Source organism: Labrus bergylta, chromosome 12, assembly GCF_963930695.1.
Source record: "Labrus bergylta chromosome 12, fLabBer1.1, whole genome shotgun sequence".
NCBI classification, from domain to species: domain Eukaryota; kingdom Metazoa; phylum Chordata; class Actinopteri; order Labriformes; family Labridae; genus Labrus; species Labrus bergylta.
In genome coordinates, this window is record NC_089206.1 from 26850841 (window position 1) to 26911788 (window position 60948).

The 60948-nt window shown below is 39.5% G+C and overlaps 3 protein-coding genes across 3 annotated transcripts; 1 reads left to right on the forward strand and 2 right to left on the reverse strand.

The window, feature by feature from the left end:
- Window positions 1-21556: 21556 nt before the first annotated feature.
- On the reverse strand, window positions 21557-31983 carry dalrd3 (DALR anticodon binding domain containing 3). The gene is made up of 13 exons (XM_020646538.3): window positions 31512-31983; window positions 30038-30345; window positions 29541-29848; window positions 28002-28060; window positions 27775-27876; window positions 27621-27685; window positions 27190-27248; window positions 26965-27047; window positions 26680-26806; window positions 25628-25686; window positions 25343-25459; window positions 25188-25256; window positions 21557-24445 (listed from the first exon to the last, which is right to left on the reverse strand). Exons 1-13 carry the CDS (start codon window positions 31746-31748, stop codon window positions 24326-24328), a joined length of 1713 nt encoding a protein of 570 aa, XP_020502194.1. The 5' UTR covers window positions 31749-31983; the 3' UTR covers window positions 21557-24325.
- A 2520-nt stretch (window positions 31984-34503) lies between these two features.
- LOC109993558 (uncharacterized) lies at window positions 34504-40045 on the forward strand. Its single transcript, XM_020646546.3, has 2 exons — window positions 34504-35330; window positions 36723-40045. Exons 1-2 carry the CDS (start codon window positions 34793-34795, stop codon window positions 37010-37012), a joined length of 828 nt encoding a protein of 275 aa, XP_020502202.1. The 5' UTR covers window positions 34504-34792; the 3' UTR covers window positions 37013-40045.
- A 6058-nt stretch (window positions 40046-46103) lies between these two features.
- Window positions 46104-60427, reverse strand: impdh2 (IMP (inosine 5'-monophosphate) dehydrogenase 2). Its single transcript, XM_020646527.3, has 14 exons — window positions 59964-60427; window positions 57263-57311; window positions 55509-55610; window positions 55349-55423; window positions 54702-54908; window positions 53757-53844; window positions 53402-53601; window positions 52705-52795; window positions 52441-52536; window positions 48548-48691; window positions 48075-48219; window positions 47251-47394; window positions 46717-46800; window positions 46104-46458 (listed from the first exon to the last, which is right to left on the reverse strand). The coding sequence occupies exons 1-14, from the start codon at window positions 60059-60061 to the stop codon at window positions 46437-46439; spliced, it is 1545 nt and encodes a 514-aa protein (XP_020502183.1). The 5' UTR covers window positions 60062-60427; the 3' UTR covers window positions 46104-46436.
- Between the last annotated feature and the right edge of the window lie 521 nt (window positions 60428-60948).

Sequence of the window (60948 nt, forward strand, 5' to 3'; positions counted from 1 at the left end):
TGGTTGAGGAGAAAAAAAATAAATGAAGGGAGAAAAGTTGGGGGTGAACGCAAAGAGAGAAAGAAATGGAGAGTGAGAGTGATGATATTTATGAATCTGTAATTGTGCAACAGATATAAAAAGCTTGTTATTCTTTCTTTGCCTGTTTTACATTTCCAGAGGAAGAATAAAAAAAAACACTTTGCAACAACCATGTTGGCTCATCACACAAATGCACAACCGCTCCCTGCAGCCACAGCATGCATACTCGGGGCCTGTGTACCAAACATAGCAACACACCAAAACATGCATAATGCAAGAACAAATATCCAACGCATGCCAAGCTGTTAAATCGACACATAGAGAAGGATAATTAGCTGCATTAGGATAGTAAAGTACCCTTGACACAAAACGGCGCATTAACAATTTATCACTGTGTTGCAGATTTAAGTGGAAATTCATCTTTTTTAAATAATTAAACATCAGAGCACGAGGGTCATTATGACATTTGTAAAAGCACACAACATATACAGTACATATCAGAAAGTGACAGAATATGTAATGCTTGTAAATATATTTACAGTCAAATAATGACATTTGCGATTCAGAGTAGGGGAGCACGCTAAGAAGGATTGGAAACAAGGGCAGCATGCATTAGCATCACTTTCAGGCTTCACATCTGCCCGCTGCCCCGCCGGCTTACAACAACAACAACAACAACAGCACTGCTGGGGTTTCAGCAAGAGTGCCACGTCAATAGTTCAGGCTCAGAGATTCTACTCTGATGTGGTGAAAATGTAAGGATTTGATGAATGATTCTGTTAGAGAACACAACACACCAACTCTTTGTGCTTAAAGAGTCGCTGTGATTAGTTTGCTGTTTTCTGCTTTAAAATTTGTTAAAATCTGTTTTCTCTGTGAAAATTCTGTTGGCATGATTTTTGACACAGTTACAGGTCTTATGAAAATGTCTCAGTTTAAGTTGGATAAAAGTAAGCAGCTGTTTCAACCTACATGCAGAGCTGTTGGTAAACCTGCAGCCTATTGATACGAGGATTGATTATCAAAAACCGTTTACAACATGGAACAACAGCGAGCGATCGAAAGTGTATCTAAGCTACACTTGTAAATATAATGACACAACCAAGTGCAACTTGTGCAGCAAAGACATTTCATGCAAGTGAGGAAGCACATCCTATATGATGACGCATTATGGTTCTTTGTCAGGGCGTGAATATACACCGTCTACGTTATGCTCTCGTTCCAATTTACAATAACAACCTGGTGACTGGAGGGGTAGCGGCTGTAGTATCACCTCGTCACAGCCGGTACAAAACACAGTTAACCTCATATGCACATTAATATTGAGCTAAACGAATCATGTCTACAAATATTTCTAATATAAATGTTTTTTTTCAAGTTCAGAGAGCGCCCCTCATCTTCTAGGTCCTACAAAGAGACCACCATTGGACAGAATCTCTGTTCACTTTAGCGATTAAGGTCAAGATGGTTACAAGATTTGTGGTGAAGGGGTTAAACCCCTTTGCAACAGTTGAGCCACCAGTAGCCAGTAGCCTATACAAATTGCATTATTGATATCTGGTTATTCATAAATATCCAAAGATTTTAGCCTTGTTTATTATTGGTGTCATCGAGGCCTGCATGATATCAAAAAGATATGTGAGGTTGATCCTACATGTGCCAACAATAAAGATGAAAGAAAATTGGAATCAAGATTGAATTAGAATCAAATTTGATTGAAGTGGAATTGGAATCGATCAAGTTGAAATGGTACCCAACCCTAATCGATACCTGTGTAGAGTTATTTTTCTTCTTTTAGGTTTATATCTGTTTAACTTTTGAAAGAGGTATTAGAAACTATGATCACTGATGTGCAAGGGGCATTGTGGCCTAGTACTTTTAATGCAGATTCAGGGGCAAATACCAGCGTCATTATTTATACCCACTCCTGCTGGGCTTTGCCGTATTTCCAGTTGAGCAGTCAGGAACAGTTTTAATATTTGGGCGCATGGTGTTGATAATACTGAAAGCAGCAGACCGGGAAAGCAGTTCAAATCTGTTTCCCCCTCCCCCGACAATTTCTGCTGTCTAGGTAGAAAAACATGTTGCAAAGCTTGTGAAGTGTGTAACATTTACAATCTCTTATTATAACATCGACATGGTTTGCATTTCCAATAAATCCTGCTGCAGCTGAAGAGTCCGTTTTGCATTTGTGTAATTATGGAGATGTGTTAATTTATAGCTGTTTACGTCCTTTGTTTTCACAAGACTTTCAGAAACTGAAAGTGCTAATTTGATTTAAACAAGATATTTGAAACCTGTCCAGGACAGGTCAGATGATTTAAACTCACTTAATAGGACAGATTGCATTGACTGCTTACTAACAGGTGCCAAATTGAGGCCATGTCCAGTTTGTGTAATGCTTTGATTGGAATGAATCCAAAACACACCGTGCTCAAAGAAGGATTTTTAACCACTCCATCAAATCTAGTTTTAATCAGGCTTTTATTTATTGGCATTTTAAACATGATTATGTAAATCATTAAAGCTTTGGTTCCTAAAAAGAGAGCCTCCTCACAATCAATAAAAGCAATAAAAGTATACAGCTTTCAGAAATTGGACGTCTCTCTTTCATTAAAATAGAAGCCCAAATTGCTCACTCAGCCATGGTGAAAACATTGATTTGGATGACTGACAGATCATTTTAAAACGTAAAATAAAATAATTAGCTGATTTCAATATAAATATTAACATATCTTCTGCTGTGTGTACCGTATTTTCCGCACTATAAGGCGCACTTAAAAGCCTTTAATTTTCTTATATATGGATCAATTGGTTAATTGGTTAAACATGGTTTCTGTACAAAGTCAGAGAATAGTTGACCCTTGAGTTTGAGCGGGCCTTGGTTGAATGAAAGAAAATAGAGCAATGTCAATATAAACTGTCTGCAGCAGAGGGTTTTTGTTGTCAGACTAAAGACCAAGTTGAGTGGTTTTCGATTGAGACAACATTAACCGTTAGCAAGGGAACATTAAACCCTTTGATAACAGTGTCATTGCAAGTTTGAAGTTTTTACAATGAAGTAAGTATTGATCAGAAATGTGTCTTTTTAACATATAATTTGAAGATGGAACCAAGTTCTGAAGTCCATTTGATCTCTATTTTATTATTTCTATAGTTTTAAAGCAGCAATGGATTATGAAATTCATATGGGGCCAAAGGTTGGACAGTCAAGTATGTTTTTTTATTATAACTTTAATCCTCCCAAAGTCTTACCCTTAGCTTAAGCACAGTCGTCTTAGTTGCACTGTCTATTGTCAGTGCTGGTTTGCTAAGAGGGTAGGTAAACTCAACACGAGAACTCCAATAATACCACGAGAAAAAGGGGGAGAGTGTTTGGATGGCACTCAACATTTTCCATGAAACTGGTTCCAATATACAGCAGTGTGAGTATGTGGCAGGCATCATGTCCCACTGAGCCAGCAGGACATTCAGGAACCCAGATTGGTTGTAAATTAGTTACACTTGGTTACAGGGACAAGCCTCTATGTTGGACAGAATAACAACACTTAGCAAGGAAATCTTTACTGCAATTATGTGTGTGACAGTGATGCAGTCAGATACTCTATAGAGCTCTGCAAATATAAAGAGCATCTTCAAAGGAGCATTGGCCTTCATAACAGCAAATCTGCATAACAATGCATTGGCAAATATATCCCTTATAGAAGACTGTCGTATATGTGGATAAAAAAAGAACAAACGGTTGGGAATCCACCAACTGGGACTTTCTTTGATCAAATGGCTAGTTAGGAGCATAGTTAGGGAAAAAAAGGGATAACAGAACCAAAAATGCAGTTTGATTTCTACTATCTGTGCCTTTAAAAGACGTAGAACTGTGTTGTGAATGAAAGCTCCTCTATAGATAAACCAGCTTCAGTTACCCTGATTACTATTGGGTTTTCCCATGTGTCAAAATCATGTTTGAGCAGATTTTAGGTGTTTTCTCTCCAGTTTTAATTATTTTAATTACAAATCTGCAGCACAGTTCAGCAAGCATCTGTTCAGAATATGAAAACAGTTTGTCTGCAGTAACAGTTCACAACATTTCCCACCCTCTCTTTCCTTTGTGGATCACTTTTGGATCAGTTCACCGTTTCCCTCCTGCTCACTCAGACTGGATTTCATACAACATAGCATCACACACAGTGAAAACAAAGAGAGACGCTAAGCTGATCCGACAACCAAACTGGTAATCAACCTCTAAACCAAAACTGTAATCTGTCTCTAAGTACCACTCTTCACTGGAACCAGTTCAACTTTGATCTGTTTCAATCTGGACTTGAGTCAAACTGCATCATATTCAGATGAGCTTAGCTTTGTCCAGCTCTGGCTGTGGTCCCTCCGTCGCCCCGTCTGTTTGGCACCAGGGAAGCCGCTCTGCCGCCAGAACTCAGATGGAAATCACACCAAATTGGATCAATACTGAATCCAGGAGGGAGCGCTGTCTTATTACAGCACAGTATAGGGAAGTTAGGCCTCTGATTACCTGCAATAGGATTACAGTAATGCAGAGACAAAAGAGGTAACCACACTTGAACAATCTTATTTTATTCGCACGGTTAGACCAAAGCAGTAGGAGGTAATCATACTGTATTGGATCAGTATTTAATCCAGCTTTATGACTCTGTCTTTTAACTGTACTGCATTAGGAAGTTACTCATTCTGTGTAAAGGATTACAGGATTACTGCCAAAAATCTGGTTACACAAAAATAGTGTAAAGAACAGCCCACCAATTTATCAAATACGCTTTGAACTTTTTGGATACCAACTTATCAGAAATATATCATGTTTTGCAACATTAGATATCGGTTGAGTTCCAAAATGAAAAATGTATTAATGTAATATATTTTTCTAATTGCTATATATCTGAAAATACAAATCTGTAAACCTGAGCCTTTGAAATTAAAAATTTAAAGCGTAAAGACAAAGCAAACCATGAGTTAACCACAATGCTAACAGCAGAAGCAGCAAAGATTTGGAATGTGTTGAAAAGCCAGTAAGGATGTTTAACTTTAGGTTAACTAATGGCTACCCCAACAGATTAGCAAGCATGATTAAAAAACAATTATCTTCCTGTAAAGATCCAACTTTAGTCCTCCAAACTAGTCACTTTTGTTTTCTTTAGAATTATTAAATTGACTTTAGCCAGGTTCCATAGCTGTTAAATAGTTTTCCCTGTCTGTTCAAACTCTGTTGGGAACAATGTGATGTTGTGGCAATTAACAATTAAGGTTCCATATTCACTAAGTGCAGCAAACAGATTAACTTGGGTTGCTACTTACACTTCTTAAGGCTCATCAATTCCAAGTTGGATGAGCAGTTCACTTGATCAGCCTCAGCTGAATTTGTTTGACACGGACCGCAAGTGTTTGTTTAATACTGAGCCCCCCATGGCTCAGGTAAGAAAGAAAGAAAAAGCCACTTGCTAATCTGTCCTTGGCTGTATCTGGTTTAGTAAAGTGATATCAAATAATAAAAAGATTGGATGTGATTGCATTAAGGAGGTCCGAATTACACCAAAAAAACCTTACCTATAGGCAGTTTGGAAGAATTCAGGCTATGTTTGATGGCAATGAGACGTACAATGAAGTTTGGATTCCTCAGAAGTCTATTGCAAAACAGTGACATGCTAATTTCTTAACTTGTGTCAATATGCGAAAGACTTAGTATGTGATGGGGTTACTTTTGGTCTACACCCACCTTAAAACTCTTCCATAAAACAAATGGTTTTAGTAGAAGAATGGAATTAGCCCAAGAAACCACAAAATCCAATACAGTGATCTCAAGTCTACGGCCTTTCTAGCAGCCCATAGAATCAGCTACACCCATCAGACAGTAGAAAACAACTGTTTTGAGGAGGAAAGGAAACACGACATCTTTCCTGTTTTTTTCCCTTTACTGTTGGTGTCGCAATCACTATGAAGTTATGATCGGTACCCGAGGAAAGCATACAGCTACTACAGTAGACATCTACTAAGAGTGCTTCAGATACAAATCCATCTGTACTGGGTATTGCGTCATTTCAAATATAGTGTAATTCAAGACAATAGAAGTGTCATTGCACCTATTACTTCAATCCCTCGTGTTCAGAGATCGAGGACAGGCTCTGCAGCTATTCTGACAAAAATGTAAAATTTTAAAGATCTGATGTCAATTCTTGTGTCAGAGATCAGATAGGGCTGACAGTCGATGAGAGACCAGAGGAGCTCAGGGGGAAGTTCCTTTATTCAGCAGCCAATGACAGGCTACCCTCAGCCAGCACTAATAACCTTTCAACCTTTTCCACTAAGGTTTCAAACCAGATTTTTTACAATAGGAAACCTCTCATACTTATTAAAGCCACTGTATATTTCAATCATTTAGCTGACAGTGTAATTGAAGCCATTACCAGGGTTCTTTGTGTGGTGGAATACCATCCCTATAGGGGTCTGGAAGAAATAGACTTATCTTTTTTTACATAATCTCTGAATCAGTGAACATGACAAGGCCTTGGGATGTGCATTAGAGCAGAAAAGAAGAGAGAGCTCAGCAGAACAGAGGGAACATCTCATCTTGTATTCTTCGTAGGTGTCTGTAGACTCCAAGGCATTCCAGCACATTTACATTTCCACATTAAAGACCCATTACACCATGCAGCCACTTAGAATAAGTGCATTCAGCAGGAGTTTGATGAGTATCCAAAGATTATTGTGTAGTCATAACACCCTTTTAGGCAGACGGTTGGGACTCAGACGCAGCAATTAGCTCCACCAAAAAAATGGGCAAAAATTGGCCTTATATATCCCTCATTCACCTTTAACCAATGTGTGAAAAATGCAAGCATCATCAGTATGTGAGGGTGGTTTTGTCTTGGACAGCTACTCCTTTGTCATTATTTGGTCAGGCAATTAAACTCAATACTAGTTAGTTCAGATTTTTCTGTAAAATAAAATATGAACCACTTTGATTGGTTATGTCCAATATGCAAAGATGAAACTCTTTCACCTCAGCTGCACACAGATCCATCTGTACTTATTTGACAATTATTGGGTCATTGTCGAACACCCATGATGAACATACTGCTGTATTTTTTTAGGTGTTGAGTACTGGTCACTTGGTTTAGCCTGTTGAATCAGCTGTGACAGCAGTCAGTCAGAGAGATCTGTATGACTGGCTGGTCATTTTACAAATCATCATAATTGTTCGGTCATAGAGAATGCCTGGCTTTGCTTCTTTCAACTGAATGAAATAGTAACGGCATGTTTCTATTAGTGTGTTATTTTATGCAGCTGTCAACGTTCTGAAAAATGATTGACATGCACTTTTAGCACTACTATAGTGACACCGTCTCGTGTGATTTGTAAAATACAGTACATGTCGCAGTGTGACATTGCTTTCTAAACAATGACTATCATCGGTCATATGGTGGTGGATATCCTTCTCAACGTGGAAGATGTGGAACTCAAAACTCTCCCAAATTTGTTCAAATTATCAATTGCTGTAACTTAAATGTTAACAACATCCATTCTACTCTGATAAATATCCAAACTGCTTGTTGGCTGCACACATAACATGTTCTAAAAATGTCATTACACAGTTTTGTCCTTCTTACTATTGATGTGCACAGAAGCTACATCAGCTCTGTGTCTATCTTCGTTGGTGGCTAACTATTATTAGTATACATCTCCGCCCTTAACAGAGTGGGTAAAACATCTGTTTTTTCCTTCCTGTTTAATGTTGCCCTTACAACATGCTGTAAGGCAGCCCATCCATACCTCCTCAAACTAATCAACACTAAATGCATCAATGCGTCTGATCGAGATCTGCTTTTACTTGTCAAAAAATGCAGCAACAGCACGCTACTAAAAGGGTCTTGGCCTTAAATTGGGATGGGCTTTTATTTCATGTTTTACGGTATTCACATTTTTCACTCCCAGCGTTTAAAATGATTCTTTAATATACTCCACGATGGTGTTGAAGTGTCGGACTTGTCTTTTTGTTTTTCTCTTTCATCATGTTTGGATTGGAATCACACTATTAATTTTTTAACTCTCGCACAGGAACAGAACCCGCCTGCTGCTTGGGCATCACTTATTGGCTCTTTGCAGGGATGTGCGAAGCATTTTATCATCTGGCCTTTGTTGCTGCTGGTTCTTTGAGGTTGGTTTTCGATTGTCCGGACTATAACAGAGAAGAATAGTGAGTACGGAAATCAATAAGCTGCAGCTTTCTGTGACTGAAAAACTGAACAAAGCTGACTCAGGGAACTGCAGGGTGCATTTTGGGGAAAATACCAGCTGGTTTACACCAATGCTAAACCACCATATACTTATAATGAATTCAATTACCATTGATTATTATTGTAACGCCTCATATTAGTTAAATCACACAGACTTAATTGATATCTGAGGTTACCTGATCTTGAAACTGATCCTTCTATATGGGCCACACATGTTTGTCGCATTCAGCTGGATATCTATAAATAACAGCAGAAACTAGGTGGATGTGCACAATCTGTGTTGTCTCTTTTACTGTAAAGAGGTGTGTGAGTCACTGCTCGTAATGAGTAGCTGAGCAGATAAATATGTGCTCACAGTAGGATTCACATTGAAGTCCTGCTGTGTCCTCTGGTTTAAATGGATATGTATGAACTGTGGCAGATATAATCACTTCTCTGCGCCGCAGTCCTTAAGAGGAAATCCTCCTGCTTAAACATTCAACATAATCAGCCTGGTTGAGTATTTCTGTGTGTGTCTGGCCTAAAAACAATAAGAGAGAGGATCTGTGAATATTATCTAATTGATTTCAGTGTCTATTCTGCCTAAATCGATGCGTTTTTCCGATTGCCCGAAAAGCATTTAACATTTTGAAATGAGGATTTGTTGTCTCTTTCTGTTCTTCATCATTTCTACCTTTGGATAAAATACACTTTTAAGACACCATGGGATGTTGGAATTTAAAACCAGTCTATTAAATAAAGCCAGATTGTTCTTTGCATCACTGCGGGGGTGGTCGGAAGGATTTGGGAAGAATTAAGAAGACAGTGTATGCGTGGAAGAGCAGACGTCTCCGAACTAACAGGACTTTTTGAAGTCCGGTTCAAGAGGAACTTGAAAGTCAAGCTGTCATCCGATATTTGGCAGGGCCTTGTCTGCGTCCTGCTGGGAGGAGGAAGGCCCCAGCTGATCCTGAGTGAGGCGACTGAGATTTGTGGAAATCCCTTCCTAATTAGACATTCTAAACTTTTTAAGATGGTGTCACTCTAGCCAAAAATAATTCAGCAATGTATGCCATCATCATGTTTGCTGCTCACTGACTGCTGCAGACTTGTATTAGCATTAGCATAGCATTTTTTTTACATTATATCAGTAAATGAAACACGCAAACACACAGACAAGGCTATATGAAAACAAAATCAATGAAACACTGAATTATTGCCACAATTTAATTTGTATAAAAATTAAATATGATGTGACGAAATGCTACAATTGATGTACTTATGTTGTGTTTTATGCAGATGTGGTGTAATATGGGTAATGTGTGACATAAGTTTGTTTGTGGTTTATTGCTTTCCTGTGTACATGTGGATTGTTGTTTGTTTCTGTTGTTTTTATTTGTTGTTTCTACTGTAGAAGAAGCTAAATGTATCCAAAACAAGTTTCCCCAAGGGGACAAAAAAGTGTATCGAATCGTATCCTATCGTAGTGTATCATGTCATATGATGTCATATTTATATTGCCTAATTTACAAAGAGAACATATAAAGACTAAAATATATAAATACATGGATAGATGGATAGATGGATGGGAAAGAAATGCAGCTTACTTTAGAGCAAAACTAAACACTTTTAAATAGATAAAACTCAATTTTAGGCCAGATATATTAAATATCTGCCAGACAAAATGAATGATGATAGTCATTGATGAAATAATCATTCAGTTCATGTTCAGTTTATTGTTTCTCATTTTCAAAAACAACACATCCCTCTCTCACTTCACAAACCTGAACTGAAAGATGTAACATGTATAAACAAGTTTTTTAAACTCATACAGGACGACTTATAACCTGTTGCCTCATGCCATTCTCTTTTTTTCAAGTTCACCTGTTGATCAGGTGCCTAAGTGTTACTTTGAAAATATTGGACATGGCTTTAGTTGGACTGAGTAAAGTGGGTGTGATTGTCTGTGTGTGTAATCTTGGTGAGAACTGTGCTGTATCCCACAGCTCAGGCCAGTATCAGAAGCCTCCTCACTTCACACACACTCACACATACACACAAACTCAGAGTGTGGAGTGCCTTCAGCTCAATGGGGGTTCATTACAGACTCACACACATCCCTCGACCCCCTGCTGTTCCTTCCCAATCGCTAATGCTGGAGATGCACTTTGATAGGAGTGTGTGTGTATGTGTGTGCGCGTGTATGTGATGACAAGATGGAGAAAACTAGTGCATTAGCATATGTGCGTGCCAGCTTGCATGTTTAAAACGATTGTGTGTATCAGTGTGCGTTTGTGTGCGTGCTGGCAGGGGGCTGACATGTTCATTTTTAGAGCTACAGCACAAAAAAAGGACTTCAATAGACAATTCATAAAGGAGGGACACTGAGAGATTTTGCAGCGTCCCAGTGAACCCGAGCTAAATTAGGCTAAATGCAATTTCAAAGCTTAATGACATGCACTTGCTGGCTTAATGCTAGTTCAAAGGCAATACAGGCATTTATTTCAATGCAAAAATAATGAGATAGAATGAAATGTTATCGTCTTCTGTTGTTCAGTGATGAAAAATCTTTGTTGGTTTCACAAACTTTCCCTCTAAGAGGCGGGTTTACTTATCAGACCAGAACTTCTTGTCAGCTCAGTAAATCTTCCTCAGACAATAAAAAAGTAGAAACATTAAAAATTGGCTGCAAAACAATGTTTGATGTAGTTTCTCTCAGTTCATGACTCTGCTTCAGCTCTGACAAACGTGAATGATAGAGAGATTTTTCAGTTTTCCATTCTGAGGTGCATTGGGGGAAGAGAACAAAGTTCCTTATCCTGGGAACTTCTCATTAAATCATAATTTACATGTAGGTACTATGGTTGAGTGAGTTAATCGGACAACAATGAAAGGAACTCAATGGGCTCATTCTCTTTTAAGAGATTTCTGAGAAAACATTGAAGGTCACATATTACACAAAATACACAACCATGGTTTTCTAACACTCATATTTGTCACTAGCCTTTTACAAACCGCCCACAATTATGACAAAAGTCCAACCTCTCCATCTTTTTTCCTGCTTTACAATTCAAAATCTTTGCTCAAACAGGCCGTTTGGAGATTTTCCCTTCATGACATCACAAGGGGAGGTAACTGCTCCCAGAGGTCGAGGACCCTCCGTACCAGAGCCTCTGAGTCTGCCTTCTCATCGTAAACAATAAGGCTTGAAGTGAGAAAGCCTGTGCCACTTCCCCTTCCAGGGAGGGGCGTGGTCAGACACAGCTCATTTACATATTTAAAGGTACAGACACAGAAACAGCCTGTTCTGAGCAGGGCTGAAATAGAGGGGTTTATAGGCATGATCAAATACAGGATCAGAGTGGATTTAGAACAAGACACTTCACACACATGTTTTTGGGAAGCTGTTTTGAGACTTCCTTAAACTAACTGAAAAGAGTTATAATATGTGACCATTAACAATTATAGATGGTTTGGTTGTCTCACATAATAAGTGTTGGTATGTCACTGCTGATTACTGATAAACATTCTTGATTATAAAAGTACTTCTTTGAAGAGGAGCAAACGTTAGTAGGTCATTCAGCACCCAGCAAAACACATTGTTAAAGTCAAACTGCGTCATTTGGTGTCAATTTAAAAATGATATATTCCAAAGTATAATTTGTAAACCCTCTGGTTTCTATAGGCTTCCACCGAGAAACTCTTCAAGCTGGCAGCCCTTTAAATGTACAGATTGTGATTAGTATGGAAATGCCGACCTGTTGCCCCTTTCCCGCATGTCATTCCTCTCTCTCTCTCTCTCTCTCTCTCTATTACACACACAAATACAGCAATCTTGCTGGGTTTTTGTGTGTCCTCATGATGCTGAGATTTCTGACTGTCTGGCTGTTAACAACATAACAAAACCTCCTCACCCATCTTATGACAGTAATAGATGACTTAATGCCAGTTTAATCCCACAGCAGAGATAAAGCAAGCTTACTGGGTGAGTGGGGTGGCAGGTCGACCCAGTAACACTAATGAAAAGGTCAAAGGTTCGATCTGCGTAACACTGAATGCTGTGTTTATCAGCTCCCAAAGTGTTCTTCATCAAAACACTGCACACCTCTGCTGCCCACTCACAGTCATTCAGTCAATCTCAGAGTGTCGGCTAAAAACAATCGAACAGCACATGCACACAAGTAGTCACTGTGTTTGTTTTTCTCTGTTTAAAAGAGAGAGCTCTATCGAACCCGATCCTAAGCTGCTGAATTAGGGACTGAGATGGATAATGGAGTGTGTGTGTGTGTGTGTGCGTGCGTGCGTGCGTGCGTGCGTGCGTGCGTGCGTGCGTGCGTGCGTGCGTGCGTGCGTGTGTGTGTGTGTAGCTTCACAATTAAGGGTATGCTTATGCGTCTCTTCCTAAGCACAGTCACATTGACATAGTGAAAGAGGCACAGATAGAGAAAATAGATGTAGAGATAGAGAGGGGCATTAGTCAGAGAGAGTTGGAGAGAGAGAGGGAAAACAGAGGGACAGAGGGTATGGGAGATTGGGTCATAGACAGGCAGGGTCTGGGTGACAGCTGTTGCACAGAGAGTTTATCAGATTAAATCTGACCATCTCCGCTGTGGGAGGGATGGACTCAGTTAACTGATGCCCTAACACACAGACACACACACACACACACACACACACACACACACACACACACACACACACAGTCACACACAGTCACACACAGTCACACACACTCATCAATGATAGACATTACAATGAGAGTGTCCAAAGAGAGTAAAAATAAGAAACATACAAGCAGAAAAAGAGAAAAAAATCCCAAAGTATGGTTGCAAAAGAGAACACTCTCCATTTGTATTAAAATAAACTCTGCATATTAACCGAATTTCACCTGAAAGGAAGACTCTGGTGTGTTCTGCCAGCAGAGTTAGAGACTCGTATTGGTACACCAGAAGTTAAAAAATGGAAGGATATAAGAGTGAAGAGTGAAACACTTAAGTATCATCTTAAGAGCAACAAGTCAGTCAGCCGTCCAAAGAAAGACATCTCCACATGTACAGAGTCAAAGAGAGAGAGTCTAATACTCATTTTTTGGATTTACCATTACACTAAGTGAAACAGCATCTGATCATTTCAATAACTCAAACAGCCAAAAAACTGTCAAAGTCATGCTCCATCATACTTGACATATTAAAGTCTATATTTACTTCTGTTATTGACCAGCTTAAAACATTAATGGTTACACTAATACTGTACTGGTCTGTATATAAGACGTGGTTTTACCCTTTACTGACTGAGGCCAGCTGTCAATGGAGGGTCCAGGACTTAGTGACTTAAAAGCAGGTAACCGACAACTGGGGCAGGGGTCTGATGCTAGTTTAAAGATAATGGTAATCAATGCAGGATTGTATCCATTTAAGATCTAACAAACTTCACATGCTCTCTACTCTGCAGACACATGCTCAGCAGGTGTAGGTAAAGCGATAGAGATAGAGAGAGAGAGAGGCGACTGTTCAGATTCTGCTTAAATGCATTGAACATGGTGCATCTAAATTGCAAGTGAAACTTGTTGAAACAGGAGTCTTGTTTTTAAGGAAACGTTATTAAACATACTGCTGATGACAACTGTCAAAGGAGCAGGCACATATAAACCAATGAGAGCGGGCGGGATGCACTGATGCGTTGTGATTTAAGACAGTTCGTTTCCAAACGTTATATCTTATTGATGGGTGATTTGGATGAAGTCAGTCAGGTTAAAATTGGTGCCCTTTAAACATCATCTGCAGTATTATAGTTTTTTTTACAATTACTTCCACACTCAAATTATAAATGATACACAGCTATTGAAACTAGAGGCACACAGGAGCAAAATGTCGCACAAGATGTCCAAACACTGCCACTGAACCACCACACTCAGGGAGCAATCACCTAAACTGAGAGTGCACATGCACAGACACATTATTACCAAGCACACAGTAACATGCTGAAAACAGAGTTCTGTTTTTTCACATCCAGTTTCTGTTGACCTTTTGAACATCTGCTGCAAGTAAAGCATCTGCACATCAATATAAGGGAAAAAAAGAACCTCATATTTGATTTTAATGTGTTTCAAGCATATACTGTGCACTAGAGAGAGAGATAGCGATAATGAGACTGTGTTTACAAATAAGCAGCTCAAAAATGTTTGAGACAGGTTCTGCACCTTGTTTAAAATACAACCTCTCCTTGTGGTCGCCATACATTGTTGGTTACATGTGGTTACTATTTGGATAAAAAAAAAAAATACTGATTGATTTCTCCTGTTTTTATTCTCAAAGAAAGATCTCTCTTCGATTCTGAAGGTCAGACCTGGAGACCTGGTTTTTATCTACAATTGTGTGCCCTCAGGAGTAGCATATTTTAATGAGGAGCATGTCCAGGTTAATACAAATCCAAAGTAGAGGCTCCTTGTGTGTGTGAGCGTGTGTGTGTGTGTAGGTGTGTGTGTGTGTGTTTGTTATTTCTCTATGTGGATTTTTTTCTGCTACCCTTATTAGTCTATAATGAATGGATGTTATTTTCCTTCTGATTCTTACAAAAGAGCCAAAAGAAATTGCAGGATAATTCCTCCCTAGGGCAGAAAATCCCCGCCACTGCCTCTCCTCCACCCAGCCCCCATCTCAACCCCTACATGGCCTTGGGCATGCGACCCCTGTTCACAGCAATTAGGTATACCTAGAATCCTAATTTATATGATATAATATAATTCAATTCTCAATTTATTCAATTACTGTATAAGACAGGCTCTATTTCTACTACCTGACCCCCCCCCCTCTCTCCATCCTTGTCATCAACCCCCACCCCATCTCATGCTTGTCACTCACACATGCACTTGCAACTGTTTGTAAATTAATTGAAGGGGCACGGTTCATGCAACGCTCCACGTGTTGAATCCAGCTAAATTCACAGTCTCTGCTGCTGAGAGATTATTCCACTCTAACAGTGACACTCATACCACCGGTTCCCCTTCAGCCTAATCCTGGCACTTAATCGATTTTTTGTGCCGTCTCTGCTGAATGCATGTGATACGGTTTGTCTGACTATACCTTAAATCTGATCAATTTGGGACGCTTCCTGACACCATGACTTCCTGGAAGCAATCCTAGCCCGATGTGCAAGCACAGAAGAGTGATCTCGAAACATTAATTAAAATTAAAAGTACACATGTTTAAAAAATGTATAAATATTTAATGTTCAATGAATGGAATGGATGTAGTTTAATGAACTTTTGCTGAAAAACCCCCAACAAATTAGTAATAAAAACAGAGGATTTCTACATTTAGCTGTTAATGTTAAAGGATTTTAAAATGATTTTATGTGGGGTTAGTTTTATTCTACAGTTGGAAATTGTCAATTCTTATAGTAAACTCTGTAGTCTTCTATACTCATCTGTTATACGTCACATTTACTGGACAGAACTCAGAGACAAGTAGCTATAGCTGAGATGAGTCTCCAAACAGCTACAACACGTCTGCCTGTCAGTCAAATCAGCCACGCCCCTAATTATACAATTATTTAGCTAAACTAATATTATCCTTAATATAATTAAAGCTGTTGAGTTATAAACTCAGCCCCCATAGTTCAGTAATGGAGGTTGAGTTCTTTGTCATTTATTCTCTTCTTTTCAACTGAAACATGTAAGAATTAAAACAGAGAAGTCAACTGTGACACCAGTTCTATTGGATTAACCTCTGACGGCCTGACACTGAAAATACAATTTTTACTCAGCAATTTAAATCAGGTCTTGTTCAAATTTTGGGTCCATCACTTTTTACCTTCAGTTCTGTGTTGCTTGTCTATTTCTTTCTGTTACTTAATTCTTCACAGCTGTCCCCTTCCTTCAGTCGATGTTCGCCTCATATACAGTACTCTATCCTACATTATGTTATCTCCTTTTCTCTCACTCTATCAAGCCTCCTCTCGCTCTCTTTCTCTCTCTCTTTTTATTCTCATGGGCGTCCCTGACCCCATTCATTCATCCCTCTTCAAGACAGTGGATCCACTCAGCGATTACTCTACATGCTCCGCTCTCGCTAACATCCCCTCCCTGTGTTTTCCAACCACTTTCACATCCAACACCCCCCCGTTTTATCCTCTCTCCCTCTCCCTTTTGTCTCTTTCCAACCTATCGCCCGAGGGGAGTGATTGACAAGCAAGCGGGGGTCTTGTAAAAGGGAGACTCTGATTGGTGCTGGGGGAGATGAAAAGGATAAAGCCTCCCAGACCTGCCCTGACTGCACTGCAAAAAAAAAAAAAAAAAAAAAAGATTCAATGCAATTTATCTTGAGCGGAAGATCTGGCATTTGTCTGGCTCCTGCAAAATCAGCAGTGTTGACTTTTGTATATGTTGTTAATTTAGGCAAAAATAATGACAGAGAAATTTAGATGGCAACTGATGAACTGATATTGATAAACTCTCGGGTTACTATTTACACAATTGTGTAAAGTAGGTGTCCAAAACAAGCCCAGAAACTTCAGTGACAGTGAAGGAGAACACTCAGAAGTGCTGAATTTAAAAAGCTTGGCAAAGGTCCTCGGGTGACAACTGGGTGCCAAGCTTGTGTTGCATGTTCTTCTTAAGTGTTTGTATTGCGTGCAAAATGAATTTTTCAGCCTTGAACAGCTTCCCACTTTAATATTCTCATAACAGAACTTACGGATCGGAACAAAATATGTCAACTAAAGTTTCAATTATAAAGTCCAAGACGTTAACGGAATATGTAAAATATCGACTGAATTAACTCATAAAGTCACCTTACTATATCATCAGACATTGAGGAAACATGCTATGTTGAAGTGTTGGTTTCTCTGACAACAATGCAGCAGCCAGTATGTCCTCCTTCTAACTTTAGATTCTGCTCCTGAATGCTCTGGATTTGTTTTGACCAGAGAAGTAGGTGGTTTTAAGGCACACCCTCGCCGCCATTTTGGATGCCCTTCGGTTTGCCAGGCAAACGGCAAACCAACAGGTGTTGCATTGATAAAAGCTAGCAAGTGAACTGGTTCAGATAGAAGTGATGCAACCCAAACTTCAAAGCCTCAGCATTTTTCTAATGAGCTCAACAACGTGGTAAAACTAGGATAAATGTTGGAGATGCTTTTGAAAAATGGAGAGAGGTTAGAATGCAGAAAGGTTTACAGAACGATACAGAGCTGGTTAAACACTGAAGTGTCCTCAACATGGCAACCTGTGTGACCATAGACTCTAGGGAGGAGGGGACAGGGGGAGACAGCTCTCTTTAATGTTTTGAATTTGAACTGCAGTACCCATTTTAAACACTAGATGTAAGAGTGACATAGTGCTCCTTTAATACTCTGTTTAAGAATGTCAAAAGACAGTATGTTGTAGCGAATATCGTAAATACTCTTAAAAATGTTCTGTTTTTTTTTCTAGTTTGACTCTAAAACACTTGAACATGTAATTAAGTTAGATTTGATGTCTTCCCAGCTTGTTAAAGAAAACATCCTTACAATACTTTAAAGGAGAGTCATGTGCTCTTTTAAGACAGCTGTGCTTTATATGTTAATTAGCGTGTGAAACAACTGTAAAGCTTTAGGGTTTATCTTTATGAAGAGACAGGTTTTGACATCAGGCATTAAGCTTGGAAAGCTGAGCACAACCAAATAATGTCAGGGTCAGAACTGCAGATGCTCTAATTCACCTACTTTTTTATGCATCCTGCAATTCTTGAACCAAAGAAGAGTGAGGACAAATTTGTCCATCTTGGTCTTTGTTTCAATTTGTTTCAACATGTAGCTGATTAGAAACTAGATTAAGAACCTCTAATCATTTCCTTTTTTGCAGTGTGTCTGAGTCTATGGCTTGGATGTCAGCTTGTTTAAAACCCATCTAAACATTGCCACCATGTGGTGAACCTGACACACTGCAGATAGAGTACATCATCGCTCCACATGCCCTCATGCAAGTTAGTTTATTGTCCTGAGTTTTGAGGATTTGGGGAGATTAGATGACCACAGACACAGTGCAAATGCTGTTATATAATATGCATGTACTTTACACTACACACTGTTTATTAGAGCAAACATGCATATAAATGAATTAATGCAGAGCTCATGCATGATTCATACAAATAGGAAGATAAAAACAAACAGCACTGGGAGCATTTGCAGTGCAGCCATGCTTCATAATCAAATATTGTGTTAAGTTAAGTCATGTAAATGTGCAGGAACACTGAGTGGAAACAGCTGTGATTCTGCTCTGACTAAGCACACAACAGACCCGGGAGCAGATGATTCCACAAATGAGAAAAACTAACAGTGACCTCTTTATCACCTGACTCACTCACACATTATGCAGACACACAGAACACCAAAGAACATACTCCCTTTGAGACTTAAACCCACCTGTCTCTTACACTGCATGAGCCAAGAACAGCGTGTGTGTGTGTGTGAATAAATGGATTCAAACGATAAGATGCAGAGGATCGTGGATGAGGCAGTGCATTAGTATATCTCTAGAGATGTAATTTTTTAAAAGTTCAAATTCTTCTAAATTTGAGTGCATGTGTGCAGGTACAGTATTCATGTTTGTGAAAAATACGCAGCAAATAAAAAAGATAAGAAAACTGAACTTGGAAACAACAAACTGGGCTCGGAGTGTCTTTTGTATTTGTAAAAGTGTTTTTAAATCATGGAATCTAATACACAATCATAAGGATCTAACATTAGGAAAAAACATATTAGAGGTTTCAATCTGTCTTCTTTATATTTGATCCAACAGCTAGATCCCTTCCATATTTTATAGTGTTCATGGTGCTGAAGTCACAACCTAAACCTAACTTTTCCTTCTTTTTTAACATTTTAAATTGAAACTGCAACTAATTATGATTAAATGCTGCCCTTTAAAATGGCATACTTTTATGAATGTGAGATGCCAATGTCTCTCTTTCCTTCCTCTCTCTCTCTATCTCTCACACTATCTGTCTCTGTCTCTGTCTCTGTCTCTCTACAGGTTACATGTTGAACTGGGAGAGATTTGCTTAAACACTTAAAATGTCAAGTGACATGTCCTTGATTTTGTGGCTCAGATCAATCTTGATTACAAGCCTCAAGTCCTAAATGTTGAGCATGACTATATGGAATAATAATATATGGGTAATATGGAAATTAAACTTTAAGCCAATGTAAAAAACTTCACTTGCACACATTGAATGTTTACTTTAGAAACCTACATGTTCGTATTTTGTCCTTATTGAAATGTAAGTGAATTTTGACCTGCTCATTACTGCAGGTCAGCACTTTGTGAGAAACAGGAAACATCATTAACTCCTCTGGTTTGCCACATGTTTAGCTTGTCCCCCATCATTAGGGCTCTGTATGTGTCAGGCATGAATAACATTATACCAAATCAAATCTCAGACTGTCTGAATGCATAGTTTTCTTCTCTGTAAACCTCAGGTTGATTCAACACTTTGACTCTGGATCTTGGTGAAACAATTCCTCAGTTAATGTGTGTGCTGTTGCCATGGAGATGTATCATGACCATTGTGTGTGAACTGTGGCCGTCTCTCACTTCACTGACTGTCTAAGAAGAAATGATAAGTATACTGTCTTGTGGATGTTGCTTGTTTGTATTTAATAATTAGAAAAAAATATATATATATATAATAATAAGAGAAGAAGCTGACAGCAAGAGCAGGTGAAGGATGTCTCTTATATACTCTTCACTTTAACCCCAAGTCGATGCTGTCACTAACGACTTAAAGAAAGTCTGGTCTCAACCTCATCAGTGTTCAAACTAGAACAGAATAAGTATTAACTTATTGTGCAGTCCACTGGCTTCCTCACATCTGCAGCTTTGGTGTGTCTCTGTGATTTCCAGACGTTTTTTTGTCCCAGAAGGTTGGTGTATATTCAGTGACCATCCGGATCCAGTCCTCCAAAAAATGAATGTAATCCGGTATAATTTATGAATAGATTTGAGTGAAATAGCATAATTTCTGTTAGCTCACTCGGCTAACGCGGACGCTGCCATCTTTGTTAGGTCTGTCTTCTTCTTCGGTGGTTTTAAAAGCGGTTGGCATCCATAATGTTGCATTAGCGCCTACCACTGGTTTCAAATAGAAGTATAAACTTCTGACAACTAAACTGAAACTTGTAAGTAAAGAAAAAAACATATAGCCTATGTTTACATTTTTTTTAAAACTATAAATATTTATTCCCCACCTCTCATCCTCTTACTTAACCTCCTGAAGCCTCTCTCAGCTGCCCCTGCACCTCTTCTCCAGTAACACCCTCATTATGGTGCTGAGATTATACATGCATTTTAACAGGAGACCAGGTGTTCAAATAAATGAGGAAAATAAGACCTCCTCAGGGGGTTAAAGAACAAACATATTCAATTAATTAGAATTACAGTAAGAAAGTGAGTCAGTAAGATTTTAGAGACAGGAACTTTAATTGACTCATTTGAATATGTAAGATATGTGTAAAAAAGTAAAATTGTTCAGAGCATTGTGTAGCTTCCTATAGTGGCAAAAGGGATATTATCTGAACAAGTTGTAATAGTTTGCTAAATAGTAGCTCAGAGGAAATGCTTACATAATGAAGCAGAGACTCCTGAGCAAAACATCAGATTATATTAACTTTTATTTTACAGGCAAATTAAGCGTTTAAGTCATTGATAGAGAATAAAGTTTACAGATACTTTTAACTACCACTGACATGGCAGTAACTCCTGATGCTGTGAGGCTGAAACATAAAAATAATATCAACTAAAAAATATCAACAGTGGAGAAACATGTAACATTTAGCCGATACAGAATTTAATCATGATAATTATTTCAGGGAAAGTACCAGTACAGCATAATCATCCTCACTGATATGTAAAGTTGCTAATAATGATCTTTTAATGGATGATTAAAATAATTCCTCCACTGTTTAGTTGTGCTAATTGGAAAGCGGCTGTGCAGCAGGATTACGGCAGACATTAAGCAATAACACTCAGTTACCATCTTTATCCATGAAATTCAGACGTTCCGCTAATTGTCTGCACTGCCTCCTATCTAGGCCGCCTGCTAATTGCTGCTTGTGACCTTAACCATCATGAAATTCTCTGCTAATGGCATTAATATTAAAGCAATCGACTAATCTGCTGATCAGTTAATTAAAACAGAACCAATTATCCCGTCACAGGGGATGGCACTCTTTGCTGCAGAACATAATGTCAAAAATGTTACAGATCAAACAAAATAAATGGATGTGAGGTAGTAACAACTTTTTGATTCAAATAAAATCCAGAATGAAAGGTACATATTTTATTTATTTCTGTGAAGGACAGGGACCAACGCTCTAGTGAACAGTGATTCACTGCTGTATCTTAAGTGGTGAATCACTGCTTACAGCATCACATATACAAACGTCTACATGTGCATATTGTTGGATCTGTGTGGCTGAAGGGCAGAGCGTGCCAGTGGAGCATGAAGAGATGTATCTGTAGTATAACGGTGTCAGGAGGGAACATCCTTCTATACACTGGAAACACAAACAAGATAGTAAAGAGTCTGTCATGGTTATTTTTATTCTGCAGACAGGAAACTCAGAGACTGTAGGCAGGCAGATGTGTGTAGGAGAGAGTTTCATTACACTACATTCACATGAGGGTCAGAGATGTTAGTGGTCATGATTCAGGATAGGAAAGAAGTTAGCCTGATTGTGTTTTTAATGCGTTTCTATTTTTCAGAAATGTTTTATTTCGCCTTTGGAAACAAGGGACAGAAAATGTTTGACATAGCCCGTATTGGATGATTAATTAAGGCAATTTTTTCTTAGTTTTGGATGTACTGTAAAGAAGTGACACTTGAATCATGTTCATATTTCAGTATCCTGTTAAAAAACCCTCATATCAGGGTTTTCCAAAAACATTGTACCTACAATTAGGACTAGCAAACTCAAGCTTTGTATGGCAGTGTATAGAACACCACCCAGATTAAAAGGCTATAAGTGCTCCTGGCAGGAGATTGTGGTTAGGGTGGCAAGGAGGAGGGAGGAAAGTGTGAGAGACGGGGGGAAGAAGGTCAGAGATGCTGAGGCCTGAGGGATGAAAACATGGCGGGAGAGAAATGCACCGAGTGAACATATTGTATAAAGCACAGATGTTTAGATACAGTGAGGCAGGGAACAGCATAAGGAAAGGATGAAAGTCCTCTTTAATACAGTGTTAATAACCTTGGAGAACAAAGACTGGAAATAAATCTGCACGTTGTAAACATTCCCTTTTAAAGACAAAACATTTCATGCATAAAGAGGTGAGTTCTTAAGACATTTGATACTTGTGTACATTTACTGTTTAGATCCAACATGAATTGTTCAAAAAAACACAAACGTTAAAAATGAATGGAAGCAGAAGGTTAAAAACAAGCTATGGCACATTTTGACGGACAATGGGACAACTCTTCACATTTGAATGATACTTAAGGATCAGACTTGGGTCAAATGCTCTCAGCTACCAAAGTTCATAAATACATTTTTTTTAGAATCAACTCTTAATATATTATATTCATGCCATGTCATGCATCTCTTAACCGTATGATGCCTGCTGTTTGATGGGTTTTGTGAATAACTTATGAACACTGTTAGGACTGGTACTGGTGGTGTTTCTTTAGATACAGAGTATTTATGATTTGTCGAGCAGGATTCATTAACAATAATATATGAACAAAGCAATTAAGACTTATTATGCAGAATATATATTCTGTACACATCTTTTTTTTTCAAACAGGCAATAAATATTTGTATGGCACTGATAAATACAGGGCAGGTAACTCACACTTCTACTTGAACAGGACTTCTTAAATCTGGCAGTGGCTATGACATGTCTTTGTGTTTTAAAAAGGAGATACTGTGAGTGACGATAAGTAAGGGGGCTGCTGTGATTAGAAAAAGAAACACATTTAATACAGGATGTCTTTACTACTGGTTGGATTATGGCACCATAATCATAATAAAAGTCTCACGTGTCTGGCTTAGCCTTAAGGGGTAATTAGGTCAAAGGGCATATAAATCTACTTTATCTTACATGATTGGAGTGAAATAAGGGAAGGCTAATTAGGGCTTCAACAGATAAAAAAAAACTTCCTGTCTTTCTTGGCTGACAAACTGTAGAGTTCCTATTTGCTGTTAAAATGCTGATTTGTTGTAAGCATATAGGACAATCCAGTCTGCAGATAACTTAAAGGTCACATATTATGCAAAATCCACTTCACCAGGTTTGTCTAACACTAATATGTGTCCCTAGTCTGTCTATAGACTCCCCAGTTATGAGAAAAGTCCATCCTCTCCGTCTTTTGCCTGCTCCACTTTTCAGAAAATGTGTGCTAAAACAGACTGTTTTTTCCTTGATGACATCACAAAAGGCAGTAGCCCCTCCCCCAGATGGGGGACACTTCCACAGCTAGGTGTTTGTTCTGTCCTCTGAGTCTGCCTTCTCACTGTAAACAATTGGGCATGATACGAGAAAGACCAAGCCAGGCAAACCATTCCAGAGAGGGGGCGTGGTTAAACACAGCTCATTTACATATTTAAAGGTACAGACACAGAAACAATCTGTTCTGATCAGGGCTGAAATAGAGGGGTTTATAGGCATGATCAAATACAGGATCAGATTGGATTTAGAACAAGAAACTTCACAGGCACGTTTTGGGGAGCTCTGAGTCTTATTTAAACTTTTTGAAAAAAAGGATATGTGACCTTTAAGATGTTAAGAAACAACTCTGTGTACATATTTGATTGACTTACATTTGATGGTTTATGGGTAAGCTTCAGTTATCAGAGACAAAAAGCTGTTAAAACTACACACCGGGAAGATACAAAAATAGCTCCTAATTGACTGTAACAGCCCCAGAGCGCACTTACACTTCAAGGGGAAGGTGACAATGTGTCTTACCTAGAGACTTCGTATCCAAAAAAAAAGAGAACTAGTTGTGTACAAGATGTTGCTACTACCACAAAACAGAGATGATTGTGCGTTTGAGTGAGACGAGAGGTGAGGTGATCCCAGGAGTAGTGTCGGGCTATAGTTGTCTGATGGGTGGAAGGTTAAGGGTGTCCAGAGCGCTGTGGTAGAGCTCTCTCAATGCTCTGAGCAGATACAGACGACAAAACATCTGGTTGAAGAGATGAGGCAGCGGCTCCTGGAAAGAAAGACAAGAAGTGTAGAGGAGTTTGAGTTAAAAAAAAAAATTCTGTTAAAGGTCACATATTATCCTCCTTTTTAAATAAGACTCAGAGCTCCCCAAAACATCTCTGTAAAGTTTCTTGTTCTAAATCCACTCTGATCATGTATTTGATCATGTCTATAAACCCCTCTATTTCAGCCCTGCTCAGAACAGGCTGTTTCTGTGTCTGTAGCTTTAAATGCAAATGAGCTGTGTTTGACCACGCCCCCTCTCTCTGGAGGGCATGTCTGGCTTGCACACTCTCTCATCATGTCCAATTGATGCAGTTGTAGGCAGACTCAGAGGCCAGAACAAACACCTAGCTGTTGGAGTGTCACCCACCTGGGGGAGTGGTTACTGCCCTTTGTGATGTCACAAATGGCCTGTTTTAGCACACATTTTCTGATAAGTGGAGAAGGCAAAAGACGGAGAGGATGGACTTTTCTCATGATAGTGGGGTTTGTAGACAGACTAGGGACACATTAGTTGGAGAAGACATGGTAAAGTGTATTTTGCATAATATGTGACCTTTAAGGGACAAGATGGGAACAGTGTCTCTAAAACACTGAATTGATAAGGTGTTCAAAAGGAAGGGGACACATTTCAGACACAAAGTTGAACACATAAATATCCCCAGAATAAAAACAGTGATTGTAGGAGTTAACATCTTGTGTATACATGATTAGTTTAAAACATATGTCGAGTAAATCATCCTCACCCCAAGGACATGGACTCTGTTGTAGTACGAACTGAAGTCTTTGCTGAGTGACACAAGAAATTTACAGATCTGCAGAACACAAACACACGAGGCTTAGATAAACATCTTAACGTCAGATTTGAGTTGAATTTAAAACTGTCTCTCAACACCCTTACCTGTTCAGTCTTAATATTGACTCTGGCTCCTCCCCCTTCACAGTCTAAAGCTTGTCCTGATTGGTCCAGCAGCTCAGAGAATGGGATGAGATAATTGAAAAGGAGAAGCCACTCGCCCTGTTAGAAAAAACACAGAGACAGCATGATGGATGAACAACTAGCTATCAAAAGGTGGAACATTTATTGTCCAAAATGTTTTGGGATGGAAAGAAAGAAAATACAAAAAATGAATATGGAGGAGTGACAGAACAGATTAGAAAGTCGTCAGAGATAATAAAGTGGTACCTCTTCTTTTAGAGCAGAGAAGTCCAGCTGGGAGCCCTCAGGGATTTCTGGGTATAGACCTGCAGAGTGGAGATATTGCATTAACAGATGAAGATACACAGATCTCATTAGTCTCTCAATGAAGGAGAAAAACTGTATGGTAACTGGACCTCATTCAGCAGTAGCAGACAAATAGTAGCCCAGTACAAGTAGCCCTGCGCCCAGTAATCCAGCCCATTTTTAGCAATACAATGTTATTTAGGTAACAATGTATAATCTAATGATAATCCAAAAGAATCACAGCATTTATAGATCCGTCTCAAACATACAGGAGGTAGAGTAAGAGACGAGTGTGCTATGCTACAAACATCAACTGAATCAACTGTACTTTAATTAAACAACAACAAAAAACAACAATAGCTGTAGTTAAAAATATGTAAGAAATTGTATAAATTGTAACGCCCTTTGCAACACAGGTGTGTCATTTTTTTTACTCTAAACTGTTTGCAAGTGTTTTTAAGACACACAGAGAAATTCTTAAATCTATGATTTTCACTTGTTACAAAGGAGTTTGCACTCAGTGACTATTTAGTTTCCTAAATGGCTGTATTGCTACAATCTCCAGTAAAATACACTCATTTGTGATTATTAGTGACAATTCAAAAACAAATTATATATATATATATATATATATATATATATATATATATTTTTTTTTAAGATTTATTGTTGGGCTTTTTGTGCCTTCATTGTTGAGATAGGACAGTGGACATAGTGGGAAATGTAGGGAGAGAGAGCGAAATGACCAGCCACAGGTTGGTTTCAAACCTGCACACCAACCACAAGGCAACTGACGCCCCCATCATTTTGTATATCTAAGTAAGGCCATTGCATTCAACTGTTTGTATTGATTTTTAAAGTGCTCAATTGGAGGCTTTTATAAAGGGAGTAATTCACTCAGCCTCCTTAAGACTTTTTTCTTCCAATCTGAGGCCACAGCTGTGTTATTTGGTGATTGTTGTTTTTTTTTCCTCCCTTGTGTAATAAAACATGTCTAAAAGCTAAACTCTCACCCTTCTCCACTCCTCTCTCGTAGCTGTCAAACAGAGTGTGCAGTCTGGCACAGTTGTACATGACAAACACTCCTCCTCTGGGCCCTTTGGTGGACACGCCCCCTTCTTTCTGGACATCCAATGTCACCTAAACAGAAAACTGTCAATCACTGTGACTGGAATAAAAACATGTAACATGCAAACCATCATTATTGCCTTCATAACTAGAGAGGAGGGTGAATAGCTTGTCCAGTATAAATGCATGACACCTTCAGGCATTAACACACAGCTGCAATGATGACTCACAGGACTTGTGTGGACCGTTGACAGCAGCTCAAATCTGACCGTGGCAGAAGTCATAACCCTGATGATGTCATCCCATGTCTGACCTACAAAAGGGCATTGGGGAGGCAGCATTTTATCGCCAGTTAATTCCCTTCAACTACAGTTATCAGGAGGGAAAGTAACAAGTAGGTTTCATAAGAAAGAAGCATTCTAACATGGAGCAAGTACACAAATACAAATACACACCTTCTACTTGATCTCCATACTTCATCTCTGAGGCCTCCTTCATCTGACCTCTCCTCAACCTGGAAGAGAAGGTAGAAGAAAGAAACATATTTTACACAGACAGCTGGGCTATAAATATATACTCTGCAGTGACACAGAGATGGAGCAAAGCACCATCAACACCCGCCAGTGTTATTTTAATTGAGTTTAATTAAAACTGCAATTTCACTGTGCAGACAAGAACCTAGTGAGAGTGTGTCATGATAGTTAACATCTGTGTTGGGGACAGCGTCAGAGGGCAATAGGAGGCAGAGGAGACACAGGAAAAAAAGGAAACTGAAAAGGCAGGTGGAGTAGAAAGAAGAGGAAAGATAGAAAAAGTGTGAAATGGTGAGAAAGACAAAAAGAGGAGAGACACAACTACAGAGGGGGAAAGGAGTGATGTGTCTTACTGCAGGTACTGTGCAGCAGTGAGCTGAGAACCGGGAGTCTTCACTGGCCCACACACCAGATGTCTCTGCAGGGACAGAGGAGAGCACAGCAGATAAAAATAGTAACACAATGCAACATATGATTGAGTATGTGTGTGTGTGTAAGTGGGTATACCTGTGTATGTGTTGCTCCACTTGCTCTCCAAAGCACTGCTATCTGCTGCTGGCGGAACTCATCCTGACAGGAAGTCACATGTAACACTGTTGCCATGGGTACCTATGAACAAGGCAGAAAGGATATAGAAATCAATGCTTAGTTGTCTGCTTCTAATGACAAAAAGATGTGTGTGTGTGTGTGTGTGTGTGCATTTGAGTGTGTCTGTGTGTTTGTGTGTCGCTTACCATGCAGTCGGATGTGGCTAGGTCCAGTTGTGCAAGGTGGGAAACGCTGTCTCTGTGGACTAAAACAAATGCACCAACAAAGTGTTATCAGTATGGATACAATACCAACTATCTGTTAGCCTTCTAATATGACACAAAGAAGAAGCTTGCTAGTAAGCTTGGATGTAAATAGCACAGGTTTCAAAAGACAGAACAGCTTAACAAATGTTCCATAAGGAAGAAAATTAGATTGACACACTTGTTGGACGTAAAAGATACACATGTTGGCTTTTTGGGAGTAACAATGAACGCAATCTCGTAACCCATTAGCTATCTTCTGACGACCCTATAATCTGTGGCAATGTACAACTGTTTGGCCGAACCTAAAGCCTAGGCACTGCACCCTCACAGACTTGTGAGCTTGCTGATAAAAAATTAAAGAGTAATGGGACACTATCATGTCATCACACGTTGCCTGGAAATGAGACACGTAAGTAAGAGAGACCACCTCCTGTATGTGTTTGTATTTCTTTCATTATTAGTGTGTATTTATGTAATGTATTTAGGACAAAATCACAAGTGAGTCAAATCAAATATTAAAACCTTATAAATATTTCACTAAATACACAAACAACTCTTCAAAAGTGCTCAAAATAACCACAAAATGTATGAACTGTGCTTCATATTGTCATCTTAACTTACTGGGTTTTTTTCAGTCACGTCCATGCTTGCTTTAATTACATGTGTTTGTTTTTTAATTTTTTGAATACTGCTTCAATATGCAAACATCTGTTTACATTTAGTGGGTGGCTGGGCGATGGTGTCCTTCACATCACAAAGCTTGCAATGACCTCTGGGTAAGTCCCACAGGAAAGTCTGCAAATATGTGGCCTCACAGAAGGTGTGTCATGAGCAGATAAAGAGTCTGCATCAGAGACCTCATGTACACTTCACAGTGAGACAGCATTAAACACTCACAACTACCGGGTAGCACCTCAAAGTCCTTGAGTCTGTGACTGTGGAGTTTGGAATTTAGCCTTTGGGGCTTCTTGTGTAGACAGCAGTTCGCAATAAAAGACTTCAGGTCAAGGCTTCAAACTTTACGTGCCTTGTCATTGTTTACAGTCTGAATAGAACTTGGAAGTGAGAACAGAGTTAGTGAAACATCCAATGGAAACAACATCCAAGAGGGGAAGATTGCTGTGCTTGAATGCAGGTGTCTGTTTATAGACATCCATTAAAGCTAAAACATCATCAGATGATTGCCAATGGGTTCCAAGATTGCATTACATCGAAGCCCACTGAAACACTATTGGACTACAAACAGAAGGCAGAACACTTGTGAAACCAAAATCTGCTCCCACATCAACATATTCTGCATTTTACTGCAGCAGAGAGTCCAACCATCTGTTCTACCACATGAATTGCAAAATAACTGGGAAAAGAGCAATGCAGAATAAACCCACCTGCTAAAAGAACCATGAACTGCTGCAGTTATGGACAAACATTGCATTCTGTAACTTCCCATTTTGAACCCAGCGAGCCCCGTCGTAGCCTCACCTGTGCAAGTACCAAGGCTGGGGTCGTATCCCAGAAGCCCCTCCTCTTGGAAAGCTCGTTTCAGGTTGACCCTGAGCGCCCCTTCGGTCTCATCCTCCTCCATCTTCTTCCCTCCTCCGCTGGTCCTCCTGCCTCTCTCTGTTTCTCTCTGTCTGTATGTGGAGCTCTCCAGCGCTGCCTGAATCTTTTCCTCTCGCTCCTCATTGGTCCAGTTGGCTTCGGCTGCTGGCCAGTCGATGCCCAGACTTCGTAGAAAGGTGATGATGTTGCTGTTTTCAGGAAGTGTCGGGCAGTAGGACACTGCAAACCTGAGACATACAGCATTTTCTGATTTTATTAACTCTTTAAACTACTTTTCATCTCACTTATTCATCATTGAGTCTATGTAAGTAAACGTCGAAATGCCTATTTCAGTTTCCAATGTGCAAGATCATACCTTAAAATTGCTTATTTTGTATGCACATTTGAGAATATACGTATTAACCCCCCAGACTCACCCCTGTCTCCTTAACAGCGCCCCCATGTGGTCAGCCAGCAGAACAGTCCTCAGCTGGCCCAGGGTCAGTGTTTCAGGAGTGAGAGTGTCTGGTTTAGGGTGCAGCGCGGGGCAGTTCAGCACCACACACCCTTGCTTCTGACTCGAGGGCTTGAGGTATTCTGTGGCTCCACCCGCCAGGACAGACCTGAAGGCTGCTGCCCGGTCCACCCTCACCCGCAACCCTTCACCCATTACCTCCCCACCAGCCACAGGGAGAACCCCACTGCCACGAAGGGACAAGACCCTGGACATCACCGCGGAAGGGACCTGGGAAGGAAAGAAAGAGATACTTAGCAAAACATACATCCCTCATACAAGTGTGAGGGATGAAAGCCATGTATCAAAGTACAAAAGTTGACACTGGCTTACGACTGATAGTTTATTTTGAAAATAATTTTTTGCAAAAGCTGCATTACCGAGAGTATTTTCTGCAAATGTATCATTATGTACTTTCACATTCTAAACAATAAAGTCTTGGATTTCCCCTTGTCATCCATCTGTCTGTCCATCAGTCTGTAGTAAACATGTTTGTTTTGGGTTTGTTTTGGGTTTTGTTAGCCCTTGCTCTAATGTCTGTTCAAACACATGTGCTTTCAAACTCATTAGAAATGCATATTACTGTCATAAAAAAACACATCATACGATGATCTTGTGATGCACTCATTACACTGTACTATCCCACATGAAAAACAAACGTTCACATCCTCCTTCAGAAGGATGCACAAACATGTAGATATGCTGGAGTTCATTCTTAGAATAATTTCATCCAACATTATCATTGCGTAACAGGCATACATGAAGCGATGCAATGGGACTGGCAGTGGCGTGGTTCTTTTTCCACAGTTAGAGTTTCTGTCTGACCCACATCGCACTGCCACTCATGGGTCACTAATGACAGCTGCAGGCTGATGGTGTCTGGTCGATAATGATTGGGCAAAGTCAGCAGCCTCTGAGCAATGTTAAGCCATGTTATACTTTCATGATTTTGGGGTTTAAAAGATCCTTTACTATTATTGGATTTCACCTTGTTTTTCAGGCAGGTAGTTGGGATTAGTTGAACATCTTACAGCAGATAGTCTCAGGTGCATAGTCACAGTTTGAAACAGTTGAAAACACCTTCCTGTCGATTTAAATATCACTCCGCGACATACAGTATAATGAAACGCTAATTGACAAACAATGTCTGGGATCTATATTGCTCAGCGGAAGAATGAAGGTGAAAGGTATACTTTTTTTAATAAGGCACATTTAAATGCTAATTTGCTATGTGTAACATAAGCGTTAGTATTGTGTAATGGTTCTGTGATTTTAATGTCTATTTTCAGATAATACCTCTTTTCGGTGACTGTTAAGGTTAGTTAAATTAGTAAACAGCTCACATGACCATTAAAGCCATTTAAAATACTCTGAACCCCTACAGGTAGCAGACAGACCTGCCCGTCTGCATACAGCGTGTTGAGCATCGTGGTCGGCGACAAGAAGTCTCTGTTCCGCAGGTTTTTCGCGCTGCTTTCCTTGAACCAAAGCTTCTCCGGGTCTGGAAAAAGCCTGTCCCCGTTCTCCCGGCTGGATTCGGATACATTTTCACGCTTTCCTCGCAGTGCGGAGCTCAGCGCCCGGACAGTAGGGGTGATACGGAGGGGCGAAGACTGCTCCACGGTATTCTCCATCACCACCACAACACAAACAGACGAGCTACCAGGCTACTGACACAAACTACACCCTGCCCATACCTTACTGGAAAAGCGCCGTCACACTGATTGGTGCTGCTCAGGCGATGCTAGGCTTAAACACTGTAACATGTCATGCTAATTATCGTCTGCACGGTTTATCAATGGTCGATGTCAGACTGGCTGCAGGCGACGAGGACTGCAGCGGCTGTTTTTTCCCCCCAGCGGAACCATAAGAGGCATAGTTACAGTTCCTTCCGAGTTGAATATCGTGTTGGACCAGTGGCCAGTAGCGCCATCTGGAGTCTGACTGCTATCCTAATTTATTTTCTATTGAGAAAAATGGAAAACGCAACAGAATACCACCAGAAAATAAACAAAAACATGAAAATATAACAAACTGCACAAATAGGATATTTACATAGAGGTATCAGAAAACAGAACCAAAGTACCATGAAGGGTTTCACAAATGTTCACTGTCCATGTAATGTAGTGTTCTATTTCTAGTTTGAATTGTTGTATTTTTGGTCCCATTTTGTCATGACCGACTCAAAGGACATGGCAAATAAAGTGAGAGACACCAAGATAACCCTTCATTAAGCTAATTAATTTACAAAGACCTAAATTGAATTGCAAAAAGAGATGAGGTTTTGATGTCAGCAGAGTCAATAATGTAGGCCTGAGTGAGTGAGTGAGTGAGTGAGCGAGCGAGTGAGTGAGTGAGTGAGTGAGCCGACTGGCCTGCCAATTACATGAAACATAAGACAAGACAAGAGAAGGCACAACCTAACAGTCCATCACAGTTTACATTTGTGAATATAATACTTCCCATAATAAATCAATAAATTCAAGATGAATATATTTTTTACAGTCCGTTCCACTCTTACTGTTAAATTAAATACATAGACATATCGTTTTCCTTCAATTGGACAGTTAAGCAAGTCAGTGCATTGAAGAACTGCTATAAACAAAATATGCCTCACCCTAACATAGAGCGGTTCTAGGCAGGGGCCAACAGGGGCCAGTGCCCCTGTAACACTGAGCTTGATCCCCCCTGTGGCCACCCCTCCAAAAGGAAGAGCCCCCCAACACATACACAGTATTTGACTCGACAACCGCACAATCTATATTAAACACTTTTTTTAAAGCGATCATCTTTGTGTATTTGTTACCTGGGTTTAAGGTTCCCCTTTGACGAAACAACTGGCCCCAGTTTGGCCCCCTCAGTAAAAGTGGTCTAGAAACGCTCATTATAACAGAAAACAACTTTTTTTTTTTCCACATCCCTGAATCTTGCAATCTTGCCAGCGGACAGGATAAATTCAGCGTATGATATACAACTTGCAACAGGTGAGAGCTTTCAGTGTTGTGAACACACTGCACGTTTCAGAAACACAAAGTTATCACAGATTATAGTCCTGTCAAGCAGAGCAGCATTACTACATGTTTCTCTATCATTTGAAACCATAGAAGTTGATTTTTATTCTAATTGATTACATTTCAATCAACTTCTAAGTAAGGGAGCTCATAGGAGTGGGAGTGAGAAGTTTATCTCATTTGTCCCAATGTAATGATGTGGATTTCTTTGTTGATATGTTTGATGATGAAGAAATTCGCTGTCGAGACTGACTTGCTTTCAAAGAGTATAATTTTATTTAAGCAAGAAACAGAGTCACTGGTCACATCTGACCAGGAGGACCAAGAAGCCAAATAATGATCTCTCTCGAACATACAGAGACAATCACCTATATGCACCTAAACATCTGCTTTTCGTCATGAGTCATAAAAAACATCATGTAACACATCCATATTTGGCAATACTGCTACACAACACCTTAAGATAAACATTCAACTTGAGGGGACTCCTAAATCTCCTTCAGATACAAACTCTCTCCAGATGTATACGTTATAAACTTAAAGGAGCAGTATATTCTCTCTGTCCTAGTTACGTCAGACACTTCAGTAACTCAGTTAACCAGGTGAACTGTGTGCAGAACACTGGAGTCTCTGTTAACAGATTAATGCCGTCTCATACAGACAGCTCCAACATGAACGTGCATCGATGTCACTGGATCTGCTCAACCCCTGTATAAAATATTTTATCTTCTGCATGGAGTTGACCGACAATAGTATTGTTGCCATGACTATTATCTTGGTGGCAACACATTACGAGTTCATGAGTACACGTTACCTTTCCTTTATGTCTCTATAGGGCTCCTGAACATCTAGGCCCCCTGATTGCATTTTTTTGTTTTGATTGGTTTTCAAAATTGAAAAAGTTGTTTATCATGCAGCTGTATGGACTTAGAACTAAATGGCTATGTTCTTATACAACTGTATTAATCATGTGTGTAAAAAAAAAAACTTGGTGAGTTCAGATGTAAAAGCTCCATATTTCCATCTTCCATTATAAACCAAAATCTGATATTTCAAGAAATCAGGGTTAGTAAAATCTAATTATAAAAGGAAGGTGGTTATACTGTACAAATCACATAGGAGCAGGGCAGCAAAAAACATCTGCAAGAAAAAGAAGAAAGGCCACAAAGAGAATATCACAACATTTTGACCTGATGCTCTTCCTCCAGTGACTGTTGGTGTGCAAACAGATTTACACACCAACAGGCTGGTAACACCATGATGGTGTGGTCAAGCATGCAAAACATCATTGGTTCTAAAAATAGGCTGGATGTTAAAAACAAACAAAAAAAACAAATTGACTACCACGGAAAATATGCCTATAAAGTATTACTATTTAACCAGCATTAAACTAAACATCTTACAAAAACATTCAACATCAGTGTGCAGACTTTTCTTTTTAAAATAGTCCCAGAAAAAATAGTTGATAAACTATCAATAAATACGAGCTATTCCTGTAAATACATGTTTCACTCATAGGTTTCACTGCTATTGTTGTGTGAGTGTTTATTTCAGCAATATCCAGCTGTGTTGGCGCACGTCGACTTCCGGCGTGGAAATGTGACGCACCACTCGCAAAGGCACAAGGGAAGTGTTTATAACAAGTTGGGACGCTCCAGCTGCACAAGATGCACAACTGGCAGGAGAACGAAATAGAGAAACTGTTGACGATCCGTGCGTCGGAGCCGATCCGTCACCTGATCACGGGCACGGTGAAGGACTCGGTGGTCTACCAGAGGATGAGCAAGCTGCTGGCGGAGAGGGGGGTCTACAGGACACACATGCAGGTCATCAGCAAGCTGAAGGCGCTGAGGAAGCAGTATCTCAAATATCACCAGCTCAAGATCCGCTGCGGGAGCGAACACGTTACCTGGCCGTTTTATGAGCAGTGTCACCGGGCTTTCGGGACCGGGCCTCTGCCTGTGAAGAGACCCAGGAGTCCCTCACCTCCTCCCGCACGACCACCGCCCCCACAGCAGCTCTCTCCTCCTTCACCGCCGCATCCGCCTCCTCCTCTTCCCATCGACGACGAGCATCATGAGGTCGTGGTCGGCCTCTGGGACGACGTGGACGACAAAGAGATCAACAAGCACCTTGGTCCAGTAGAGCCGGATGATGACGACGGGAGGTACAGTCCTCCAGAACAGTTACAGCCCACCAACACCAGTAAGTACACGGGGCTGCTTTGAGTGTTGTGAAGGGATACCTGGATGACGACATGCGTGACTCCTGTCACCTTCCCTTCAGTAGGAGTGGTAAATACAGAGTAACTAACGGTACAGTACAAGACGTGGCCAAGACAACGAGAATATCATTATGGAGCAACTTCAGGAGATAAACAACTCAGAGGTGCTCCTTCCATTTGTCATGCACCTGAACAGCCTCTGCTTTTATCTACATCATTTTATTCTATCCTTTCTATTTCACTATTCATACAGCTCTGGTTACTTATTCCTGATGTTTCTTATCCATCATTGCACTACGGTCACTTTATTTATCTAATTTTTACCTTACAGTTATATTGTTTATATTAGTTCTGTTGTTCCATTATTCACCATGCACCTTAATAACTTATCATTTAGTATTTAGCCTACTTGCACATAGTTCTGTATATATATATATTTATTTCTCGTTTACTGCACATAGTTCTGTTTACATCTGTTAGTCCGATCACTGTCCACTTATATCTACTCTTTTATATTTTGTATTTTTAAGTTAAGTTTAAGCTTTAAGTTGTATTTAAATTGACACTTTATAGTAAGGTTAAAATGTTTCATCTACTTGCACTGTTGTTAATTTACTGCTCTGTGTGCCTTTGAATTGCCCCCTGAGGACAAATAAAGTTTTTTGAATTTGAATTTGAAAAATGAGTTCATAAAGAAAGTTGGAATAAGGCTGAGTATTAAATTACTATGGAGGACAATGGGAATTTATGAAATACAACATTTGAAAAGTCAGAAAGGGAAAGAAATAGCAAAGGGCAAACATTAACAGATACTTAAACTAAAGAAGTAATCGTGACATATGGACACCAAAATCTGTGTCACAATCATTTAAATTACAAGTAGACCAATTTTTAGAAGATGAGGGAAGAAGAGCTTCCAGAAGGTGATGGATGGAGCAAAGAGAGAAGGACAACATATTGTCTCTAACTTGGAAAAAGGGGAATGCAGAACATTCCTCATTAATCAAACCTAATATTAACTGATGTTGCTTCTTTTTATTTTGTGTGTTGTGAGAAGATACCTGGATGACGTGCATGGTTCCAGACACCACCCCTTCAATAGGGGTGGGAATAACAGGGTAACTAACGACAACGATTATATCATGATGCAGCAATCCTGCAATGACTGACATATTGGAGGAAAAGAGTTCTAGAAAAAAAAGGTGTAAAAAAAAAAAAAAAATCTAAATATTTACAAGCAAGTTTGTCTGGGAACTCTCTTGATATAAAAACAAAAGTCTTTTTTACAAACCTACTGTGTTGAAGCTAAAAGACGTGCCCATCACAGCGTGTCCAGTGACTGACAGGCTTCCCTCTTTCTTTTTGTTTTCTAGCGTTCAAGCTTCCGTCAAAGAGAAGGAAAACCTCAGTGATGGACCAAGTGTCGTCTTTAGTCAGAACGACAGTATCGCAGCTCAAAGAGATGGACGCGTCGATGCAGGCGCAGGAGGAAGGACGGCTACAGAGGCTCATGGAGCACGAGAAGGAAATGCAGAACAATCTGATGTGTCAGCTGGTTTCCATGCATGAAAGGATCAGCCGAGAGAACCACGAGAGACACGTGGAGCTGGTGGACAGGATTCTCTCTAGGTTCCCCTCACAGCCAGGCCCTTCAGGTCAATGACTGACACTTCCTGAGTGACAGTATACAACAGGGTTTTTCAGGTTCTCTCTCCTCTACCAGCTGACTAGTGCCTAAGCCCACATTCCTTTTTTTTAATCTTGTGACAAAACACTCTGAAAAGGTGACGTGTAATTCTCTGACATCATCTTGCCTTTAACCATGACTCTGCTCACTTGTAGCTGATAGAAAACCAGGTTTGAAACATGCCATGTCTTCTCTACATCATGCTCGGTCACTGCTCATAACTTTAACCTAGAAACATTTTAATTGGGAACTGCTGTCATGCGGAAAAGAAACACAAGTGCAGAGAAACGATCAATCACTTGTTTGACCTCTGCACGATAGTCACAGTAGACCCACCAAGTCACTTCTGATATGAATATCCAAGAGCTAATTGTTAGCTGCACTTACATACAGACTGAATCATTGAACCATGATTGCATTACAACCAGTGCGTTGGCATATTTTGTTTTCTTCACCACTTTCCAGTTTACACCCAACAAGACTACAAACAAAACTTATCCACAGATTCAGTGTTTATCTGCAGAATCTGTTGATTGATTTGATAAGATTATAAAGTTATGGATCTATGTTACATTTATAATTATGTGGAGGTTATCAAAACATTTATAGACATGTTAAGGTAAAATGGTAAATGGATTTGAGCTTGTAAGACACTTTTCTAGTCTTCTGACTACTCAAAGAGCTTTTAATCCGCATGTCACACCTTCACATTCACACACTGATGGTAGAGGCTGCTGTGTAAAGTGTCCAACAGAACTAACTAATCCCATTCATACTCTGCCAACCAAGCAGCGGGAGCAATTCGGGGTTAAGTGTCTTACCCAAGGACACATTATGTAGCAGAAGCTGGGGATCGAACCCCCAACCTTTCTCCTCCACCTCCTCCACCGACTTAATTTGTGCTTTAAATATGTGACTTACATCAATTTAAGTCACAAGGCTGAAAATCTAAAATTTAGAGACTTAGCAACTTCAGTAATCATAAGAAGGAAAATATGTCTGTTATGAAGGGCTCAAAATGTCATGGGTCATTATCACCACCATGGGCATCGGGTCTGGATGCATGAGTCCAGCCAGGAAACATATTTGTGGTTTACTAGATTTATTTCTTCAAATTCAGTTTAAAAGGGTTCAAAAAAGGGGGTAACACAAACACACATGGGATGTTTCAAACATCTGAAAGACAAGGAAAAGAATATTAGCTCAATAAACAATTAGTCAAATTAGATTTACTTTCTGCTGAAAGTAAGGATGAATAAAATACTTTAATTTAAAGTGGACTAGATCATTGGTTCTTAATGTAACATTACTGATTGTAAGTCCACCTCAAAATTGGGATTTAAGTGTGGCTGTTTGGCACTGGTGGTGAGCAAAAAGATGTCAGGAGGCAGAAGTCAATGCAAAATGAAGTGATTGATTTATTAACCAAAAATAGCACCAAACAAAAGTCCCGGGTAACCTAATAAAACAAGATTACGTAAACCAAACGAAACCACAGCCTCACAGCAAGCTGCCACTAACCAAACAACCACCTTTCCCCCCCCCCCAGACTCTGGCTTTATACAAGAAAACCCCAACTGGCCTCACTTTGTCTGATTAAGCTCAGGTGATTTCACTCAGCCTAATCACTCTGCAGGCCAGTGTAGGGAAGGTGGGGGCAGGTGAAAGGTATGGGACAACCTTTTCACACTTAACTGGTGGGTCAGGACCCAAAAGTGAAAAAAAAAGTCTATCTTTTAGTTAATCTGTTTTGCACACTACTGTTCATTAATGAAATCTCATTGGATGAAAAAAATATCAGAAATTAAAGTCATGACTTCTCTTTCAGGAGTTGGTGGTGGGTCCTGAGGCTGGACAAGTTGAGGACTAGTTACTAACTCAAAGAGTACAAACACACACCTTAACAGTTCTGAGCTGCCTCCCCATGTGAGGTTGCAAAGAGTGAGTGCAGTCTTTAAATGAGCAGTGATCGGCTGAACTCAATCTAACTAACGAGTGACAGAACGCAAACGGCAACCAATGAAGGGGAAGGGACAAACCAGGAAGTGCACTAAAGGAAGTGAAAGCAATCAAAATAGTGGTCTTTATACTACAATGTCTTTCAGTACTGTACCCCAACTGAGCATGTCGGCACGAGCAGTAAACGAAACTGTAGCAAACTCTGAACACTGTCAAGAGCAGCAGACATTTATTTGGTGTCTTAATGTTTTCAGGCAGTTGTTTTCATGTGGACTCTTTCTCTGTTGTTGGATGTGGTGTGTGACTTCAGTGAGAACAGTTACTGGATGGGGTTAGTGTTCAAAGTTAAAGAAAGTGTTGCTGTGTTAACACTGATGTAAATATTATTTGAGTCATAAAAGTTGTATGTGGATGAAAATTGTAAAAACCACAAAAAACAACTGATACAGTAAATATATTTAGATTTATTTAAAATATCCATTCACAGATACTGTACAGAAACAAGAAGAAATACAGCGGCTCACTTTTACAAGGAGGATTTCTAAAAGGTATTTGCAATAAGTTGATGATCTCGGTGTCATTCTTGGCTGACACGAAATTCCCGGTTGCGTTTTTTATTGTCAGCAATCCGGGAGAAAACGTGTCATTGAGGAAAAACACCAGGAAAAAAAAGACAACACTCCAGGATATCCTGTTTAAACTCGCCACACAGCACTTCAATCAGTTGGTTTCATTTTGCCTGTTGATTTCAGAGAAACAAAACTGATAATGCACCTTGAATGGATCTTCTGAATTGGTGTTTTTTTTTATGATCACATCAGATTCTTAAGTTTCTTCTTTCACATTGTGTTTGATATTTATGGCTCTGTCAGCTGGGATGTGTATATTCACTGTAGATAACTTTTATACCGTCTTTAACTGCTCTCAAGTGTTTGACTGTTTTTATTGTTTATGAAGCAAAGTTTTCAACTGACAATTATGAACCCATTTTCAGAAATAAATGCTATCTGAGTAAAAGAAAATAAATAAGTAAAGTGTGGTAGGAAGGAGGAGGTGCTGTGCTCAGTGTCTTCAATGATTAAACGCTCGGTTATCAGCCCATCTGTCCAGGATGTCCTGTGCATTGTGGGATGGAAACGGACCCCATAACCAGCTGGGGCTTACAATCACAGCTGCATTATGGGTTCCGTTACAATCCCACCCACCAAGAAACACTTCAGGCCCGGGGGCAGTCAGGTAAACACCCCTAAAGGAGAAATAAAGAGAGTTAATAGCAGGAACTCTTGAATTTATGCTGCATAAATGGGACTCTGAAGAGTTGTTACAATCTCTTCTTTTGGAAGCTTTAAATTAAATTAAAAGGTCACATATACACTTCACCGTGTTTCTCTAACACTAATCTGTGTCTCTACAGTGTCTTCAAACCGCCAAATTATAAGAAAAGTCTGTCCTCTGAGTCTGCCTACTCACCGTAAACTATAGGGCATGGAGCGAGAAAGCCCGAGACACCCAAGCCCTTCCAGAGAGGGGCGTGGTCAAACACAGCTCATTTACATATTTAAAGGTACAGACACAGAAACAGCCTGTTCTGATCAGGGCTGAAATAGAGGGGTTTATATACATGATCAAATACAGGATCAGAGTGGATTTAGAACAAGAAACTTCACAGACATGTTTTGAAGAGCTCTGAGACTTATTTAAACTGGTTGAAGAGGAGGAGGATATGTCACCTTTAATCAACATTAGACGGACAACATGCATCTTTAAAAAAAAAAAGGTTAAGCATGCATGTTAAATTGGCAGCATCTTACTTTGTTAAAGACAAAGTAGAAGACACTTAAAAGAATTGTCTTTGAAACCGAACCTTTTTGTCATGGATTTGTTCAATTTGCATAAACTGACCATTTAGGATTATTTTTCTGCATCAGAAACAAGGCCTAAAAATGTATTTGTTTGAGCAACCTGCCACAGACCTTCTTTAAAACTGGAATAAATACTAAAAAATCGGAAGGAGCGAACGAAAGGTTACATAATTTCAACATTTTGCTAATGAGGATTGTTTTCAGTGATGGACTTTTTAAAAAGTTCAGAAAAATATTTCTGCTGCAGTAAAAACACATCAAGATCTTCAGCTCATCCTGATTTGTGCTGATTAAACCTAAAACCAAACAACCAGTGCTGACTCACACCGTCGAATGAAACCAGGGCCTTAATGACTTTCATTCTGAATGGAAACCTTCCACTTTAAGTTTCATGTATTGTTCACATAAAGCACTTTGCTGATGACCAACTTTGAAATAAAACATTTCTCTTATAAATAAACAGAACACATGGGATGCTGTGAAAAGATATTCCTTATATATATATATATATTTTTTTTTTTTCTCTATTTAGTTTTTAATACATTAATTACTTTTCCATTCTTTGACAATAAGCCGTCCTCTTCTCACCTCTTTACAACAGCTGAGGAAACACTACAGGTGTGTCACCAGGTGAGAGAGAATCAAAGTTCACTGAATTGATAACTTACCTGTTCAAACTCACTCTTGTTGCCACAACATAACAAGGTATACAAGTTTGTTTTTCAGTGTAAAATATTCCATTCAAATGAAAACCTCTTAGGAACACTTTCAGTACCGTAGACTCTTTCACTAAAGCCACAGTATTACAAAAAAAATGCTTTTATTATCATTTTCTGTCAGACTTCAGTCACATGTCAGTATTTCGCAATTTGATCTCAGTTTTACCAGTTTTTTTTCTAGGAATAAATGTAAAACAATGATTATTTTGAGGTTACAGCTTATTATCAGTTTGTCATTTGATGAATGTTCAGTATAAAGTGGTGAAAAAGTAAAGGCTGTCATCCAATTGATCTATATTCTGTATTCAAGTGAACTGTGAGCAAAGCCGCTGTAGATGAGCATTGTTTTATTTTTTTACAAGTATATTAAAAAATGTGTTGAAGGGAACTATGGCGCCTAAGCCGCCCCATAAATGGAGGTTGGTGCTCTCAGAGAAGGATCTTTAGACATTCAAATTATAATAGAATGGACAACTTCTCTCCTCTCAGGCTGAATCCAAAGAAAGTACACAAATCACTGAAGACAACTTTTATCTCAGCGTCTTAAGTTATTTGTGTGCTCCAGTACTTTCTTCCATTCCTTTGAATTATCATTTAAAAAAACACAAGTTTTAGTAACTGCTACAGATCTGATTCATCTTAAGGGAAACAATGGTACTTTTCTGAGCATTGAAAGTCTATAAAAAGTTTATTTGGGAAGTCCAACACTGGAATTCTGAATAGAAAACTTTTTTCCTTCTGAAGGGTGAGAAACAAACCAAACACCAGATTGTTTGCATGTTTTGTCTTTAAATGTTCTCCTTAAAGCGTCATAATTTCTCCTCCAAAAGGGTCCAGTAGTACAGACAACTGAATATATTTGAAACGTAAATGTGTATCTCTTACAGTATCAGAGTTACAAATAGCCCGGTCTTGAAAAACCTGTTTTAAATCATCTGATGTGAGACACAAGAGGTCTGCCAGACAAGACAGAGCAGATAGAGCGATAAAAGGAAGGAGGGAGTCACACAAGAAAATTAAGGAAGAGATTTAGCTTACATCATGGGGCTTTTCATGTGAAGCCTGAAAAAAGGCTGTTTTCATTTCCCATGTTTTCAAAAGCCAAGAAGAAAAACGTAACCCTGAAAGAGTGAAATCAAGAGAAGGCTGCAATAAAATGACAGGCTGCTAAATGCTTTCACTTTGACATCTACATCAGCCTTTGATAAGACAGACTGAAGGCTCTTTTACAGAGGAACAGTCACATTAGTTTCACGCAGTAAAAAGAGAGTTTATGGGAAGAATGTGAGAGGACAGAGTTGAAAAGGAAGAAGTTAAATGAGGAGAAGTGCAGAGGTTAAATCAGGACTTCAATTTAGCAAATCCAACAGAGTGAATATAAAGTGAAAGTATACCAAGAGCTGTGTAAAAAGAAACTCCACAATCAATTGCTCACACTGATGGTAAAGTTTGATCTAAAAGGTGTCAAAGAATAACCAAGAGAAAAAAAGAAAGTGTGTGAAAGTTCTCACCAGCTTGTCAGAGCAGCGCTTCGTCCCGTCTGCCAACAGCTCCAGGAGTCCAAACTTCCTCTTTAAATACTCGACAGATTCCTTTCACTTTCACTTCTCCTGATCACTAAAGTCCTCCTCTCCTTTCATCATTCACTCCCCTCCCTCCCTCCCTCCTCTCCCTCCTCTCCCTGCTGGGGAGAGACACCGACTCATGATTTACCATCTTTCATAGCAAAGTGTCTTTGTTTAAAAAATTAGTCAAGATGTAATAAAGGATCATTTTAGACATTTTATCTGCGATTCTGTCCACAAAAGAAGTGAGTCATCACAGGAAGTTGGATTTTCGTTTATTGTCTTGAAATGCTCTCCGTTTATTCTCGCTACAATTTCAATCTGAACTAATGAGGAATCATTTGAATTTAACTTGCCTTATTTATTCTTGTTTTTAATATTTAAGACAATTAAAAAAAATGTTTACAAGAGACGGTAGGCTATTTATTCTTTTATTGTAGACGTTTGCCAGTTTTTACTGCCCTATGGTGAATATCTAGACTCAAATAAATGTAGAATATATAATGTTCCCTCAAGAAAACATAAAGTGTCTCATGTCATAATATGTGCCGTGCAGATCGTTTTGGTTTGATCCCGGACCAACTCGAAAACTGTTTCTGAAAAGCAACGTTGGTGACAAATGATTTTCAGAGCTGTGAGCATTACAAACCAAGATCTGGAAAAGATATCTCATAACCCTGACTAATAAAACCAAATGTATTTAATTGTATAAATTGGACGAACATTTGATTATAATTTTCATTTCATTTCTTCCTCTCTGGCACTGAAGCTCCCGTTCCTTCAGTCCTGTGTGGTAATGTGAAACGGTTTTATATAAGATTTTCAATATGTAAATTGCCCTGCTGTCTTGACTTAATTTCAATTATATATATATTTCAGAATTTGTCCCCAGAATATAATCTGGTAAATGTCATTAAAAATCATCTTTACAGAGCTGTAATGTTTGTGGTGATCACTAACATGAGCCTTGATCGTTTCTTTATGGACCAGACTGCTTCAAAAACGACTTACATTAACACTATTTAGTTTGAATCTTTAGAAAATCATAGTAAAAACTACTAAATGCAAAGTTAATGTAGAATCTTCCTTTTAACAAGTCAAAAAAACATGCATAGCATTGAATGAGATCGGGGTAATACTTCTTTGAATGGTCGCATGACTGACACGTTTTTTTCTTACAGTTTCTAACATCCAAACTGTCATCATCATATCAATATGTCTTTATTTGTATATAAGCAGCATTTTATAACAAATGTTATCTCAAGACTAGAGCCCGACTGATTAATCGGCCAGCCGATAATATCGTCCAATATTAACATATCTCGGAAATATCCAATGTTTGATTAAAATGTTTTTTTTTTTTTGTTGTTCTGTCTCTTTTTCTGTTTTCAATGCTATAAAGTTAAACTGTGATCTATCATGCCTTGTATGTAAAGCACTTTGGTCAACTCAGGCTGTTTCAAACGTGCTGTACAAATTAACTTGACTTAAGGCAGACACCTCGAGGAGAACTGTGCAGAAGAATACATTTGGTGAACTGGGGACTTTTTGAGCATTACAAGAAGATAAAGTTAAATGCACAAAGTCAGAGAGATGGTTGGAGCAGGCAGCAGCTGTATTACAGAAACATTTCACTTACTGTTCTATCTTCACAGAAAACACAACTTATCAACCTGTGCATTATGTCCTGATAATAATGCACACACTTTAAAACTCTACTAAAAAAAGTAAAGTGGTGAGCAGTAACTTAAGACTGAATGATGAAACATTTTTAAATGTTACAGTTCTCCAAATGCAATCAACTGTCAGGAGTTTTTTTTAGATGTATAAAGTCTTATTTAGATTTAAACAAAAAGTTAGATACTAAGCTTTGATTAGCTGTGTTTTGTTTAGATGAAGTGAGGATTTAGAGATATTTTTCTCTGCATTCTGAAATGTGAAGTTGGTATTTATTCAGGTTTTAATCAGAGATTTCAGTGTTTGGGAATGAATGTGGTACAGGTGTGTTTATTAAAGTATCTGAAGGAGCAGCAGTGAGCTCTAAGTTAGTGATATACATGGAGTGACTCATGGACAGTAAAAACTTGAATCAGTCTAAGTCATAAAAGTACTGCATGAATCATCCTTACCTCTGTTTGACTGATCGAGGCGTGTGAACTGATTCTTTCCTCGTGTGTTAATTAGATAAATGTGACATGATGGATGATGGGAGACAGGTGTGATCAACAGAGTGTGACTGGAGGAGTGCTATCAGGCCGTCTGGGTTTCAGCCTGGAAAGTCCGGTGATTTAGGCAGAGCACCTGATCCTCCCTGTGGACCTCCAGCAGGCAGGAGGCGAGGGGGCTGCAGGTGGAGGGAAGGTGGCTGCTTGTTCTCTGATGGAGGAAGTGTAAAGGCACCGCTCCCACGCTTTGTCCTTGCATGTTCTTCAGTAATGAGCAGTTCAGCAGTAATGCAACAATAAAGGCTGGAGGCCTCAATGATTTAATTTGTATTAACCTCTTTTTTATTTATTTTGAAGAACTGCATTCTATTAAAACATTTTTTAGCTTGGTTGTACCTGAGGAAATTATCAAATTGCAAACTGCTATTCCCACACAATCTGTTTTTTATTTGTTTAGCAGGAGTCCTTGTTTCCTAATATTTTCAAACAGGAAACTGATAAACAGTTCAAAAATAAAGCTAAAAATCTGTCTACAGCCAAGCGAACAATTTATCAAAGCTGGAGATTAGGTGTTGCAGGTTTATTTTGGGGTTTTTGCCTTTCTTTGAGAGATAGGACAGTGGATAGTCAGAAATCAGGGAGATAGGGGGGAATGACATGCGGGAAAGGGGCCACAGTTTGGATTCATACCCGAGCTCGGTCTTTGTAGATAATATAACAACCTGCTCTTTTGTAAGGTGTCTTCTTGAGATATCCTTTGTTATGACTTGTCGCTACACAAACAAAGATTGACTGACTCATGGAAAAAACATAGGCTTTATTATTGGACTTTTCTTTTTGCCTAAAAACAGACAGACATATTTATGACAACATGAAAGCCACTGGAGGACTCAATCACTCGTGCACTGATTGATAAATGCTTAGTTCCCTTTCTACACGCACAAACAGTGACACTAACAAAGACGATGCATAGATAACGCTGGAAGGAAGACCGATGGATCCTTGGAAGAGCAAAGTGTGCGTGTGTGTGTGTTTATTTTGAAAGACTAACTTGAGGGTCTCGTAGTGTGTTTGCATAATGTGTAAGTTGGAAGGATTCTCCATCTGTAGGCTGAATGGCTGACTTCCTCTCAAAACAGACGCTTCTCATAACTGTGGAAAAAGAAGAGTAACACAGATCACACACAGTAATCAGTGACAGTCCCTGAGGTTTCCTGTTGAGACAGACTGGAGGGGCTGAAGAGGAAGCTTAACTGAAGGTTTGTGTGGTTATGGGCAGGAACTAACAACTTTTAAGACAATTGAATAGAAAACTGAACAAAATGACAATATTGTATCGACTGGATCTGTAAAGAAAAACACGACATTGTATTTCTGTGTGTGTGTGTGTGTGTACATGTACGTTTGTACCTGTGCAGGCTGTGGACTCCACCCTCCACCTGAGCTGATGCAGTTCTCTTTTCAAATTTCAGATCACCAGAGTACATCATGGCTCTACAAGAGGAAAGGAAATGTTGTTAAATGATAAATGAACTTGAACTTCTATAGCGCTTTTCTTGTCTTCTGACTACTCAAGGCACTTTTACACTGCAGGTCACTGCTCTTTTTTCAATGATTTACACAAAACTCGCTGAAATTACTATACAGACAAAAAAAAACATAATTTGCACAAGATAACCAGTGTGTGTCACCACTATGTCTCGAAACCTAGCTCACATTGACAAAGCCATTTTTATGTTTTTGACACCAGTAATCAATCAATGCTTTCATAATATATAAAAAATGTTGTTTGGATTATCAACGCTTTTATTCTGAAGGCCTGAGGGATGTAATGCACCAAACGAATCACCTTACTTATGAATGTTATTGCATGTATTTCCATAACACTTATATTTGTGCGTTACAGACTCCTTATGGATCTGAGAGTCCTCTCTGGGTTTTTACCTGAGCTGTGTGAGACTCTTGGATCCGATATCCTGGCAGGAGTGTTGAGTACCAGCCAGCAGGTAGGGAACAAACTTGTGGATGGAGCCTTTGTCCTGCACTGCTCCAGAAACACCCTGTGCAACTTTAATCTTATCACTCTCACTGTGAGGGGACAGGAGGGAAAAAAGGTAAGACATGTTATGCCATTAATGCTATAATAACTCTCATTACTATGAGACTATATAAAGCTAAAGACACTGTACAACCTGAGTACTGCCACCTTGTGGCTGAAGTCTTTTCCATAATGGGAATACATTCTAAGAGTTCTTCCTCTTCAAAATTCTTGGATTTGCACATTTATACCAACATTAAAATCTAACATTTTTTAGGTATTAAAAATATCTGCCACTCTGTTATTTTCTTAGCTTGTTATTCTATTTCACTACTACAGGCTACAAAAAACTAGCAATATTTTTTATGTATAGACCTATAGAAGGGTGTGAGAGTAGACAATTTTACTGTAAAATCCGGAATATAAGTCGCACCGGTATATAAGACGCACCCTGTTTTGAAGGTCTCTTAGAGAGAAAAAAAAGTTTAAACTGTCTTCCTGCGTGATGATTTATATTGTGTTCAGCGATGTCTACAACGTGCAGTTTGTATAAGACGCAGCCAACTTTTAAGACAAAAGAATAGGTATTAAAAGTTCGTCTTGTACACCGGATTTTACGGTAAGTTTTTCTTTCCTTTCTCTTTAAGGTTGTCACTGACTTTCAAAGGGAGGCACCTGTACTTTTCCTGTCAACTCTGATCAGTATGAACGATTTGTTGTGTTTGTGTACCTGAAGTATCTGGTCTGTGAGCCCAGGTTTTTGTCCATGGCGTCCAGGGAGCCCATGCCACGGTATTTCTTCAGCCTGATGCCGTCAGAGAAAAAATATTCACCAGGAGCTTCACTGGTGGCCGCCAGCAGGGAGCCCATCATCACTGAACACAGAGAGGAAGAGATGTTGGTGTGGGTCAATAAAACTTAAACAATGGAGATGAATGAAAACTTTTAACGCTGTACAGGAGGAGTGAGACGAGGGGAACAATCTGTCCTCTTTCTTACTTTCGGTGGGATAAAAGTTTCACAAGGAGGGTATAAAACAACCAGAACTAATGTGCTACAATTATAAATATAAAATTCTGTAACATGGATTTGAGAAACACATGTTAAACCTGAATTTATAAATGTTTTGGTTCATTTATCTAAATATTTTAAATAGTAATTCAACTCTTGCACACTGACTCTAAAACGGCCACCAGTCCATACCTGTGGATGCCCCTAGTGCCAGAGCTTTGGCGATGTGCCCGACAGTCTGGATGCCACCATCAGCGATGACCGGCACCCCGAAACGCCTGGCGTACTCCGACACCTTATATACAGCTGTGGCCTGGGGCCTGCCGCATGCCAGCACTGAGCAGAAGAAGAAGAAGAGAGACGGAGCAGGATTAAATGATGTGAAGTTGGTCAACTGTAAGACATTTCTATTCTCATGATCACTGCTGGTAAATACTCTAAAGCATTACTGCACCTACAATGATAGTCTGCAAAATGCTCACACAGCACAAAGCTTAATTTTCATGTTGGAAAGTGGGATGAGATGCAGTCTTCTTCATTTTTAGCAGAGTATTCTATTTTATTTGATTGAATTTGGCAAGCTTTTGATGCCACTTTATCAGAGTTCTGCTTGGCATCCCGTGTGGAAAAAGTCAGACTCTAGCGGTGTTAAATAAAATTCAAATAAAGGATCAAACACAGTGGATTAGAAGACAAGCTGGGAACCCGACTGAATGTTTATGAAAAGTGAGAGAATAAGGAAGTTAAACTTGTCACATCAGCAGATTAATTTCACACCACAGTACAACTCCATCTTACATAAACGTTTGAAATCTTTGTCTACTCAAACACTGTCTGCTCATCAATTGATTTTAATCACATCTCTAACATCTTTACCAGTAATCTTTCACACCATCATGTGCTAGACACTGAAACTTAAATGTACACAGGGCCAACAAAGAAACATTTCCAATTCCTTTTTTTACTTCTGAGGTGCTTCTGCTTCCTTTGAGCTCGGGGCTGCCCGGTACTTACCAAACTAAGAATCCAAGGGATCCTCCTACCCATAACATACCTGAGAGCAGTGGTGCTCAAACTATTTGAATCACAACCCCCAATAATAAAAAATGATTGTTCGCGAGTAATCGATTCTCATGACATTTATAAATCCAAGAAATATTTATAGTATAAAGTTTATGGCCTCATTTTTGGGTAGAACTTAAAAAAAAAAAAAAAGACAGGGCTGGCAGCAGTCACACACACAGCTCCATGCAGTCTGTGGGGTGTCGCATATGCAGGAGCGGCCCGTGTCAGCACCATGAGGCGCGTGCAGGAGCCGTCACGCAGGCAGGAGCCGTCACACAGGCAGGAGGCTGTTTTAGGCTTGCAGTGTGCTAACAGCTCAATAAAACAAATCATATAACTGGTACAGGTACTTTTCTTCTTCTCCACAACCTACTAGCGACTGCCAGAAATTCTCTCGCAACCCCCATGGGGGTCCAGACACTGAGGTTGAGAATCGCTGCCTTACAGGTATCAAAAGATTTAAATACAATGAATGGGTGTCGCTCAAAGAATGATAGACCATTGTATCTATAATGTGGATTTTAGCATTTTGCAAAGGTCTGCTACTTTTGCTTACTAACATCTGGACTAACATCTTTTAATGATAGAAAGTTTAAGTCAAGATATTCAAGCTACAAATCATGCTCATGTTTTACAAAGCTGTACATGTCCCATCTTACAGACGCATATGTACAATGCAGATTTTTAAAAACAAATAAAGCCAATGGATTAAAGACACCCAGTGTTTCCCCTAGGTTTACAGCGCCCACATGCCAGCACAAACACTTGAAGGAATCTTGGTGTTCATGTGTTACTTTTAAAGGAAAGGTATCCTTAAATGACTTCTTTCCCTGATTTCCAACTATCCACTATCCTATCCCTACAATACAGGCACAAAAAGCCCAAAAACAAATTTAAAAAAAATCAAAAAAATGATATAACACACGAGGGGGGCGGGCCACCCCCCTAATATAATGGTAGGGGAAACACTGACACATAATTACTTCTGTCTGCTTATCTCGCATGGTAAATAAAAAATAAATTAAAACCACCGATGGGAAAACTATCAAGGTTTTCCTGACACAACTTTTTTCTTGCACCTTAGCAAAGTGAACAGAAAATACTTGCAATACGTGCAGTTCTCAACTCAATTCCTGCTCCACAAACACACTGTCATATCAAAGAGAAGACCCTTTGGTACGTGAAAGCTCAGTACGGAGTAATATTCAACATAATGATGCCAGATGCATTCGACTAAATGAAGTCAGGACAGCAAAACAAACATCATGTTTTGACTAACTACTACTACTGCTTTTTATTCAAAGATTAATATCATCAGAAATAAAAAGCACTGATTTCATTCTTTTTCATTCTCTTTTCTTTTCTAATAATAGAACACAGATTTCAAATATTGGACAAAAAACAATAAGTTTGGGAAATACATAATTTGAATCTGGTAAAAATTGTATAAGATTTCATTCAGCCCCAGTCCTGGTCCCAACCAGCTCTCTAGGCTACCAATTGTGTTAAACATGTGGCCTTGCGGCTGCCAGCAGCATATCTAAGGCAATCTGCTGTGTGCTCAACACTGTGTGTTAGGAATAATGAGAGATGTGGTCTTTATTTGAGGAATGGTAGGGCATGCTTAACAATCCTGGTACTGTAGCAGCACACAGAGGATCTACACTTAAACCAGACACCATCTGACCAATAGGCAACTAAAGGACACAAGTGGACAGTGTCTCAGCCTGTTGACATCATCAGGATCAGAGACCACAGGGTCAGTAAAGTGGGTGGAGGAAGAGCAACATTCAATCAGTATGATTGATAGATTAGTGAGGACACAGGATCAAGCAAAAAAACCCAAATCCCCAAAACCCCCCAAGGCCAGTTCTCAACACAGACAAAAAGAATCCTTCTACCACTACCTCTGCTTCTTCTACTGATGCAAAGCCGTAAACCAATCAGTGCAGCAGGCTGTGGAGTGGGAGGAGGCGGGCACACTCTAACAGCTGAGCCTATCAGAATCCAATGCAGGCCAAAGTTTTGGGGAAACTTACTGGAGTATCCTGTAACAGTGGTTGGGGTTTTGGGGCTGTGGAGCTTTATTGCTGGTGGTACACTGAGAGGAGCTGGACATGGACACACACAAGCATACACACAAACACACCCCATTCAAATGCAAGGTCAGGAGACAGTGGAGAGGTTTTAAGAGAATAAAAGGTAGACAACAAGATGAAGATGACAAAAAGTTAAAAAAATTTAAAAAATAAAGAAAAGAGTAAACCAAAATGATCAAGAACAAAGATATCCAATGATATGAAAAAGGGCTTTAACAAGATAAAGAGACCACAAGAAACAGACAAATAATCTACCTTCTACTTCCTAAATATTACGGTTTAAAGCGTTCTGCATCTTCGTTGCTTGCTGGTTGATTTCACACCGAATACAACTTCCTGGAAATGGAATCCCAAAAACCCTGACAGCATATTTTTTCGGAAACTACCGTTTGTGTTTCCAGATAGCAACTATATCAGATCAGATGGTCACGGTACGCGTTTGAACTTGTTTTCACAGAAAGCACTAAACCTCAACCACCATAACTTGTGTTTCTAATTTCTGCATGACTTGCAAAGGCAACCAGGCAGGAGCAGCCCGAGCCAGACTTCCCAGAACAAAAATGTCACCACACACTGAAGCAAAGAACCCGTCACACATGCTGGACTAAAATGTCTGACACTCTTTCCATCGGAGCATAATGAAGGGTACTGATTTCCTCAACACAGAACGACGAACGTGTTAAACCAAAAGATCATTTTTGTGCCATTATCAGGGAAATGTGTTTTCAGCTCCAGCATCAGGATCCGCCAAGAAAACTTGACATACAGGGTTCTTTCTGCCAATAAGTTATGACTTTTTTTAAAACCATTTTTACTGTCCTGACTTTAATAGTCAGATCAACCAACTATAAAGGAGTCTGCATATTGGCTGACGGCAGCTCTGTGGGCAGAGCCAGGATGGTTGTGTTGTCAGTTACTCACCTTCCTGTGTGATGCAGATGGAGCCACTGCCCATCCCCACTCTCAGTGCGTCTGCTCCTGCGTCGATCAGGTTCTTAGCCTGAGCTGCAGTCACCACTGCAGCAGACAGGGGGAGACAAAGAGGCTGTTAGAGCTGGAAGATGACAATGTTCTTACAATTTATACTTTTACAAACCACTGCTACTCATTGAAATGTTATCACAGACATCAAGTGTTTATGGTGTTTATTTTGCATATCTTACAGATAAACATAAATGTAATTACCGTTCCCTCCGATGACCTGTATGGTTGGATACTTTTCTTTGATGTATTTGATCATGTTGATCTGGTAGATTGAGTTTCCCTGAGAAGAATCCTGGAGGAACAGAGAAAACAATTGGTTTTGGTTACTGTGAATTCAACACTTTACAACGGGGGGTCAGCCTGAACCACAGTTACATTTAGCTAAAAGTAAATCAAATGAAAGCAGAAGTGTCTGCACACTAAAGTTTTCTAAAATAAAGAGCCATCCTTCATAGCTTTTTATCAAAGACATGATCTCTCATTTAGACACTCAGTGCAATCATTGTTAACAGTATGCAGACACTGCTTCACATCCTTAACTTGGATAGATAGTCTGTTTTAAACCAGAGTAGAAGAGAGCCCAGTACTACAGCACCACGTATTCCCAGTTAAGCCATTACAGATAAGTGAAGGAGCTCTCTTCAAGCTTTTTCTCCACAGCAGATCCAGTACTGATTCCCTCTAATGAAGCTAAAGCCACTTTAAACCAGTTTGTATATTCATTTTAAGGAACAGTCAAATCCCGCCTTTACCTATAACACGTCATCTGAAATGTTTCCTTGTGGAGAAATTAAAGTACACTTGCCAAGTCCCCTTTAAAATACAGACTTAATTTTCACTACACAACACGGTCCACAACAGTCTCCATCTCTAAGGCTTTTACTCAAGTCTTCCTTACCAATACAATCACATCCACCCCGCTCTGTGCCAGTAGGTCCAGACGGTACTTGTCGTCGTTGTGGGTGCCGATGGCAGCGCCGCACAGCAGCTGTTTGCGGGAATCTTTAGAGGCCAGAGGGAAGTCTCTGTTCTTCTTCAGGTCTGTGCGAGCGATGATCGACACCAGGGAGCCTTCTTCATTCACTATGGGCAGCTTTCCTGCAGAGAGGGAGAGGAGAGGTTAAACATGCATTCACAGCAGGATCTGGGTTAATCCACTTTCTGTCGTCTTTTTTAACTGAAACTGTCATTTGAATCCTAAAAATAGTTGTTCATAGTATTCATATCTTCTAAAATGAATAAACCCTCCTCACCTTTCTTGCTCCTCTGGAGGATTTCATTGGCCTCTTTTAGTGTCACTCCAGCAGGGGCGACCACGAGATCCTCTCGCTTTGTCATCACCTGGAAAGATGGCACACACACTGAATTAGATCAACAACACTTCAACACTCAATGCAGGGAAAATTCAAGTATTATCAATAACAAGAGATCTTCAGAAACAACAGCTTTCATCTCATGAAGAATAATAGAAAAAAGTGTTGGGAGGTTAGGACTAGGGTTGCAAATTTCAGCAAATTTCAGTCAAGTTTCTTAAGCGATAGTTGAATACTTTAACATCCATTATTGATTAATCATAAATACTGATTGAGCTACAAAACTCATGTGTTTTTCTCAGTTAGTTTTATTGAAACCATTATAGCAGCACTATAGTTATGAGTCGTGTGCACAGTCTATTCAAAATAAGTCCAGCTGCAGAAAACACTCTCTCTGCTGACCGCTTAATTTCTGCCTTACTTTTTTCTTAGTACCACTTCTTCCTTAAGTAGTATTAACAGTAGTTTTTCAGATTTGCTAAGGTGACGGACGCCCTCTTTTGGTATAAATTGGCATTACATGTGAAGGCTGGTAAAATTGTAAACAAAACACATTGTTGGTTTAGACATTTTTAACCGGAAATATTCTGATTATCATCCATATTTAGAAAAAAAAGGTAGGTCTGGGAGCATTTTAAACCTAAGCACACACTTATTATTATTGGTTGATGCCACTTCTGTTGAATTTGGTGGGTGTTTTCCAGATACGAAGAAAGTGCCCTCCGTTCTCCTTTTATGAGGGACAAAAGCACTTACTGTAAGTAAGCTCTAAGGAGCTTTCATTTACAAAAATGTGTGACTTTAGAACCTTCTGCATCCATTCTTAAACATCCCTGTAATCTTAGGAACTTGCATCTGGTTAATGATGGCTTAAAGCAGACCCACCTCGCTCAGTGGCAGGTTATGGTCCTCCTCCTTTAGGAAGTCGATGTCTCTGGAAGAGATGATGCCCACCAGCTTGCCGCCCATTTTGCCGTTATCTGTGATAGGGATACCACAGAAGCCGTGGCGAGCCTTTGCCTGGAAGACGTCTCGGACACACTTGTTTGGACTCATCACCACAGGATCAGTGATGAAGCCCTGCTCATAACGCTGGAAGGGGGGAGGGAAGTAGTCAAAAGGAACACGAGTAAATGAAGGGAAGGGGATTTCAGAGGAAGAGATGGGGATAAGACAGGGGGAGGTACAGCAAGGAAGAGTGTGTAAAGGAATCAATAAAGGAGGGTTTGGACGGAGAACACGAGCATTTCTTTGCCTACATTCTAAAGAGCAGGGCAAGGGAGGCAGACAGAAACACATCTACATCTTTCAAACTGACAGTAGTGAGCAAAAAAAGGAGAAAAACAAAGACAAAGAGCAGCTGATGTGAGATGAAGAGAAATGAAAAACCCTAATAAAAATACAAAAGAGTTGTGATATTTAGAAAACAAACAAGACACAGGATAATTGAGAGAGAAAAAGATAAAGACATGAAGAAAAATTAAAGAAGAGATGAAAATGAGAGTAAAGAGAAAATAAAACATCATCACTACCTTGACTTTGCGCACTTCATTTGCCTGAAACTCTGGAGTGCAGTTGTGGTGGATGAAGCCGATGCCACCGGTTAGCTGAGTGGAGACAATACATGAGTGAAAGTCAGGGTGCTAAGAACTTAAATCAAAAGGAAACCATGCTGATATGTTTCACACTTACTGCCATAGCGATGGCCATGTTAGCCTCTGAAACAGTGTCCATGGGAGAGGACACAAAGGGAGTTTTCATGGTGATTTGTTTGGTTAGAGCTGAAGTCAGGTCCTGGATAAAAGACATCAGAGACACATTTTACATACTGAGAAACTACTCCTAAGTAACACACAGGCCTAATGATGGACAAAATAAAATGTGATATAATATAAATTATGGCAGATTCTCATTTAGTTGCTTCAGTTTCAGCGTACTGGGTTGGTGCGGGCTGTCAAAGAAGAGAGCTAATGTTATTGTTATAAGTTAATTTATGATTTTTTTATAGACCCTTTGAAGACCCAAACTAAAAGAATGTGATATAATTGTTGCACGTTGTAGAATGTGTCCTTTTGAGCGTCATACTGAATATAGCAGCTGTGATTTCAATTTCCCAAGTTTAAAAGCATTTTTGTACATCTTGCATGTCAACTCCAAATCATTGTTTGCCCCCTGCTGTACATTTCCTGTTGAAGCCAGATTTCCTTGAACTTGCATTTCCCCAATCAGCCTCCCCTCTCTCTGCCCTTATGATTATGGGAACAATCAAATCTACAAAAAATAAAAATGACATAACGCTGGCTATAGAGTAGCTTTAAAAACATATTTTGTCATGTCTCAGTTTAAGTGCCATCTTTAAAATTAAGTAATTTTAAGACATTTTTTACCTTATATTTTCAAAATCTAATTTCAGACTTTTTAAGGATCTACACGGACCCTGTATCACAAGTCCTAAGCTTCATAAATACCATGTATTGTATAAACTAATATTATTTGGCTGCATGGAAGCTCTCCACTTCTCATCTTTGTCTGTTTACACCAGTGGAATATGTTGCATTGTGAATGTGATATATCCTGCTTGGTATTAACCATGCCAAACATATTAGAATTTAGCAAAAAGTCAAATGTGATCATTTACAGCCCACTTTGATTGACAGCTCAAGTCAAAATAAATGAAAATTTGTTACAGAGCAGTATGACAAGCTCAAAGGCTTTTTACATGCAGACATGTAAAATGACTAATACAATGCTAGTCACAAGGCTATAAGATAAGCCACTGATATCACTATTTTTGCTTTTTGTTGTCGTGTTTTAGGTTAAAGGACAGAGATGGTCATTTGCTGTACAGACTGTAAGGCCTTAGCTTATGGTTGCTAATGGATAGTTACTGCTGCAGAACAGACAGCCCCGAGTCTGTTTGCTCATTTTGAGCAACCTGGACTTGCATTACTATGACACTACATTTTAGAATTCATTATTATGGGGCACCAGATAGTCTGGCCCGATATAGACTCTAGTCCTCATCGCAGCGGCTGTAGGTTCCCATCCGACCAAGGCCATTTGCTGCATGCCATGCCCCACTTTCTCCTCTCAACATTTCCTGTCTGTCTTCAGCTTTCCTGTCCATTAAAGGCTAACATTGCCCAAAATATAACTTTAACAAAAACTATATGATCCTACAAATTCAATTCCTCAAATCAGAGGCAGCCTACACCAAAGTGATATCTGCTTGTTTTGAAATAAATATTCAAGGATAACTCTGAATTCTGGGAAGCAATGACTTACTGCTCTGGCTTGTGGAGACATTGTAAGCCCAATTCTCAAAATATCTGCTAATCTCTACACTCCCTGCTTTGAACTCATCCCACACACCGATTAGTTTAATACCTCCATATCAGCTTTATTCAGATGTGTTTGTGTTGGTAAAAGAGATAATCACAACTCACCACTTGCTCGGCTGTGAAGTCGATGTAGCCCGGCAGAATCAGGAAGTCGCTGCAGATGAGAAAAGAAAGACACCGTTAATTAGGAAGGGTTTCTGAGTCCTTACAAGACCTGTCTGATCCAAACACAGATCAGACATTCAAACGTGAAGAAAGTAGTGGCTTAAATAAATGTATCCCAGAACTGGAACAAAAGCCTTAAGATTATTTTCAAGACTTTGCAGGTTTTACTGCACAGGTAAGAGATCTAATACGACAGTTATAAAGTAAAGAGTAAAAATGTGCCCCACAAAACACATCCTGGTAAGTACTTCACATGTCTGGTAAACTGAGAGCATGTTAAAGGGAAAACATTACAGCTCAGTACTTTCTAGTTTAAAAAAAAAGAGGGTTTGAGGAAAATAGTGACTTCAAAGACTCCGCACAGGACATAGCATGAATTTTTCACAGTACTCTTCAGATGGTGGGTGTCCTCACATTTCAGTTCGAGCACATGTGTGAAACATTTTACCGAGAACATTTGAAATGGAAGGCATGTGGATCATGTGGCATGTGAGTGGCAGTGGGGGGCTCGTGTTTTTGATGATGTGACAAAAGTGACTGTCAGTAAACTCACCATTACTACTATGACTTAATTGCACTGTGAATAACTTTCAAACAAATCGATTAAATTAAGGGGAGGGGAGGGGAAAGGTTTGTTAGAACTGAAATAGCTTATTCATCAAACGGCCCAAAAGAGCTCAATTTGTTAAATAAAGTTACAAGTACAGGGATTAATAAGGTGAAAGTAAGATATCTTCACAGAAGCAGCAAGTGGACATTTTTTTTAAATGTTCATAGACACGCATACAGCAGGGAAGACAACTTCAGAACACCTAGAAGTCACTAGAAGTAGTAGAAGTAGAACCCACACCCCTACACACAGTTCACTGCCCTCTCACAATGCAGTGTGAATCCCTAGAGGCTCATGAGGAGGGAAAAGGAACAGATTGTGTTCATCACAAAGTGTATCCAAATACTATTACTAAGAATAAGATCAAAGTCTGGAGAGTGGGCCTTTAGTCACTGTGGTGGTCCCTCTCTCTGGAACAAGCTACCTGTTGACCTGAGGTCCATCTCAACTGTCTCTACTTTTAAAGCTAAACTCAAAACCTACCTATGTGCATATGTGTAATTACTCATGGTTAATGATGTTTGCTTCGTGGTGTGTATGATTTATTAATTTCTGTGTCATATTCATGACCGTGGGAACCATTTCTAATTGTTTTATTTCTGTTTTTAACCCCAATGTAAAGCACATGGAACTTTTCTGAAATGAAATGTGCTTAAATTAATTGGATTTGATTAAAAACTTGTAATATGAAAGTATTGTACAGTGAGATCATTTCACGAAGAGAACACAGGATAAGGGACAAACCAACAATATTTAATTTGTCAGTAAACTCTTTCCTCTTTGGATGACATAGAGGTGCTAAATCATTGTAAACACAGTTTTAAATGTTAAACTAGAATTTTATATCAGATTTAGAAATGTAAAGTTGTCAACATTTAGTCAGTGCATGGATGTAGCCTCACTGTGCTTTGTAGTATAAAGCATTAGATACTCTATGAAGCCAGAGTCCACACAGTCCAGCATAACAACACAGGAACATTAAACCAGGAGCTAAATGTGGAACCAGTGTGTGTACTGAAGGAATGTGTTCCCCTCTCTTGTCCACGAGGCTGCTTGTCAGCCTACACCATATTTTCACTTTTTTTAATCACCTTCTTTATCTACCTGCGTATCCTTGTCGGCTGGTTTAATGGTATTTGAACATTGGGAAATAAACTGTTGGTAAAGTTCAAGCCAGTCTTTATATTTTACTGTAGGCGAATAAAAAATCTGTGTGTTTGTTTTTCTTCCAACTGTGATCACTCACTTAACATAAGCACAGGGGGGTCATTGCATGAACTTTGTCCTTAATATCAAACCAAACAGCGTTTACCACACAGCGTTTATTTCTGACATGAAGGCGATGACACTTTATTTCAAAAAGTAATTTGCATACTTTGAGCTAAATATAACATTAGAAAGCTCTTATTTAAAGGGCTGTGTTCATTTTTCTGATTCTGATTTTAAACAAAAGGTGGTATTACTTTTGGCCCATAAAGGGACACTTCACAGGTTTAAGATTAAGTTCAGTCTCTACGGAACAACTCAACCTGTCCTCTGTGGATGAGTTCATCGCGTTTTATGGACAGTCTGTTTAAAGTGTTTGTGGTTTAACGTTTCGTCGAACAAATGATGGACGTATTAATTATTCATCAGCTGTCCCTAACAGCCCTAGAACCAGTTTAGAATAGAATAGAATTACTGTATTGATCCCAAACTGGGAAATTGTGGTGTTACAGCAGCAGGTTGTCCAAACACACAATATGAGTAAAAAACACAATATTAGCAAATCTAAACATAATTGTAATGGGAAGCGGTAGCTCAGTCTGTAGGGACTTGGCTTGGGAACCGGAGGATCGCCGGTTCAAGTCCCGGTGCATACCAAATATGGAAGTGATGGAGAGGTGCCAGATCGCCTTGAGCAAGGCACCAAACCCTCACCACCAGCCCAGGAGGTGACATCTCTCCATTAGTGCATGTCCATAGCATCCTGTTTGTGCATGTGTGTGTTGACAGAATGTAAAAACAGAAATCAATAAAGTAAATGTTTACTTGTAGGTTAGCCCGTCTCCACCGTTGAACAGCTGCTGTGCGCTCAGCCCGTCTTCTGGGACGTACCCGGTTTGCCCGCTGATCAGGTAGTCCGCCATGACGTCAAGTTACTGCTACAAGTCCTTCAGTCTTTAAAAAGAAATCAAGTAGACAACGCTACTAAGGCAACGAGTGAACACACAACACAAACACAGGCCTGGGAAAAGACACCGAGAACTTTCCCTCTCGGACGGTGCACCGTCCAGCCGTCGTCCTGCTCCGCTCGCCTCTGAGCAGCCGGGAAGGTTCCTGTTGGTTAGCTTCCTATTAGCCGGTAGAAAGCGAGCAGAAATGTCGATAATATGAAATATGTATTAGTGTTTATCTCTTCTTTATCAGGCCTCTTCGCCAGTCTTAAATACACGCTCAGTTTCTTTCAATAGCTCCCTCCACACGTGCGTTATTCACATCTGACAGCATTTCCGACATCGACGCACGTCACGTCCGCCGCCCCGCCCCGCCCCTTCACCTCTTCATGGAGGATAACGTTTATAATTATTATGTAAAGATGTCTTTCATTGTTATTGAGTATAAAAGATTATTCGACTGTCATAACGGAAATAAGGGCCAGCTCGAGTAAACATACCACTCAGGCTGTATTTGTATGTTTTAAGTAGCAAACATGTAGTAGCCATTATTTTAACAGGGTTCTTTAGCTTTTGAACACAAATAGGTATATCATAAATGAGGCAACATCATCTGTTTTTCAGTTGTTTGCTAAATGTTTGGAGTTGAAAAAAACAAACTATTCATGTTATGTGCTGGGCTGTTTGTAAAGAGTATGATTGATTTGACAGAAGTTACAAATGAAAAACAAAATTCCCATTTGTTCCAAAGACTCTTTTACTCTTTTACAGTAGCTTCAAAACTTTACAAAGCCCACAGAGCTGCTTTACATCAGGAGGAGCCTGCCTGTCCTTCTTTGGAATTACCACTTGAGGGTGCA

What these genes read in the sequence shown, in the direction of transcription:
- dalrd3 (XM_020646538.3), bottom strand. Translation starts at nt 31,748, where the DNA reads ATGGAGAATACCGTGGAGCAGTCTTCGCCCCTCCGTATCACCCCTACT. An exon ending in CGCTGTATGCAGACGGGCAG is followed by an intron (nt 30,346 to 31,511) that starts GTCTGTCTGCTA and finishes TTTCCTTCCCAG; the next exon opens with GTCCCTTCCGCGGTGATGTC. An exon ending in CGAGAGAGGAGTGGAGAAGG is followed by an intron (nt 25,687 to 26,679) that starts GTGAGAGTTTAG and finishes TCCACTCTGCAG; the next exon opens with GTCTATACCCAGAAATCCCT.
- LOC109993558 (XM_020646546.3), top strand. Translation starts at nt 34,793, where the DNA reads ATGCACAACTGGCAGGAGAACGAAATAGAGAAACTGTTGACGATCCGT. An exon ending in GTTACAGCCCACCAACACCA is followed by an intron (nt 35,331 to 36,722) that starts GTAAGTACACGG and finishes TTTGTTTTCTAG; the next exon opens with CGTTCAAGCTTCCGTCAAAG.
- impdh2 (XM_020646527.3), bottom strand. Translation starts at nt 60,061, where the DNA reads ATGGCGGACTACCTGATCAGCGGGCAAACCGGGTACGTCCCAGAAGAC. An exon ending in ACTTCACAGCCGAGCAAGTG is followed by an intron (nt 55,611 to 57,262) that starts GTGAGTTGTGAT and finishes TCTTTTATCCAG; the next exon opens with GACCTGACTTCAGCTCTAAC. An exon ending in GGGTGGATGTGATTGTATTG is followed by an intron (nt 52,796 to 53,401) that starts GTAAGGAAGACT and finishes CTGTTCCTCCAG; the next exon opens with GATTCTTCTCAGGGAAACTC.